This window comes from Phoenix dactylifera, chromosome 1 (assembly GCF_051530095.1).
Source record: "Phoenix dactylifera cultivar Ajwa chromosome 1, Ajwa_hap1_PhDact_Kaust_v1.1, whole genome shotgun sequence".
Taxonomy (NCBI): domain Eukaryota; kingdom Viridiplantae; phylum Streptophyta; class Magnoliopsida; order Arecales; family Arecaceae; genus Phoenix; species Phoenix dactylifera.
In genome coordinates this window covers 67,028,971-67,079,455 of record NC_143190.1, presented here as the reverse complement: position 1 = coordinate 67,079,455, position 50,485 = coordinate 67,028,971, and the positions used below count along the sequence as shown (strand labels likewise).

The 50,485-nt window shown below is 41.9% G+C and overlaps 2 protein-coding genes and 1 long non-coding RNA gene across 7 annotated transcripts; all 3 read right to left on the bottom strand.

Annotated features, from left to right (window-relative positions):
* Positions 1-23,263: 23,263 nt before the first annotated feature.
* On the bottom strand, positions 23,264-27,940 carry LOC103720539 (putative mitochondrial-processing peptidase subunit beta, mitochondrial). 5 transcript variants are annotated; one of them, XM_088710298.2, is made up of 11 exons: positions 27,715-27,859; positions 26,652-27,368; positions 26,372-26,536; positions 26,097-26,234; positions 25,872-26,023; positions 25,646-25,754; positions 25,151-25,266; positions 24,419-24,536; positions 24,160-24,225; positions 23,896-24,003; positions 23,264-23,699 (listed from the first exon to the last, which is right to left on the bottom strand). In XM_088710298.2, the coding sequence occupies exons 2-11, from the start codon at positions 27,225-27,227 to the stop codon at positions 23,619-23,621; spliced, it is 1,629 nt and encodes a 542-aa protein (XP_088566424.2). In that variant the 5' UTR covers positions 27,228-27,368; positions 27,715-27,859; the 3' UTR covers positions 23,264-23,618. The 5 variants fall into 5 exon arrangements, 3 of the variants coding, with proteins under 3 accessions (XP_088566424.2, XP_008808511.4, XP_088566429.2); XM_088710303.2 differs by having other exon boundaries at positions 23,419-23,699; positions 26,372-26,540; positions 27,715-27,850; XM_008810289.6 differs by lacking the exon at positions 24,419-24,536 and having other exon boundaries at positions 25,168-25,266; positions 27,715-27,940.
* Positions 27,941-30,806: 2,866 nt separating this feature from the next.
* On the bottom strand, positions 30,807-32,667 carry LOC149768836 (uncharacterized). Its single transcript, XM_089926777.1, has 2 exons — positions 31,947-32,667; positions 30,807-31,665 (listed from the first exon to the last, which is right to left on the bottom strand). The coding sequence occupies exons 1-2, from the start codon at positions 32,181-32,183 to the stop codon at positions 30,922-30,924; spliced, it is 981 nt and encodes a 326-aa protein (XP_089782903.1). The 5' UTR covers positions 32,184-32,667; the 3' UTR covers positions 30,807-30,921.
* A 3,286-nt stretch (positions 32,668-35,953) lies between these two features.
* Positions 35,954-36,346, bottom strand: LOC149768835 (uncharacterized). Its single transcript, XR_016398133.1, has 2 exons — positions 36,216-36,346; positions 35,954-36,130 (listed from the first exon to the last, which is right to left on the bottom strand). It is a non-coding gene; the product is annotated as an uncharacterized LOC149768835 (long non-coding RNA).
* Between the last annotated feature and the right edge of the window lie 14,139 nt (positions 36,347-50,485).

Sequence of the window (50,485 nt, the reverse complement as noted above, 5' to 3'; positions counted from 1 at the left end):
ACAATCGAACCCTTACACCGTTGGTTTTAACTTCGGCTCACCAACAAACCTTACAACCCTTGATTCAATCCCCTGATTGAATCAAGTAAGAAAATAGTTTGGAAAAAGTTACAAGGAAAGCTTCTTAAGAAGCAAATATTAAACAATATGAAAAGAGAAGAGTTAGAAGCCCTCAAACAGATTTTGGCAGAGGAAGAAGGGGCTTCTCGAACTCTGAGTCTCCTTTTTGAATGCGCTAAAGATTTGATGTCAGAAGGAGAGTCTTGAATGCGAAGGAAAGAGTTTGTTGGATGGAGTTCAATGCGCTTCTTCCTTCTTTCTCTTGTATTTACTCTTGAGAGCCTTTGGTAGGTGGAAATTCCTTTTTGTTTGAATGGAATAGCTCTCTTGATGTCTACTACTGTTCACTTTGGCTATTTAAGCAGTCCCCCTTGAAAACTAGCCGTTAGACACTAATTTGTGGCCGTTCTGCACAATCTGCAACTCCTGACAATGAATCCGTTGGGGTCGGAGTCGACTCGCTCGATCTGGAGTCGACTCGGCTGTTGCTGGAGTCGACTCTTGCTTTACTGGAGACGACTCGTCCACTGTTTGGGATTTGAATTAAAGTGCTGTCCCGTTCTAGAGTCGACTCAGCCAAACCTGGAGTCGACTCGCCAATATCCGGAGATGACTCGGCACTTTTGGAGACGGCTCGTTCTCAAGGTTCCAGAGATCTATATTTCTGCATTTCTTTCTCGAGTCGACTCGGATCATCTTGGATGTGTCACTTTTCCCTAAACACACACATACATTTATACATACACCTACATACACAAATTTGAACGGCTTAACTGAACAACCCACCATTCAATTGAGTTCTGACTCAAAACCTGACAAAATCTCCATATGAAAGAGTTCTTTTGAAATCCTCTACACCTAACTAATCAACTGTCTGTCTTCATTTCTCATTTCCTTTATAATCCAACCAACCCCACACTACAACACCTCTATATCTTAACCGTCCTCCATGAGTGAGCTTTATACCCACAATCCTTCCATTGTTTCATCCAAAAAAAAAGTGTATTGTTTTTCATTCTAAGAAACAAAAATAAATCACTGATTTTCAAAACATAAAAATCTTGTTGCTCGCTATTTTTTTCAGTTTTTCATTAATTACTTGAATGTTAGATTTTAATCACACATTCAAATCAAACTTGCTCATGCCATGCAGAATCAAATTATAACAATGATGTCTCAAAATAAATTAATACCGTATCAATAAATTCAACAATAAGATAGATTGATTACATGCTTATATTTTTCTTCCCACATGCGCATTTGCACATACATCTTGACTAGCGCACACACACACACACATATATACATACATATACATATATATACAGACATACAATATATACGTATACATACATACATAAAATGTCTTACACAACTATTAAGAATACAAGGTATCTACTCTTCTTAGGTTCAAAATTAATAAAAAGAACCAAATTCAAAAACCACATCATTTTTTGTGATGTATACCACTTAAAATATCTAGATGCTGAAAATCATATATTTTGGTGATATTTAACTTGTATATCTAATAGATGTGTAAATATATGGTTAAAATGATAGAAGACCATTTTTTTTTATAATCAAAGTTCCAAAGGCTATTGATTTTTAACATATATATGTTTTAGAATGGATAAACCATGATTAATATGGTAGGTTCTCAATTTAAATATATTATCATGTATTTCAATATAACTTTTGATTTTAGAAGTTTTATTATTGATTTTCGACTTGAGATGAGTAGATAGATACTCTCTTTTTTTGAGGTGAATGTAATCCATTCTTACATGTATTTAGTATTTTTGAAGAGAATTAGGCTAGAATGCACTCGATTTCATTAGCTCTGAACACTTCGTGCAAATCAATGATACACCTCTCAAAACACTGTTGATAATAATCTATGCTGTATAACAACAACATTATCATAAATGTTCCACTATAATACAAAAAAAAGTCATTATTTTCATTTGTAAATAGAACACTTTTCCAAACTAAAATTCTGTGCACAATTTTTCCTCCAAAAAAATTGTATAATCTAAAAATAATATTTTATATCAGCTAAATAATAATTTAAAAAATAAGGCCATTATTTTTCTTCTATGATCCATTATTTTCTATTATATACAACAGTTGTTATAATAATAATTATTTGGTATTAAATATTTAAAGCAATAAATTAGCAAAGCAATGACCTGTATAATCATCATGATGGTAATAATAATTCCAACATGAGTTTTTATACCATTTTGGAAACCTGGCTTACATATGGCAACTCCCACCTAATTCCACACAATATGAAATCAACTGAATGCAACGGCTCAAATTCCACCCATCGCAAGGTACCACAAGATCCAAGGTCTTTCACCTTCATAAAATAACCAATGAACACTCCCTTGTTTTTCCCCCCCAAAAAACACATGTTGCTGATGATACAATTCATTTCATATATCATAGCAAGAAATTAATTTGGCTTTGTTTCGGAGAAAATTAACAAAAAAAAAAGTTCAATAAAAACATATGAACAAACCCAAAATCTTGTGCACGATAGATTAAAATAATAGCATACCTCCTACTTTATTTTGTGTGTTCCATTCAATAAAGTAAAATTCATGGAAAGAGAAAAAATATTAAAAAAATTGTTCAAAAAATCATTGATCTCATCTATTCCACAAGAAAAAAAAAAAAAGAAAATATACTTGCTTTTTTATTTGCAGTTGCATGACTATAGGGAAAAGTAATTGCATCTATCAATTTTGAAGGAGAAAATCTGCTATATAAAAGCAAATATTAAAGCAACAGTAAAGTTACTCCATTCTAACCTAGAGGTTATGGATTTGAAATATGAAATCGGCCTTTCCATGCTCAATTAGAAGTTGATCATACCATCATAGTTTCTCCCTTATTACTTTTAGTTATAAATAGCATAAATTCCATCTAAATTACGTACATATTTTTATGTGAAGCCTTGAGGCACACATTTATAAATACAGTTTTCTCTTCTTTATATGTAAAATTCTTTTTTGATATCTCTATCCAGTCATTAGAGAGACGGAAATGCATCAACTAAGCATGCAAATTTAAGAATCATATTGTCTACATTAACAAAAAATAACAACACAGTAAGAAAAACTAATCCCAATCGCAATGATAGAATCACAGCCATCAATAATATACTACTTTCTCAAGGGTGGGTGGAGCACATAGCACATGTCAAGCACTAGTACAATAGGTCAATAATATTATGATCTACTTATCCAGTGACTACTACATCATGAGTATTATGTTATGAGGTAACTGGGCACTAAAAAGCCAACTGATGATGAATAAAACTAAAAGTTATAGCATCCTGCATAATTTCTTCAACAACTAGAAAACCCTTGTTAAACACTGCTAGATTGGCAAGCAAGTATAAGACTTTGTTCAAATATAAGGTCAACACGATATCAATGTTTGTTGCACACGATCATAAGACCAGCACTAAAAGCCCACATTTGTTTATCAAAATTTGTTAATAAACAGCATAGTAACGAGGACAACTATGATATATTGTGCCATCATGACAGAATAACCACTAGTTTATGAACTCTATAAAGATGCAAAACTCTCATCCATGTAAACAGACCAAAGAACAACTTCACTGCTAAAAGTAGACTCCATTGACTAGCCTCTTCCATAAAATCCAGCAATTCAGTTATGTTTCATTTGTCATTCCTTTTTGGGCATGCGACTTATTGGTGGGCTTTTTACCTCAAGCTCAACGACGGCTGCTTCAGTGGTTGTCGACAATACTGAGACACTGCAATACAATGCCAGAATTTTGTTAAAGAACTGCTCCAAAATTAATGGGGAACAAACATATAAAACATCCAACACATCACCTGCCAGCACCTACCAGAGCAGTTTATGACTTCTTAGAGGAACAATAATTCCAGCCTTCACCATGTCAACATACATACATGTAGCAGCACCCAAGGAACACAAGTTTTTACTAGATTCCCTGACATTTAACAGTATGAAACAGAGTTTACAAGAAGAAAGAGTATCAGATTAACAATACAATGCCATGTTTCCATTATCAGGAAAACAAAGAACTGGCTGTTCAATGAACAGTACTTGTGTAACCATCACCATGTACTAATTGATTAAAGAACCTAACCATCACCATCTACTAACTTCCAAAGGAACCCTTGATTTGTTTAGCATATCAGTTTAAAATGGAAATTTTAACAGTTTCCACATGCCAACAGTTATCTAAAACTACTTTAACCAAACAAAGATTGTCCCATTTTATCTAAACTTATTCTCATGCTAAACTTATTCTCATGAATTCCCGTGCATTTTGATCTCAGGCCACTTCACTCTTAAATGTTTTAAAGTTACTTTCTCAAGATCTGCATCCAAGTATACTTGCAAAACCTACCTCGTTTCACTTTCAAGCCAAATATCAGTCAGGTGCTATTCACCCATCTTAACTTTTATTGCACATCACCAAACACATCAATCAATTCTTCCACCATTTTATTAGACATAAGATATTTAGTATCATTTTCATACAATATAAACCACACTAAAGAAGAGTATTCATATTAAGGGGGTTGTGTATCATGTCCCAATTGTATCAGCTCATAACAAGGCCTAATTATTTGATACCTTAATATCTACAACTGTACTATTCCTTACAGGTTTTACTTTATTCTTACAGTTTTCTGGTCTAATACATATTTCTTGCCTATTGAACATTTTGATAGAGTAGTGCACATGTTTAGAGGCATGTCTATCTGCAGAGTGCAGGCATAACATGTTTTGATAGTTAAGTTCACAACCATTTTACTAATCAGACAGCCCCTTGAAACACAAACCTCCAAACAAATCTAGAAAAAAAAATCACAAACCTTGCAAAATATCCCACTGAAATCTATAAGAACAAAAAAGGTTACCCAATAAACATTTCTTAATAAGGTACCCACTACTCAAAAGCCAATTTTTTATCATGTAAAATACAAACTTCTAGCATTAGCTACTGAAATAAAGATCCAGGGCACCAGTATGAAATGGTTTATTTTCTTATATGGTCATGAATCCACAAACAACATCCACACAAGCACACATTTGTGCAAGTGCAGGCAGGCGCACACACACACAGCATGCATACACATGCACATATACATAAAAGCACAGCACATAGTTTAGCCGGTCATAATTCATGACATGTCTGTCACCTCATCAGTGTGTCTTGGTTTTGGAATCCCCAAGGAACAACAGCCTATTAACTGAATATTTCAAATGTTGTGCCACCAAAGACCAGAGCTCCAGCCAAACCAGGGCGAAAACCAGAAGAAGCCTACAGAAGTCCTTATAATCTTGCTAATCTTTCACAATTATAAACCCAAAACATAAGGCCAAGAAGATCAACAATCTACATGAACAAACCTTTGGCAGCATCGTAGCCCAAATTAAGATTCTTTTGTTCATGTAGTTTGCCAATAATTACTGCACTGTCAACACGAGCATTTGTAGCAATAGTGAATGTAGGTGCCTGCATGAAACCTACATTTACAGGACAACATTCTGGTTGTAGAATAATGAAAAATTAAAATCTTTCGGAGCATTTATGATTATTTGAACTCCTATTTTCTCATCACTATTATCCCTCATAGCATATAAGAGGACAGCTCAACCACCTGCAGAAGCAAGAAATTAAGTGGATTAAGTAACCTGAAGGAAGCAGTCACCATTGCCACATATAAAAGAATAAATATGAGCATACCTAGCACAATATCCTCTTCCGCAGCAGGTCTTGCAGCATTCAGGGCATCTGTAACTCTATCTTTTTCCTTGCAAACTTCAGCCTCACCCAGCTCCACCAATCTGCAAACATACAGGTTATAAAGTTGTGCCAAGATAAAACAAGGCTAGCATAGATTAAGGGAAATGAGTTGACCTTAAGAACAGCAACACCTCCAGATAGTTTGGACAACTGTTCTTGTGCTTTCTCCTTGTCAAAAATGGCTGTACTTTTCCCAAGCTGTTAAAATATTAGACATCCGTCTTTAATTCAAAGCATTTAATTCTGAACAAGACCTGTGCATGTCCCATGCAAGCACACGTTATACAAAATGTCACGTCCCGGACCCCGATCCGTGATACGGCCATGCTATTGCCAACAACCGCCTACAATAGCATGAAGCCTCGTACATGGGTAACAGGTAGTCAAACCAGTCAAACTTTCATATATTAAAGCATTTCCAGTACAATTTGCTGGTTGGTACAAAATACAGAGCTTCTATACAGTTTATATACACAAAAGTATATTTGTTTAACCCCAAAAGAAAGAAGCCCTGATACAAAAGAAAAATGTCTCTGATTGCGATCACTAGTGGAAATCTGAAAGAAAATATAAATGAACGGGTATGAGCTATACGGCTCAGTAAATAATCCTGCATAATCTTATCGGATCAACTTTAATGCTAAACATGTTTAAACAGGGTTTGAGAAGCTAACATGTATACTACTTAACAATTCGTCATGATAAAACATTTATACTGAGTCAATAAATCAGTGTTCCATGTCAACAAGAATTTTCATAAAAATATACAACGTAAAAATCGTACCCCCGACATGCCGTGGTTTACACTCTCGGATGCTACTGCGAAGTCGTTATCGGCCACTGGCGGGGCCAGTTCAGTTATTATCAGCCACTGGTAGGGCCGGCTCAGTCATTCTCGGCCACTGATGGGGCTGGCTCAATTGCATTCAGTCAGTAGCATCTAAGAGCCTATAAATAGTACCTCTTGTAAGTAGTACCTCTTGGATACTATGACGAATTCATTAACGGTCACTGGCGGAGCTAGCTCAGTTATTATCGGCCACTGGCGGGGCCAGCTCAGTTATTATCGGCCACCAGCAAGGCCGGCTCAGTTGCATTCAGCCCGTAGCATCAAGAGCCCATAGTACCTCTTGCAAGCAGTACACATAGCTAGATGCAATTACTATATCAACTTGCATGCATGATACTTTAATATCAGCATAAACATGATGCATGCATAAATTATGAGATCAAGGCACTTACTTTTCATAATATGCCATACATGAAGTATATACATGAATAATACTCAAAAATTTTAATAAACATGATACTCACATGATCCATATTAAGATTAAAGAACAGGCTACTTGCATATATGATCCAACAAGATGAGGACAAATAACTTATACTTTATAATTTATGTAAGAAGACACATACATAATATGATCCATAATAAGATTAAGGCAAGTTACTTACTTACATGATCCATAGAAGATTAAGAACAGGCTACTTACAGTAATTCGCTTTCCAAATTTCTCAAGTCCAGGTGACAGATCCTTAATCCCTTAAAACCACATCATAAGGATCACATTATTCTCTATTTATTTATTATATAATTTAGTTCATCTTACTATGGACTTACTTGCTTGGATCCCATCCAAGGATCTTAGCCCAGTCCAATTTACCTAATTTGAAGCCTTCAGGGTTCGATTAAAACCAAATTGGATCCACATGGGTTAATTGGGCTTTTAATAAAAGGGTTGGGCCTGATTTATGATTGAGTCCAGCCTTTTCTAGCCAATTTGGCCAGTAGACTTAGTCCCAAGTTTAATTGGGCTTAAATTTTGGTTCAGGGTCGATGTGGCTCATTTGGGCCTAAGTCCGGATCAGCCCGAGATCAATTTGGCCTTCTATCAGTTGAATTGGACTTGAACTAGGCCTAATTTAAAATCAATTAGGCCTGTTGAGACCAACATAACTTAATTATGTTCAGACCCAGCTTAATTGGGCTTAATTGGGTTCGAATTTAACCCCATTTGCTCAATTGGGTCTGTTCAGACTCGGCTCAGTTTAATTTGGGTCGGACCCGATGTCATTTGGGCTTGAATTTAGCCCATTTTATTCAATTGGGTTCGGGTTCAAATCTTATTGGGTTTACCAAACCCATTTCCTTTTATTTGGGCCTAACGGGTTTCGGACCCGAACCCGAATCCGACCCGTTAGGCCGAACCCGCTTAGAGGATTTTCTCCGGCCTTCCAGAGTCTTCTGCCTCTTCATCTTCCGCTCCCCTCTCTCTCTCTTCTGGTCTCTCCCTCTCTGTCTCTCTTTTTCTCCTTCGTCTCCGGCCGAACCCCCAGCCTTCTCCTCCTCCGGCCTCTTCCTCTTCCTCCGCAACCCTCTATCTCCTCCCCTTCCTCTTGCTAGCAACCGAGGGGGTGAGATTCCCTCGGCCCACCGGCCGAGGCGGTGCTCCCACCTCGGAGCAGCAGCGGACGGGAGGCCGGTGATGCCGCACCGAGACGGGAAGGATGCTGTGGTGACAGATCAATCTTGGTATGACTGTTGCTGCTGCAAAATAAGGAGACAGAGGAAGAGGGAGGAAGAAAGACGGGAGAAAGAGACGTGGGGAGAAAACTTTTAATCACTTCATTAAAAATCCTAATCATGAAGATAGTCCCCTATATATAGAGCCCAAATAAACACAATTAACATAAAACCCCCTTACATAGAAATAACTCCAAATTAGCCCAAAAATAACAAAAATAAGCCCTACACTAATAAAATGCAAACAAGCTCAGAAATAAAAATAAAATAAAAATGCAAATAAGATGGTGGACTAGACGGGTGGATAATCAGCTTCGATGTTCCCATCAACTCCTTTCGGGTGGGAAAAACTCGACCCCGTCGAGTGCAAGATATTTCTCAACATCCGTCGACAGGTTACTTTAAGATTAGAACGGCTGTAATACGGCTTGCAACCTAATTTCTTATAAGTGATTAATTTCATACTTTAATTCTGAAATAACCAAAGTACAACTCGGTAACATTTAATTTTAAGTTACTTTTGTGAAAATTTGTTGATTTCCGAATTCTTAGTAGGTTGCATTAGTAGGTTGTCCTGCATCACATTTGGTCAGTTAGGGTTCATTAGTAGCATTACATTTCATATCATCAACTAGTGTAGTCCTTGCATGCCAACCCGTAGTGGTAGGGAGCACCTCCTCACTCATTCTAAGACCCCTTTAGCTACTATGGATTCCAAAGTTCTGCAAGATCTTGTGGAACGAATCGCTGCCTTACAAGCTCACCATGAAGAATTCAAGCGAGAGGTCCGTGCTCTAGTGCAACACATTAGGACTCCTGAACCGTCAACCCCAATCGCAGCCTATCCTGAGTTCGGTTTGGCCACGCCGCCTGTAGGTCTTCCCCATCCTCCTAGGAACCAATATCCTCTTGATCACCAGCGTGATCTTGACGAACAGCTACTTCGTACCATAAGAGTAGATACCCCCATCTTTGCTGGTCAACTAGAGCCAAGCGTATATCTTGATTGGAGAGCAGCCATGGATAATTATTTTGAGTGGTACGAAATGACTGACGATAGAAAAGTACGATTTACTAAAATGAAGTTTATTGGGCAAGCTCACTGGTACTGGCATAATATTGAACATATGCGTGAGACTCAAAGGCTTCCTCGTATCACCACCTAGGAGGATATGAAAAAAAGCTGAATGAGAAGTATCAGCCATTCTCTTACCGACAACACCTTATTGATAGGTGGCAGAAACTAACTGAAGGGACATCAACCGTTGCCGATTACATTGCACGATTTGAAGAGTTTCATATGAGGTAAAGTGTAATCAAAGAGGAGACTGTTACTCTCTCTAGGTTTCGGGCAGGACTCCATGAGGAGATCCAGAAAGAACTAATCCTCCGAGAGATTACCACCCTTGGCCAAGCATACCAGTTGGCTCAAGATGTGGATAGTTTCTTACGGATCCCTGTAGAGAGGCATACCGACTCTCGACCCATGGCCCCAAAAGCCCGACCTAATCAAAATTATCTTCCGCAATCCAGACCACTTCCCAACCCTCCTAACCAGCTCGGTTCTAGCCAAGCATTGACTAGGACATCCCCGATGCCTGTCCAAAATCCGTCAAATGATAAAGAAAAAGGCATACTAGGTTCCAACCCTCCTTATAAAAGCCAAACCCAATGTTTCAGGTGCCAAAAATTTGGCCATATAGCATTCCAATGTAATGCCAAGACCTATCTAATGACTAAATCTGAAGTTGGAACCCAGAAGAATGAATGTGTCGAAGAAGTCTACGAACCAAACCTCGAGGATTTTGTAGAAGACTTTGGAGACAAACAGACCGGATTAGACTTTATCCAGGCTGAACCCCAAAAGGAGCCCACTGATCGGAATGACCAAAATCCTAGGCTTCATGTGGTTAGGTGTACTCTAGCTCAGACTAAGACCAAACAAGATTGGCGTAAGACCTCTCTATTTTACACGCTCATTAAGATAAATAGTAAAACGTGCAAAATCCTATTTGCTAGCGGGAGTTGCATCAACGTCATTGCTTCCGAAGTTGTTTTCCGCCTCGGCCTGAAATCTACCCCTCATCCCAACCCATATAAGGTAGCTTGGGTAGATAAGACGTCCATCTCGGTGTCGGAAAGATGCCTCATTCCGATTCAATTCCTATCTTATAAAGACGAAATCTGGTGTGACTGCATTCCAATGGACGTAAGTCAATTCATTTTAGGAAGACCTTGGTTATACGACATGGACGTCACACTTCATGGACGTTCAAATTCATGCAGCTTTATGTCCCAGGGTCGGAAAATTATACTAAACTCATTGCCTCCTAGAGAGCCCGCCCCTGAAAAAAAGAGTGCTACACTACGAAAAGATGAATCACTTCACATCATTACTTCGAAAGAGGTAATGAAAGATATCGAAAGCCAATCACCTGCATTCGCCCTTGTGGCTAGAGTTATCAATGTGGAGTCGAATCCTAAGCACCCACCGGCAGTAGTTCCCCTGTTGGAGGAGTTTCACTCTGTTTTTTCTAAGGATCTTCCAGATACACTTCCTCCGATGCGTGATATCCAGCACGCAATTGACCTCGTTCCTAAAGCATCTTTGCCAAATCTTCCCCATCATAGGCTCAACCCAAACAAGCACACTGAACTGAAACGTCAAGTTGATGAACTCCTCGCCCGAGGGTATATTCGTAAGAGTTTGAGCCCTTGTGCTGTACCCACACTCCTCGTTCCCGAGAAAGATGGCTCTTGGAGGATGTGCATCGATAGCCGTGCCATCAATAAAATCATGATTAAGTATCGTTTTTCCACTCCTAGGCTGGACGACCTTTTGGACTTTATGTCTAGTGCTACAGTTTTTTCCAAGATCGACCTAAAGAGTGGATACCACCAGATTCGGGTTTGTCCAAGGAATGAATGGAAAACTGCCTTTAAGACCAAAGATGGACTCTACAAATGGTTAGTGATGTTGTTCGGGTTAACAAATGCTCCCAGTACTTTTATGAGGATGATGACACAGATCTTTCGACCTTTCTTGAATAAATTTGTCGTTGTATATTTTGATGACATCCTCATCTATAGTCAAACTTAAGAGCTCCATCTCTCACACTTAAGGCAGATCTATGATGTCCTTAGAAGAGAGCTTCTTTGCAAACCCTAAGAAGTGTGCCTTCCTGACCGATCACATCACTTTCTTAGGGTTCATAGTGTCTTCTAAGGATGTCTCCGCTGATTCGGAAAAAGTAAGCGCGATAGTCGATTGGCCTGAGCCCAAGACCCTAGCGGAAGTACGTAGTTTTCATAGCTTGGCTACTTTCTATTGCTGCTTCATTAGAAATTTTAGTTCAATAATGTCTCCCATTACAGAAGGAGACTTTATCTGGACTAAGTCGGCATCCCAAGCATTTAATGAAATTAAGAAAAGGATGACCGAAGCTCCTGTTTTGCGCCTTCCTGATTTCACGAAGGTATTTGAGGTCGCATGTGATGCCTCTGGCGTTGGCATAGGTGGCGTGTTAAGCCAAGAAGGTCACCCTGTCGCATTTTTTTAACGAAAAATTAAGCGACGGCAGGTTGCGTTATTCCACCTATGATAAGAAATTCTATGCGGTAGTGCAAGCTTTGCGACATTGGCGACACTATTTGCTACCGCAAGAATTTGTATTGTACTCAGACCATGAGGCTTTAAAGCATCTCAACTCTCAAAAGAAACTGAACCATCGACATGGCCGATGGATCGAGTTTCTTCAAGCCTATACTTCCTAAAACATAAAGCCAGAGTTGAAAATAAGGTTGCTGATGCGCTCAGTCGACGGATCTTCCTCCTATCCGTGATGAGCACTGAAGTAATTGGTTTTGAAAGGATCAAGGAATAATATACCACTTGTCCCGACTTTAGTGAAGTATACCTGACCCTACAAGATGAAGTAGAGAGAGAACAAGATGATTTCTTCCTACAAGATGATTACCTCTTTCGCTCCGACCGATTGTGTATCCCCCGAACCTCATTGAGAGATTTTTGAGTATGGAAAATATATGCTGGAGGACTGTCTGGGCATTTCGGAAGAGACAATACCATTGAAATGATACCATTGAAATGGTGGAGAGACGTTTCTTCTAGTCGAGTCTCAAAAGAGACGTAGCCAAAATTGTCGGTCAGTGTCGCACATGTCATCTAGCCAAACAATATAAACAGAATACCGGTCTTTACACTCCACTACCCGTTCCCGATTGTCCCTAACAAGATGTTAGTATGGATTTTATGTTAGGGCTTCCACGTACCTCCACCAAACACGATTCCATTTTTGTAGTTGTAAACCGATTTTCCAAGATGGCTCATTTTCTCCCCTGTTCAAAGACTTCTAATGCTTCTAGGATTGCGAAACTTTATTTTGACGAAGTCGTTAGACTCCATGGCCTCCCAAAATCTATTATATCCGATAGAGATGTTAAATTCATGAGTTACTTTTAGAAAATCCTTTGGCACATGATGGGCACCAAATTAAAATTTTCGTCTGTCTATCATCCACAAACTGATGGCCAGACAGAAGTTGTTAACCGAAGTCTAGAAAATATTTTAAGATGTCTGGTAGTTGAGCATGCTAGGACTTGGAATTCAGTGTTACCGACCACCGAGTTTGCATATAATAGTTCGGTCAATAGGTCCTCAGGCATGAGTTCCTTCGAAGTGGTGAACAGTTATAAACCTAGGCAGCCTATAAACTTGATTCCCATGTCTCATCACCATAAAGTCTGAGTCTGCACAATCATTTGCATCACACCTACATTCATTGCATCAGAAAATCAGTAAACGTATTCACTCTAATAACTTAAAATATAAATCCCTTATTGATTTGCACAGACGTTATAAAGAGTTGAATGTAGGAGATTATGTCAATTTAAGAAATTAAATTGCAATCAAGTAGCACAGTTGTTCTGAGCCTAAATTAATCTGATCGAAGAATGTTGAAAAACGTCCAGTTGCTAGGGTGTGCTAATTTAATATCTAGATTTAAATGGGGAGTAGGATAGGTTTGGTAGTAGATGTTCTAGGTTTTAAAGTTTGACAGGAAAGTAAATTTTCAAAATAGGACTGTCATGCAAGAGAACTAGAACACAATTAGATAAGCAAGCCCAAAAGAACGAAGAACCTGTTACCTGTGGTGGATGCAGTCAACCGAAAGTGTCCGTTGTAGAGTCTCGAGCACGAAGATGGCGACGGACGGAGCTAGCTGGAGTTATGGACCTGGATTTGCAGCATAAGGGGCTCTTGGGTTTCTGAAATGGACTAAAGAATGTGCTAGATCGGGCCTGAAACAGGGCCTGCTGCTGATTGGGCTTGGGCCGCTCTCGGGCGCGCGGGCCTGGACCGAGCCGGTCCTGTGGCCGCCTGGGCCTGGGCCGTGCTCAAAGGGGTTGGCGCGTGGGCCGGGCTATCGGGGAGGCGGCCTGCGGATTTGGGTTTGGAACCCGAACCCAAAAAAGGGAAGGGGTGAGGGGGTCGTGGAGCGAACACCCGAGGAGGGGTTTCAGTTCTGAGATAAGAGAGGGGAGTGGTTTCTGTGGTGTTGCCGGTGGAGTCGGGGAGGGATGGATAGGGCGAGGAAGGAGATAGCAGAGGCGACGGCCGGAAGCTTTGGGCAGCAACTGCTCGGAGAAAAGCGGCAACGGCGGCAGCAGTTCAGGGAAGAGGGGAGGGTGTGTGTGGTCCCCTCGAGTCTGGTCGGCGGTGTGCGGGTGGAGATAAGAGCGGCAACGGAAAGGCGGTGAGGCGGGTGCGGCGGAAGGGCGGATTTGAGGAGTGGTGGAGATGGGGTTCGGACAGGAATGGCGAAGCGGGAGCGTGGCGACAGTGGTGGCGAATGCGGCGACGCTGCGGCAGAGCAGTGCAGCGGCCGCTAGGCGGCGCGGTGGCAGTCACGGTGGGCAGCAGAGCGGCAGCGCGTGGGCGGTGGTGCGTCGACGGCGGCAGCAGCGGCGAAAACCCCCTAGGGTTTCCTCTTCGTTGGGACAGAGAGGTAAGCAGTTTTCCTTTTTTTTCTCACATAGGAAGCACGTGCGGCTTCACACGTGCGGATCACGTGACCCCTACGGAAATTCACGGGTCTATACCTGACCCGTTAGCGGAATGAAACCTCCCGACGGTTTCGGGAGGCCGTGCCGAGATCCGCGCCGGCGGTTGCGGCGGAGCTCTGCAACCTGTGGTGGCGGCCGGCGGCCGGTCACCAACTCCGGGAGCAGTGGCCGTCGGACACTGGTGGCGGCTACGGTGGATCTGGGGACTCCTTCCCTATTGATGCCGGTGGCTGCCACAGTAGACCTGAGACCACCGGTTGCTGATTTCAGTGGGGCTCAGGGACAGTGATGTGAGAAGGGTGATGATACCCCCTCTCTTTTTGGCAGTGTGAATCGCACGGGGCCCTTCAACCCGCTCCGATGTTCGCAGGGCGAGAGGTACGATGAAGAACTCGTGCGACAGCCTGATATGCGGGATCGGGGGCTGCTTTGCCATGCACCAGGGTCCGTTGCTTTGGCACAGAGGCAAAGTACGGCTCTGATACCAAGTTGATGCCGCACCGAGATGGGAAGGATGCTGTGGTGACCGATCAATCTTGGGATGACTGTTGCTGCTGCAAAATAATGAGACAGGGGATGAGAGAGGAAGAAAGACGGGAGGAAGAGACGTGGGGAGAAAACTTTTAATAACTTCATTAAAAACTCTAATCATGAAGATAGTCCCCTATATATAGAGCCTAAATAAACACAATTAACATAAAACCTCCTTACATAGAAATAACTCCAAATAAGCCCAAAAATAACACAAATAAGCCCTACACTAATAAAATGCAAACAAGCCCAGAAATAAAAATAAAATAAAATGCAAATAAGATGTTGGACTAGACGGATGGATAATCAGCTCCGATGTCCCCATTAGCCGGCCCCTCCTCTTCTCCGAAGTGATGTCGGACAAGGGAAGGAGGGCCTGGAGATGGGGCCGAGGCCCGGTCTCTTCCGGGAGGTCCTCCTCTCCTCTGACCACGGCGAGATAGAGCCGCCATCCGGGGATGGAGCCTTAAGAGTTCGGTAAGTGAAATTTTTATTTTTTTATTTCTTTATTTTCTTCCTCTTCTTTTATTTTTCTTTCAAGGTGGTGCTACCACCTCTTCACCGGAGAAGAGGTGGGGGCCTCGGCCGGGTCTGGCGGCCCTGTGGCCGCGTCTGGTGCCAGCTCGGCCAGGCCCGGCGGCCTGTGGCCGCCCCCTGTGCCCTAGGGCAGCCGCAGCTGAGGCTACGGTGCCCTAGGCACAAGCAGGCCAAGTCCGGTTGGGCTCGGCCCAGATGAACACCGAGCCTAGCTGGGCTCGGCCCAGCTCAGTTGTTGGGCCTGGGCCGAGCCTGGGTCGTACCCCGGCCAGCCCATGGCCAGTCCTTATGCATGGGTCTGGCATGGGTTGAACCCGTCAGCCCTTCCTATGTGCCAGGGTCTTCTTCTCTCTGTTTCATTGTTGAAACAGAGGGGAGAAACACTCCATAGAGGAATGTCCATCCCTTTTTACTTTATTTAAACCCTATTTACTTAAGTAAAACAAATCTTACCTTGCTTCGGTTGGTTGCAGTCAAGCAGTATAACCCTCACGAAATCCCTCCTTCCTCTCCTAGGGCTTCAGAGCTCCTTTAACCTCCAGCTCCAGGGGTCCGGCTTCTCTGGTGCAGTACTCCAGAGGGCTAAAAATTAAGAGGGTATAGCAAATCTTAGGTTAAGAAGCTGAGGGTTTAAAAAATGTTATTTAAGAAATGACCCCTTGGAGAGGTGGCATCCTCTCCTTCTCCCTTGCTCCGAGAGCCTCCAGCTGCCCTCTTTCCTCAGGCCAGCTAAGTTTATCCATTAACCGAGGATGAGAGGTGGCGGGCTCCTAATTTGCATGGTTAAGGGCCCAACAGCTGGCCTTCTCTCTACTGGCCAGCTAGGGCCCTGTCATTTCAGCCCTCAAGCGTGAGGTGGCAGCCCATGGCCCTGTCATTTCTGTTGGGAATTGTATCCTAAATGTCAATCGTCAGCATGTTGATGATTGAATTTTGTAAATGAATTGACAAATCAATAAAGTATTTTTTGGCATTATTCATCATTTTGCATCTTCAAATGAACTCTTATATGATGAAGTCCTTAGGACTTATTAATGATAAAGGAGGATTTATCTTCGAGTCCTTAATCTAGTTCGCGACCAAATAATATGTTGTTACAAGGACGATAGCATTATCGAGATTAGGTCGTTGTGTGACATATACGTTGGTTGTCCTCTTAACCAAGGAGTGTGGAGACACTGGTATACCATACAGGTGAAGTGTAGGAGTACATTTCACTGAACGTGACCAATTCCGGAATGCTCTACTGTCAAGAGATGTTTCGAGTGGATATGGGTATAAGTTTGGCCCTCTGACCTGAGACCGCAACCTGTGACTAGCAAGCAACTCATTGTACTTTGGTACTGGACTACCTGGATTTCTAATTTAGTGACGGAAGGTCACTGGGTGCAGTCAAGTACTTATGTAGTTAGTTGTGAGTCGAGATGGAATTGACCCCTCCTAGAAACATGAGATAATGTCTTGTGATTAATTTAGCAAAACCTTGGCCAGGGTAATCCCAGTGAGGAGTCACAGAATATCTATAGTTAATTACATAATGGATGTACTAATTATAGGGTTGACAGTGAGCTCTAAGTCATCCTGGCATTAGGAGTTAAAGGAATTGAATTATACAGTAACCATAGTTCAGGGTTCCAGAATATTTGCTTCGCATATATTCGGCCTATCCGGACGTCAGGTACCATTGCTAGATGGTCACATCGATTAGTATAAGAAGTCGTTCCTATACTACCGGCTTAGGTTCGAACCTATGAGGTCACACGCATAGAAGATTCCTGATTGATCAAGAAGGCTGATGAATGATTAAGAATCATTCAGAAATAATTTGGTCAATTTGATTGGCAAATTATCTTATAAAATAATTAAAGTACTTATCGGAGGATTAATTAGTAATTAGATTGCTAATGAACTCAATTGGATTGAGTAATTAGACTAAGGATGAGCCAAATTGAATTAGATTCAATTCTGGGCTCAATCAGGATTTTTAACCTGATTGGATTAGGTCTGAATCAAGAGGACTTAGGTTGACCAAATTAAATTAGATTAAATTTGTGCTTAATTAGGGATTGACCTAATTGGATTAGGTTCAACCCATGGTAATTGGATCATTCTAATTGTTAGGATTTAATTAAATTAAATGGGTTTGATCTGAAACTGTTCGGATCTTGAAATCCACTTGTCACATATCCATGCATGGCGCCATAAATTGATTTTTAATATGATTAAAAATTAATTTAATTTATTTAATGGTGCCATGGGACACTTGGCAACATCAGGGACCTCTTTCATCATCAGATGGGATGACATGGAGAGATAAATTCATGAAAAGAATTGGATAAGATCAAATTCTCTCTCTTCATGGCATATGTCATCCTTATCTTTATCCCACTTCTAATTAAGCTTGAATTTCGAATTTAATCACCACAAAATCACCACGTGACCCTCTAATCTGATGGTGGGCATGGGAATTTCGAAATGGAGTGAGGGAATGGGCGACATGATGAAGGGCTTGGATGTGATCAATCCTTCATCATGTGATGGCGCATGAAGCTATGTTTGAATTTTGAATTCAAAATATAACTTAACTCCACAAAATCCTGATTGTTGGCGTGTGAAGAGGAGTGGAATTAGAGTATAAGAGGGGGTTATTAGATGGTGGTCGAATTCAAGGAAAAGAGAGAGAAAAAAAAAAAGGAGAAAAGAAAAAAGAAACTAGTTCATCTTCCAACTTGCCATTTGATCTTCCACTAAGTCCTTCACGCCATTAGTGGTAGGGGTCCCTGATAAGAGTCTTTAGATCATATCTAAGTCCTCTTCAATCCCTCTAAACCTTTCCTCCAAGTTCTTCCAAGAAGGCGGATCAAAAGTTGATAGCATTGGGAAGATCAAATTTCAGCCTCAAGAAATTCTGCGCAAGCTAGCACTTCCGCAGGATTGGATCTCTCCAGGAACTTCGCGTGTACTTCTCGTAGAGGCCATTCGTGTGCGTGGCTGCGAAGTCAAGGATCAGATCCACAAGTTTCATCCATCATAAAAGGTATTAACCAAGCATTAATCATTCATTATGGTTTCAAGATCTAAGTCCGATTTTCCGAGGTTTTACCCTCTTTTGGGGCTCCTCACGGAGATATCTCCAGAATCCATTCGATGGATATTCGGAGATTAATTGGAATAGAGTTCTTAAGTTTCAGATCTGATAGTTAATCATGCATAAAAGTTTTAGCATAATTGTTTAAACGATTCCGGCATAATCCTATGTGTTCTTACAGTGCTGATTTCTAGATTTGATCTTGTAAGCATGCACGAATTAAAATTGTTTGATTCGATTTTTCCGCTGCTTTTTGAAACTTAAAAGAACTACGTATGACTTGATCCCCCTTATGAAGGGGTACGTAGGCAACCCGATCAGGTTCAGCCATGGTTTTAAAAAAAAAAAATTCAGCATACTTAATACCGAAGAACCTAGGAATCACTTTCAATTTTAGCTCTCAGGCATGAGGTGGCAGCCCATGAAGGGCTGCCATCCATGGGCCCAATACGGCCCACTAACAACCTATCCCAAATACCCTTAAACCGAGCCTCAAAAATATTGGGCCTAGTTAGTATTGGGCCCAGACATTACACAAAACACCTCTGTTTATTGGCAATTTCCAAAGAAACCAAGAAAAAGCTCTTAACCCTTGATACATTTGACACCCAGGATGATGATAGCAATTTTAACAACAAATTTCTAACTTTAGGTATCACCAAGACAATTCAGTTCTGTTTGGAGATAAATTAGATTACAATGCAGACATTCACATTACACTCCAGTTAGGAGAATTCCTGTCCTTGACATAGTTGTATATATGCTTGGTATTGTAAACACATACAAAACTCTTCCCTTCCCACCTCTCAAATAGGCTTTTTCACCATTGAATAGGTTTGCCAGCTGGTCGCAATTGCAGATAAAGTAGCAAGCAAGCTGTTATTTCAAGTTAGCTGACAGACTTATCCTTGGAGAAGATCGGTAGTAGTAGTAGTATAAAGTACCCTCTTTTTCAAGATGGACTATGCTTCCCTCATCCCATTTCCCAACCATACCATGCTGCATGCATCATGGACTCAGATTGGTATACCAGTTCAAACAAGAGTATATTTTTCCAGTGTGTACCAGCTCGCATTCATTTTCACTATTTCCCTTGCTCAAGAAAACATTATACTTGGAAAAATATCATAAGAGATGCGGAAACCATGGTTCTGTAAGAGAGAGAGGAAACCAAAAAAAAACTATAAATAAAAGATAATCCTGCATACCTTAGCTTCTTGCCGCCCTCACCCTGTAGAACAACAGTATCATCAAGAGAGGCAGTGACCTATCACAAGAAAAAATCAGTATAACTCAAGAGTTTCATTTATGCATATAAAGATGCTTCAAACCTTTGTAGCAGCACCAAACATCTCTAATTGGACTTTCTCAAGGTTCAGGCCAAGATCTTCAGGAATAACCTGTTCATTTTAAAATGCTGCATCCAATAAGATCATGCAATAAACATCAAAGTATTCGAAAAGAAATCTGATCATCGAGAATGAACATTGTTTATCCTGCCTATTTAATACGTAAACTAATTGATCCAATGAATGGTATGCAACCTCTCCTCCTGTAAGTATGGCAAGATCCCCCAGATTTCTTGTTCTGTTTTCACCAAAACCAGAAGCTTTTATGGCACAAGCCTACAATTAGGGCAGATAAAGCACAAAAATTACAAGAATAAATCTCAGAGTAGTATATATTCAGAACAATTTGCCAGGGCATTCTGGCCAATTAAAACAAATATCAGACACAAATTTAGTACTGTAGCAACCACAAACCACAGGATAGATGATGCAACATATGAAAATGCCATAACATGAAAGACTCTAACACAAGTCTTGCCTTTATAATACAACTTATAATTTCTGCTACACAGCAGCTAGCAGAAACAAAAAGTCTCAATCAAAGAAAAAGCGAACATATCCAACAATGAATAGCACCGTGAGATGCGCATGAATGCAAAGAGGAAAAGGAGGAGGAAGAGAGAAAGAAGAGAATCATTTATCATGACTCCAGCACGATGCTTATTTAGTACCAGGGAAGTACAAGGGAGAAACAACAACATTGCTAAACCCTTCGAAAGCTAATGAGTTACTAGGAACACTAAAAGATAGCAGAAACTCAAAGCATATAATCTGGAGAACGAAGTGTGTACTTCCGATCTCCTGCAGCAGTGTTAGTAGCTTAATCAACTTGTAAAATAGCACCCAAATTTTTGGCTCCTTCCTTGAACTCAATACGTTTTTCCACTGTCACACGACTCTAGGATCTCCACGGCTTTTCTCAATAATTTCATTGCGACCCTATATAGGAAATGTTAATTTCAATACCAAATAAGAGTAAGGATGCATAAAAATAACTCCTGGAGTTAATCTCAGAACCAAATATGAATAAGTTAATATCAACCAGTTGGTGTCCGCATGGTCAAATTAACCCATGGGGGCGTGAGATTACCATGGCGTAGTACATATAATTTACAGACCAAGGAGTTTCACATCCTTGTTTTCTTTTATGAGATTGATATCCTCATAGCAAAATTTGATCTGAGATCTTTCGGGATATCTTGAAATCGATGGTATTTTTCTTGTGAAAAGAATTAAATTTAACCAGATCATCCGAAGATGGAGACAGCGGATGACAAGATCAACATTTGCCCGAATGCATGTATTCACCAAAGTCTTCTCCGTTCCATCGATCCCTCATTCAAATTCTATTAAAATACTATAACAGAATTAGAGAATTATGGAAGAGTTGTGCACTTTGGGAGCCATGGTGACGCTTGACAGCCTCGGCGAACTAATGAACGCCCTGCCGCTCCAAATCTTTCGCCATTCCAATTCGTTGTTGGCAGATTAAAAAACGAAGATAGACGTCAGAAGAAGCAGAAATCTCGCAAAAGGAACAAGAAAAGGATCCACTGAAGAAATAGTATGCTTATGTACCTGCTTCTTGGAGGAAGAAGCCCTGTTCAGAGAGAGGGAGTAGAGTTGAAATAAGAAACAGAAGAAGGAATGGGTGAAAAACAAAAGGAAAATAGAAAATGAGAAGAATTAGAGGAAGTGGGAAGCGTGATATATATATATATATATATATATATATATATAGAGAGAGAGAGAGAGAGAGAGAGAGAGAGAGAGATCAAAAGTGGTTCTGATCATCGAAGAAGCGATCACAGCTGCCGCGAGATAGATTGCGAAGTGATAAAGAGAGCAAGAAAGAGATCCTTTGTCGGGTGGAAGGAGGGTTTTAGGTTTCAGGGGCGTTGGACGTTGGCTCGGGTTTTAGACTATCCGGGTTTAAGGAATGACGAGAACTGAATCTAGAGCCATTAGGCCATGACTCGCCTGAGCGGTTCGAGGATTGGAGAGACGAGAATCCAAAAAATCCAGATCGTGATGACGACGTTTGTAAGAGCCGTGAATGTTCGATCTCGCCGAAAGACGGGCGGGGAAAAAGAAACCAAGATTTTTAAGGGTTAAAAAAAAGGAAATGGATGCAAATTAGCTTTGCTTTTAGAGTTCAAGGGAGAAAAATCAAAAATAAAAAATTAGACATTAAAAGCGAAAGAGCAAAATAATATTTTTAAAAACAAAATAAGATTTTTAGATGTTAACAAAAAAAAAATGGGTACCCAGTTATCTCGATGGATGACGGACACCAAGATAAATATCTAGGCCAATATCTAAAAAAATCAAAATTTTTCAAGATCTCAATCGATATTAGCTGGTATGGCAAATCTAATATTATCTATATTAAAAATTTTAATTTAATTAATTATTCTCCAGCGATCCTATTTAAAAAGATAAAAAAAATTGACCAATATTTATATCGCACCAGCCAACATCTCAGATTTCAGTGATGTTTTATATGTCAGGAGCGAGAAATCCAATATAAACCGAGATCTGGGCCAACGGCCTCCGAAGAAAATAGGCTTTTGAGATTATAACAGGTTACTTGACACCAAACCAATACTCTAACAGGTTATTTAACATCAAACAACCTGCGTGATTGATCCGCGTGTAGGCTAATGGTAAAAGGACATGATTAGCATCACTGCATCAGCATGTAAAAGGGAAGGAGGAGAAGTTTAGGGGCCCGTTAAACACCCCACCGAGAGCCATCTTTGGCTCCCAAGTTCACGAGAATACGTGAATATGTCTTACATTGGGCTGGCCCAATTTTTAGGCCTAAAGTTCCAACCTAAAAAAAGACAGAAAAAATCTCAAAGACAAAATAGAAAAGAAAAAAAAAAAAAAAAAAAAAAAAAAAAAAGCCTCCTGTGAGTTCGCCTTAGGCCAGTGAGAAAGCTTTAAAGACAAAACAGCTTTAAACCCCCAAATACATTGAGCCGCTCTTAATCTCACAAAGACGGTTTTATGCATATTACATGTCTAAAATTATTCCCCACGAATAGCCCTTAATGCTGACAAAACCTTATGCAGAGAATGTTGCAGCTTATATAGCTTCTCCGATCTTCAATAGAATTTTCCCTCCTCCATCCTCCTTTTTTTTTTTTTTTTTTTTGGTGGGGATAGGAAGAAGATCCATAACTACATTACAACAATTGAGTATAAGAAAGTATCACCATCACCTGAAAGCCCAGCAAGAGAAAGCATCCAAAGATACAACCTGGAAAACTAAGAAAGATTACATCAAAAGATATAACCTCCATTTATTAAAGGCTAATAAAAGAACACAAGTGTTGATACTTATGTCTTAAAATAAATTCTACATGCTCTCGAGTCCAAGCATTTCATGACCAAAAAACTCAGGATAGAACCTGCATTCTGAAAACGTTGCTTGGTAAAATTAAAGAAAAGATCGTTCCACTACCAGGAATTACAGAGAAAAAATTACCTAAACAAAAACAAAGAAATAAATTTTCTTCATAATCTAAATGTTACATGTCACCCTGAAGGAATGCTAGATCTACAACACGTATGAATGTCAGGCACTAAAGGCGGCAGCTACAGCATATGTAAGTTTTATTCAGCAGAAATCTGAGACCGAAACCAGTTGTGGGCTGGTAACAGATGGAGTGGTCCCACCGCAGCAATAGCAACATCCTGAAATATTCAGATCATTAGTAACCGGTTATATATATGTCTGCAGGTTAAATTCTGAACTTGTGATACTGGCCCTCTCATGAAGTTTCAAGTCAAAAACCTATTTCATTAGTTTTACCACCCTTTGTGATCAAACAATTATAGCTGCATACATACTGAAATTACAAAGAATGGAATGTAATGAAATGTTGATTGCCTTATCAATTATGAAGTTTTTTGCCGTCTCCATTACTGTATCAGCATCAACAGCATCTATGCGAGTAAAAAGTTCTAGAAATGGCATTACTCGTCCATATGTCAACATCTGCATCAAAAGGTTAAGAACTGCAGTTCTTAGCATGGCAAAACCATGATTATGCTTGGGTATAGCATTCTGTACCCCTCTATTAAGTGCTAAGCAAAGTGTTTCTGATGGAAATAGCCACTTGAGAAAATTAAATATTATTTTGTTGAGATGTACCTGGCGGCCATTGTTCTCAGCAACTGCAGTAGATCCATCGATATGAAGCAAAAGAGCAGATTTTAACTGCATATGATGACAAACATGGTTGTGACCCTTGGTACATCAGTGATCACAAAATACATACACATAATTATATGAAATTCACCATGATTTATTTACATTGTAAACCTTGTGAAAGATATGTGTTGTACAAATTATTCTAAACTATTACAAGAGGAAAAATAGTCACTCCTTGAATTAGAGTAGGATCTTAGACCATCATAATGACAAGATCAACTATCAAGTCTTCCAAATACTTGTCTAAGATGAACATGATCAGACCCCATGCCCAGGCATGAAGATGACCCTTGTGAACAAAGTTATTTCTTGGGCATCTGCAGTTATGCAGACAAGGCCTAGAATCAGATAAATCGCACACTTATGTTTTCATCATGAACAAAAAATTTACAGAGGCTTATTTTTCCAAAAAAAAGAGATCAAAACGATTGAGTGTCATAAATAGAACAGGATATCATAAGTTTTGACGACAATGTTCATGTCAAGTTGCAAGAACATACAAAACATCGCTATAGGTATACAAAAGTGTGTGAACCTAATAAAATAAGTTATATTTCGCATCTTCCTACTCTAGCAACATAATACAGCTTCTTTAGGCACCACAGATTTGAGACTCTCAGCATATACAAACTTTGCAAGTTTCCAGGTTAGCTTCCCACGTTTGCATACATAAGCCTCAGATGGGTTTAAAAAGAAATGCAAAAGGTGCTTTTTGACTGACGCCTTGGCCATGCTAGCAGCCAGAACACAAATAAATGGAGCACAAATTCACAAAACCAAGTTTAATTCAACCCCAGATGGAAGTCGACATCCTAATTCTCTAATACAAAATCAAAGAAATCTTATTGGGCTCCTAACACCTAAACTAAATCAAAGATGAAGATGGAATATCCAAAAATATTAGGCAAGGTTCGCTGCAGAATAAACTTACTTGATACTGAAAGTTACCTGATTTCGGGCTCGTATTACTTCACTTTCTGATACTTTGTATGCCAATCTCCTCATCTCTTCCATTATTAAACATGACAAATCATGCACACGATCAGGCTGCAATCAACAAGACTCAAAATGCTGAGATAGTATAAAAAGTAGCTCTTTCCACAACTAATAAGTATCATAAATATTTTTTTTACTGATCTTGCTAGATGAGGAGATCATAAAGATGTAATAATTATAGTATTTATAAATCATTGTTTAAGTTTTAGAAATGAAAAATGCACTACATAGTGGACAAAGTTATATTATATTTCAGATATTAGCTCAACAGAAAAGAAGGCATTTATTAGATGGTCAATGACAACATGAATGGGAACACAGCCGACAGAATGAAAATAAGCTATTAGAAATGGCGTATTTTGTTTAACAAGCAAATGGTAATATTTTTTAGCTTTTAAGTTCTAACGATGAATAAAGAAATAAGGCTCACCATGGCAGTAGAATAAATGCCAAATAATCCTACATCACGATAGTTGGTATTGAAGGCCATTATGCTATCGGCTAAGCTATCTGTGCTGGCTCGACGAGCTAGCTGAGACCTGTTAATTCATTAGGTCGCATGACATTGTTAGTTCTTACAAAACATGCAGCAAGAGTATTAAGAAAGCCCACATATGTACTAACAAAACATTAGCAAGAGCCTGAATTTATCTTACCCTGAACAATTACCTATACCTATGCTTTTGTTCCAAGACCCCAATAAGCTTTGGATTACCATAAGAGGTATGGAATTAGGGTCAGCCCATGCTGCTCCTTTGAAAGCTATTGCCAAATGCACTAGAGGCATGTCCTCATTCTCCATTCGAACCTAAATTAAAATGTTTAAGGAATTTGTTGCATAGAGCATAATGCAAATGAACTTATACTGAATTACAGCAGACCTCTGAACCAGTAAAGATAGCTGGATTTGCTTCAACAAGCTGATCCGCTGTGGTTGGATCCCTAGAAAAATTTCTAAACAATCTGCTGACCATATCAACAATCTCATCATGTTTAACTGCACCTGCAGCTGATACAACCTTCCACCAAACAAAAATAAAACTAAATATAAGACACAAAAAAATCAAGAACCTAACATACAATTTCATGTTATCATGGATTAAATGTTAAAAAAATAAAAATTGAAATCAAAATTCCAAAATTAAGTTGATACTACCATTCTAGGTCCTGTATAGTGGGTGTAAATGTACTGCTGCAAGTCAATCCTAGAGATTGCCCGGATGTTCTCCTCAGGGCCTAATATTGTGTCCCCTAGAGGATGACCACAGAACGAGGCCGAATGCAAGTGATCAAATATCACCTCTTCCATCTGCCCTTGTACCTGTCTAACACACAAACCAGGCATTCACTAAAAAAAGAAAAGAAAAGAAAAGCTACACATGATGGACCATACACCAAACAAAACCAACGAGTAAGAGCATAAGACTACATCTCACCTCCTCCATTTCACGGAGGATGACACCCCGTTCCCGCCTGATGGCATGGTCGGGGAACCTCGAGTTCTGCAATATGTCTGCAAGTACATCAATGGCAACAGGCACATCCTTACTTTGGACATCAGCATAGAAAGTGGTCTGCTCACGGGAAGTATAGGCATTGAGTCGGCCACCCATGTTCTCTATCTCCTCCTCGAGAGACCGGGCTGTGCGATGGCGGGTGCCTTTGAAGATCATGTGCTCGAGGAAATGCGCCGTGCCATTGGTGCCAGGAACCTCAAACCGGCTGCCAGCATCAATCCAGACGCCAATGGAGGCCGTGTGTGAGGCAGATAATGGGGCCGATTGGGTGACCACACGGATGCCATTGGGGAGGGTCGTGACACGAACTTGGGAGAAGCGGAGGAATGGGGAGTGGTCGAGTAGCCTGGCTTCAGGGGAGCTGTGCCGGAGGAATCGAGGGTCAGGCGTCAGCTCTTCTGAAGGTTTTGGATGGGCAGAAAGCGAGAGGTATCGAGCTCGGACAGTGGATGAAGTTGACAGTTTCCTCCTAAGGGGAGCGAATGCAAGTGCCATGAAGAAAGGCCTCGTTTGGTCTTTGATGGATTTTTTTTCTTTTTGTCCCTCCTAGGGTTTCCACTCAAATTAATAAGAAATCCTAGCACTCTCGCACAAACTGCGAATGCCTTCAAAAATTCTATCAGCAAAGAAGCAAATCTGATAAAAAAAAGAGAAATCGTATTCATCAGCAATAGTCACACATACCTACAAGAAGACATAAGAAATCAAAAGAAGAAATTTATCTGTCTCTCTGTCTGTCTGTCTATCTAGTTATCTCTTTATCTATGGCGTAATAAAACAAAATCGCGACGCACAGAAAGAATCAAGAATGGGAGAAATGGAAGAACAATAACGGGGGACATCTCTGCAAGAACAGAGGTGGAAAACAAAGTTCCAAGCGAGAAGTTGTTGGAAGATCTCACAGCAATTTCTACGATCATATTAACCGCAGCACATAAACCGAAGTAGGTAAAGATACAAGCTTCAGGAGAGAGAGGCGTACCCAAAAATTAGGGTTTTGTGGGGATCCGATTTCCCGCCGCTGCAAGAGACGGACCCCGGTGTTCGACTGTTACACCCTATGCTTTATTCCGTTTATCCCTGTGGCTCCCTAAACCTCCCTTCCCCACGAAGAATAACAGCGGGGGTAGTTCTAAATACACCCCCCCGATTGCTCAGGACACCCCTCAAAAATTAAAAAAAAAATAAATACTCTCTACACCCCCCCCATTTGCTAAGGACACCCCTAAAAAATTAAAAAATCCTAAATTACCCTTCACCCTCCCCACCCCCTCACCTAAATTGCTCTCTACACCCCCCAAACCCCCCCCCCCCAACCCCGCTCTTCCCCTCCAAAACTCCACTCCAGCCGGCTTCTCCCTTCCGCCCAAAAAACTTCGCCTCAAGCACCTCAAGCACCTCGCCGGCGGCCAAACCCCCTCCGTCTCCCCCTTCTCCCTCGCCCAAAACCCCCCCGTTCCCCCTTCTCCCTCTCGTCGCCGGCATTCTCCCCTTCTCCCTCTCGTCGCCGGCATTCTCCCGGAACCACCTCCCCGGCCATCTCCCGAGCAACGAGCACCTCGCCGGCGCCTCCACGACCACGTCGAGGTAGCTCCCCGCCCCCCCGCCTCCAGTGCTCCGTTCGGCACTGGATCGCCGAACAGAACCCTTCTGTTCGGCTGAACAGTGCCGAACAGAAGCCCTCTGTTCGGCAACACTCAACCGAACAGAAGCCTTCTGTTCGGCTGCACGGTGCCGAACAGAAGCCTTCTGTTCGGCTGCACAGTGCCGAACAGAATGGTTCTGTCCGGCTCTGAGCAGCCGAACAGAAGCCTTCTGTTCGGCTCTGTGCAGCCGAACAGAAGCCTTCTGTTCGGCTGCACAGAGCCGAACAGAAGCCTTCTGTTCGGCACTGTGCAGCCGAATAGAAGGGTTCTGGTGCCAAATCGCGTGCCGTGCTGAATTTTGTGCCGAACATTTATGTATGCAATTGAATTATTTTCTTTGATATAGCCTAACATTGAATTTCTATATTTTCAGACATGGATCCCCGTCCCGCCAGAGTTAGACCTACGGCGTCAGCTAGGAGACGTCGTGCTAGGATTGCTTCTCCCGAGCCTGCTCATATGCCATCGGACTCTCCTGAGTCAGAGCATGATGATATGCCCGCTAGGGGTGAAGACGATGAGTCCGTTGGACCATGTCCAGGAGGTCCAGAGGATGAGTCCGTCCTGATCAGTTTCAGGACGCATATAGCAGCTTCCATCTGGAGGCAACAGGTATTGTTTATTTGTTATAGCATTATATTTTGTTTATTGATGTTTTATAAAGTAGTAGTAATTATACATTTATATTACAGGAACGAGCTCCACTAAAGTGCATGAACCATACTGCCAAGGTTGGTGAATGGAAGTGGTGGTCTTCAAACCAACCAAATACCAGGTTCAGAGCACTATTGAGGCAGTCGGGCCTCGTAGAGTTAGTACAGTGCTCTTATCGATTCATCGATAAGATTCTGATTTCGGGCTTCGTAGAGAGATGGCAGCCCGAGACGAACACCTTCCATATACCATTTGGCGAGATCACTATCACGTTGGATGATGTATCCGCCATTTTAGGGATTCCTGTCGCAGGTTCCTCAGTATCAGTTTCTCCTGAGAGGATGAGTGATCGGGATGCTGAGGAGCTACTTGTGGAGTTGTTGGGGGTGTCAGCTGGAGACGCGCGTCAGGAGGTACTGTCATCGCGCGGTCAGTCTGTGAGGATGGAGTGGCTGAGGACTCAGTTTCACTCTGTATCTGATAGAGACAGGCAGCAGAGGATAGAGTGTGCAGCACGAGCCTATTTGTTATTTTTGTTAGGCTGCACACTCTTTGCTGATAAGAGTGGGACCAGGGTGCCTATAGCGTATCTGTGTTTACTGCGGGATCTGGATAGGGTGAGCACATATGCCTGGGGTACAGCTGCCTTAGCATATTTGTATCGGCAGTTGGGGATTGCGTCGAGGTCATCAGTGAGACAGATCAGTGGTTATATGACGCTTCTGCAGGCATGGATTTATGAGCATTTTCCAGCACTCAGTCCTCACCCGTCGCTCGAGTATACTGATGCCAGTCCCCGCGTGCACCGCTGGATGCCCGGTACTCCATCCCGTACCACGATGGACCATTTAGTGGTTCTACGTGAGTCATTGGACCTTTTGAGCATCGATGAGGTACGTATCATATTACCATTTGCTTGTGTTTGTCAGTACTTTTAATATGCGATATAGTATTAAACTGAAATGGACCTTTTGTTTTACAGGTTATTTGGGATCCCCATCATCGGCTTCGGGGAGATCGCCCATATATACCCGTCGCATTTTTTAGTGGCTCCATCAAGTGCCTTGATATCGTAGAACCCTATCATCCAGAAAGGGTTCTTAGACAGTTTGGTCGTATTCAGACCATCCCTCGAGCGCCACTAGCCCCTACGCGAGCCAACAGAGGTTCCACAGCAGGCTCGTACCGGATACATTACTCCTATATGGATCAGCTTTGGGAGCGGTGGGAGGACCACGTGCTGAGCCAGGCGAGCAGGAGCCACCCAGTTACCCGGCCATCAGACAGCGTACCGGGATACATGGAGTGGTATCTCCGTATCACGCACGTTGCAGTTCAGCCTCCTCATCTGCGCTCGAGTACTCATTCTGGAGCTAGGGGAGGTCATGATGATGCTGACATGCACCGGCGGCGTAATGCAGCTGCACTCGGTATCAGTACCGACATTGTACGGATGGGTCCCTCAGAGGCTACGTCACTAGGTGCCGGGCACCTATATGATGCTATTTCTCAGATGCATCAGGTACTTCTGGGTGATGAGCCTGGCCCGAGTACAGCACCTTCTCATTCGGATCCAGGACCCTCTCATTCGGACGTACAGCAGTACACGCGTCGACGATGGCGTCATAGGGATTGATGATGGAGCCTTTGTAATCTTTGTAAAGCCTTTGATATTAATGAAAAATATATATTTTTGGTACATTTACGTGTAATCTTTGTAAAGCCTGGCCCGTTCTATTTTACACAAATATAACAGTGCACATAACAATCAATCTAACAATGCGAAGACAGATATTTTTTGATTTATATTGATGATGGAGTTTCACAGTACATGACTCTAAGAGGCCAAAAAAATTTACAACTTTCAAAAATTGTACATATATAAATAATCAATCTAACTCTACTGTCTCGCTAATTATAACATTAGGTGAGATGCTCTCTTTGAACTGTTGAATCCGTGCTTCATATGAATTTTCCCATCCGGTAGCACAAGGAAGATGATATTTTCGCCAGTTGGTCGCTACTGGCGGAACGGGATGTCCCGGCAATAAGAACACCTTCAAAATTAGAAATAAGAAAATATTAATAGCTACAAAATTATAAATAAGCAAAATTAAATAAGCAAAATTAAATATTCGCAAGTGTTGTGAACGTAGTACCTCAACAAAATGATTTCCATTTACGAATCCGATAGCGATATCTTTGCGGGATAGAAGAGGTACTGGCACAGAACGGAGAGGTAGGAAGGTCAGACATTGTTGCAACGAGAGATGGTATAGGACAACATTATAGCAGGATGCTATAAGATGACCCATGTCCGGCATAGTCATCCATCTGTCATATGGTGGACAATCATCATAATATGATAATGCATGAGTGATCTCAGCAATCGTCCCTTCCACACCATATAATGTGCGATAGTGGTCCGAATGACATTGCAACTCTTGCAATAAATCCTTCCTAACACGCACCCAGTCATCTTCTCCAAATCCCAGTAAGTCAGCTATTGCCCTAAATCCGCAATTCCCATCAGCTTTTACATCCTTGATATGCTGGATGTATGGTCTCAAGGCAGAAGGAATAGCATCAATATAGATAATGGGCGTATGTGACTGGGCTCTAGTACGAAAAACCTGCAAATAATATCAAATGATAGAAAATATGTAACAATGGCAGAACATGTCCCGTATCGGCACATCTCGGTACGGCACATCCCGTATCGGCACATCTCGGCACGGCACATCCCGTATCGGCACATCTCGGCACGGCACGTCCCGACATGTCCCGTATCGGCACATCTCGGCACGGCACGTCCCGACATGTCCCGTATCGGCACATGACATACCGGCATGGCACGGACCGTCCCGTAGACGTTGTGATACCTATTGTAAGGAAATAAATATTTGGTACTTACCTTTTGCTTGGGCCGTCTCTTTTGAATCTGAGTAGATGGATTGCGGATGGTAACTTTCTCAATACCAGGTGAATAACTATCCTGTCCAGATAGAACCAACTCAAACACAGACGGGTCACGTCGAGTAGACGTATCAACCTTCAGTGAAGCGCGCCCACGTGAACCGGTCTTCCGTTTTGCAGGCTCTAAAAGAGGTGTACTATCTGGACTTGCAATCTCTCGTAACTTCTTGATCATCTGCAATTGAGAAGCCCCATCTAACTTCTTGAATCGTAGCGCAATCAAATCTAACTCTGCATCACAACTCAACTGAATTGGCTGCACGGGGGGGGTAGGCAGAATATCAAGTTTCCTCCAATGAGGATCTATGCAGTCGAGAGGAATGGGCCGACCTTCCACCCTGTACCGCGCAATCTGGTGAGCACATGGTATACCATGTGTGCGTCGAATAGCGCACCCACAATTTGAATCATCAAACCCAACTGAATTGGCTCGTTTCGATTGGGCGAGGACATGATTTAACGCACTTATAGATATGAAACCTCGCAACTCTTTGGATTCAGCTGGCTTGAAGTTGTGCTGCACTACCAATAAACTCTTCTCCAATGAGGCTTTAACGGAGCTGTGCTGCAACTCAATCAATCCATGTATTCTAGTCCAAGATGACTCGAAACTTCCTTGGCTTGATCCAAGCTGCTTTTTGAGCTTTGCATGTGCACTCTCGACCCTAGTAAACAAATGAAAGTTAGATATAAGAATTGAGGCAAATTAAAATTAAATGAGTCTTTATTTGTGATACCTATTTGTCGTCATATTTCCGTAGTGCCTGCATGTATCAGTCCACGCCGCAACAAATCTTTCCTTGTATTTGCTCAGCCAAGTATCTGACACATACTGTAGTGCATCTGGATAGGTACCGAACTCTCTCTGCAGTGCACTCCAGCGATCATTATACTCGTCTTCCGTGGAGGACAGCACTAGTACATTCCAACTCATAATAAATTTATCCCATTTCTCCTTCAATTCGAAAAATTTTTTGCACTTGGCCAAAACATTCCTACTAATATGCCATCTACATAATAAATGTCTAGCAGTAGGAAATACTCTATGAATTGCATTCATCAAAGCCAAGTCTCTATCTGTAACAATCAACTCAGGCAAAACATCATCAGCTATGACACTGCGCAATCTCTCTAATGCCCAAGTATAGCTTTCTTCCCCCTCAGAATTTAAGTATACAAAAGCAACTGAAAATGTCATGTCAGTAGATGTCACCCCCACAATCTCTAAGAGCGGAAGACGATACCTATTCGTCTTGTACGTGCAATCCATTATCAACACACGGGGAAATGCACGGAACAAATCAATGCTGCCAGGGTGTGCCCAAAATAAGTCATGCACAACATCCGTATTAGTACAATTCCTATGCCACTCAATATATTTAGCCTCTGATAATTTACCTAATAGATGTTGCATTTCAGACCTCCCGGCTTTCTCTGCAACCTTAAACCGTTGACGTACATTGTAGATAGTCTTGATAGTCGTAACATTGAGGGCATCTCTTTCCTTCAATGTGGATAATATGTCCTTTGGACGAACCAAACTCTTCGACATATCCACTAACAATTCCGTCTCCTGCTCAGATAATCTCCCTGCATATGAGTGCCCCTCCAGATTCTCTGCAGCGGGATGATTGTGCACTCCACATACGACCAGTAATATCCAATCATCCGCAGTATCCAATTTCTTTCCTCTTAATGCAAAAGGGCATCCACACTTCTTTGTCCCACAGGCAGTCTTTATTCGCTTTTCTTTTGTGGTTCGGTACGTCCCACCCCTCTCACAACCTAACGTAATTCTGGGTTTCTTAGAAATGGTACATGCATCGGATGATTTGATTACAACAACAAAACCATTTCGCCTCCCAGCTTCACGACACCAATTACACAAGTCCTCTCTACTCTTGAAGATCTATACATTAAACAATTTATGTAAGTACACAGTTGTAAAAATAGCTCGCTAAACTAATACAAAATTGCACAATATATTATAATACCTCGTAAGTTGTAAATTCGCTTGTGTAATCCAGTACAAATTCTGATCCAATTATACTCGATTCGGTTGTAGCATAGCCCTACATATAAAATAATTTATCACCAAGAATTAATGAATCAGAGGATCTGTTCGGCACAAAATTCAGCACGGCACGCGATTTGGCACGAGAAGGCTTCTGTTCGGCTGCAGAGTGCCGAACAGAAGCCTTCTGTTCGGCTGCAGTGTGCCGGACAGAAGCCTTATGTTCGGCACTGTGCAGCCGAACAGAAGCCTTCTGTTCGGTAGAGCGTTGCCGAACAGAAGGCTTCTGTTCGGCACTATGCAGCCGAACAGAAGCCTTTTGTTCGGCGATCCAGTGCCGAACGGAGCACGAACCGTGAAAAAAAAAACTTTCGAAACAAGGTGGAACACGTACCTTTGCGGCCGATTCTTCGTCCCAAATCACTAGTTGCTTGTCCATGCTTCGAATGGGGCTTAAATCTCCTTCAAAGATCGCCTAAACGATGTAAATGGATCGAGGGGTTTAAGGGGGGTTTGAGGGGTGGTTTTTTTTTTCCTTTTCAAAACGAAACGGAGGAGGAGACGGAGGAGGAGGAAGGGGGGTGTACTGAGAAAATTTCAAGGGCAATATGGTAATTACACTAAAGGTTAGTTTGGGTATTTTTTTTTTGATTTTTGGGGGGTGTCCTGAGCAATCGGGGGGGTGTATTTAGAACTACCCTAACAGCGGCCGCAACGAGCCCATTTAAGTTGGATCCAACCGCTCTTGTAAAATATCCGACATGACTCCAAACCGGTCTAATTTAGACTGGACCGCCGCGGCGAGGATTCGGCACGGGACCGGGTGCCTCATACTAGGTGCACCAAGTCAGCCGTGCATCATAGAAATAATTTAAGATGAGATAAGGGAGAAAAATCTAAGACGAGCTATATGATGAATGCCTAAATAAAAAAATTATATCTTACACTGCATGCACTCATGCATACCGCTAGCCACTCGATAAGCCCCTTTCATCAAGCTTTTAATTTTTAATATTCACATCCATGCAATGTAATTATCAGCGTACATGGCCACGTAATGTACACCATATGGAATATAATTTTTCATCTTAATGGGGCTCATAAAAACAAAAATATAACTAATATGGTGTGGTGCACCTGATGTAAGATATAATTTCTCATTTTGTAGGGTTGCATGGAGCCGACAGATGTGGAATATATAAATGGTTATATGTAGCTGGTGGTGTGACTTGAACCTCATGAACTTGCTCAGGTCCACATTCTTGACAAAAAGAATCTCAACTATTACTTTTGATAAAGAATCAAAAACATAGCAAAGTCATTAAAATAGTAGGTTTAAATTGAAAAATCTCATCTATTTTTCCTTTTAGTTTTTTTATAAAAAAAAGAAATAGGATCAAACTCGGTACCTTTCCAGTTGAGAAAACGGATGGGAACCGCCAAATCCATGCTTTGTTGGCAATCTATTTCCCTGCTCCAATGAAATAGTGGTTGCCTTAAAATTCGAATGGTAACCGGGCAAATGAAAAGGCGGGTTCCATGCAATTTATTTCTCTCTTAATCAAAGAAAAGTCTTTGGTTAGAATTAGATATAGCTACACCACTGTTGGGATAGAATAGGAGAAGGAAAGTTTCCATAGTTGATATTCATTTGAGCTAACCCACAGCCCTTCACTGCTTAGCTCTCTGAAATCAAAGTACTAAAACAATAAAAAACAAAACTTCACTTGCAACTTTTGTTTTTTGGAGAAATAGCTTACAATTTAAGAGTCACCAACTGTCTTAATATAATCTAAAAATGAAACATAACCACCAACCCTTGTTTGTTATAAGTTATTAGCTTATCTTTTTTTCTCCGATAATCACAATATCTTATGATTTTTTTTAAAAAAAGAGGGTGTCATTCATCCTTAACTTTAGGAAGTCTCTCATAAATGAATATTCCTACACAACATAGATATGGCAAATATCACAAGGCTGACAGTAAATATTTTTGATTTACAAGAAATGCAGCAATCTCCTCAACCTCTTCACTTCAATAACCAACGCCAATGACCATGTATAAGTTCCTCTGCCATGATCTTGCCGTCGCATCCGGTAAAACTTCCCTAATAAAATGCAGTAACCGTTAATCCAACTGTCATTCTGTAACTTTATTACTAAACAAAAATTAAGCACCCATAGCTGCCTCACATGTTGATGATGAGTCATTAGCTGGTCTTAATTTATTAGCATGCTGTCTTCTCAGCTTTGTTGTGTTTCAGCTTGTTAGTAAACTGTCAGCCTGAGAAAAACTGAACCTGTAAATCCAGCTTCTTCAAACCAGTGCTCCTTTGGAAAGCAATGAGTTACAGGATACAACATCAATCCCATTATATGTCCAAACACCTAAAACAGCCTCTCCTTTTCTTTTTTTTCTTTTTTTCTTTTTTTTTGTGAAAACGGCATTTCATATAAATCTAACTTAAGTACATCCAGCAATATCAAAACAAACTAAAGAGTACAAGGTAGGAGGAATATCTCCTACAGATGTCCATGTGATCTCCTCGGAGTACCGGGCAACAAATAAGGCAACTCAGTCTGCTGCACTATTCGGCTCCCGAAAAATATGTAAAGCCTGAAAATCGCTCGGCTCCTAAGCCAGTCTACGAGTTTCGCGGATGAGAGGATGACCATCACCGTATCTGTCCACTCCCCAAATCCAATCGATCACCACAGAGGAGTCTCCTTCAAGGCATGTATGCCCAGCACCAAGTACCCGTCTCGCATAGGATATCCCCTCCCAAGCTGCCCGCAGCTCCACCCCGACTGCAGTAAGTCCCAACGTGCGGCGGCCACCAGCTGCTATCAACCTACCCAGATGATCTCTGATGACAAAACTAACTCCTCCTGACATCCATCCACCAACATACTACCATCGAAGTTCACTTTGAGATGACGAAGGGGTGAGGGTACCCAAGAGACGAGAGCGAACCTGGGCGTTGTGACAGCGGAAAGAGTATCCCAGATGTTCCTGGCCATCTCAGAAGAAAACCTAATGACAGCTGTAGTAACCTCCCTCGCATGAAGCATGGCTCTGTCCACCACCATCCGCGGGGGTAACAACCTCTCCCTTTAGTTCAATGGCAAACCAACCAAGACAGGCAGCTGCTATATCAACAGAACTCACATCCCAACTGTTCCCGCTAGCATTAAATCCCTTTCTCACCCATTTTCCAAGTTAAATGAGTTGTTTCTCTTTTTTGAATGAAAGGGAGGTTATAACCACCGGCTTTTATTAATTTTTATACAATACAGATTTTGTTTTACTTGAGGTTCAAGAATTTTTCTTCCATTTTGATATGGTTTCAGCTGATTACGAGCACAGCAGGGTAGTACTTCCTAAAGGAAACATCAGTAGCTGCCAAGAAGAGTAGGCAGCAATCCAAGGAAACAGATTCTGATACAACTGAATGGAAAGAAACAGGATGTTGAACAAGTTCCAGCACTCAGACAGAGCTCTTCTTCAACCAAAATAAAGCAACAGTGAAGATAAGAAGCTGACAAAAATAATTCAGCTGCTCCAGCATCACAGTGGCATATAGAATTCAGCAACCATGCATCCACATTAGCACACAGGGTTCTGATTCAAACTACCAACTCTCATTGAACCTTGCATCCAGATTAGCAGACCCAACTAAGAGATCTTGAGCAATGAAGTGCCGTCGGCATAGAGAATAGAAGAGAAGAGGCGATACGCGAGGAGAGCATACCATGCTGCATGCAACATCAAACATCAGAAAGGATTCTAGACAGTCGCTTGACATTGTACCATAATCCCCCGTACACAAGCAGAAGTTTGCTGTCACAATAGGGTGGACCAATCATTGAATAAAGAGAGCCCCCTGTGGCAATGGATGATAGAGAGGCTTGTTCGCTCAAAAAGATCCCCTCATTTCATTCTTTCCAACATACCTAGGCCATGGCCACCATCAACATAAGACTCACCAATTGAGCTGATTTGGAGAAGTTTCTCCTTCTGCATTCAAGATAGAGGCCTTCAAAGGTTGAGTGTGCAAGATTCCCAGTAAAATGCAGATTGCCTTCCATATAGTTGAAAAGAAATTGCATTTGGAGAACAAATGATCTACAGTTTCTGATGATTGATGACAACGTATGCAGCCACTAAGATTCAAAGGTTGAGTGTGCAAGATTCCCAAGTTTCCTTCCAAAGATATCCTAAGTATTTAGTTTTTCTTCCAACAAAACCAAAGAAAGCATCTAAACTTTAAGGGCAAAGCTATATCTGACGCCCCACACGCCCCCCCCCCCCCCCCCCCCCCAACTCCACAAGTGTTAAGGAACTAATAAAGAGGCTGCAGAGAATGCTCCTCAATTTCCATACAATTCAATTTTCCTCCTAGTTTTTAGAGAAATCAGGGCTAATAAGTGTCAAGACCTGGACCCGAATCCGTGATACGGCCGTGCTAATGCCGACTACCGCCCACAATAGCACGAAGCCTCATACACGAGTAACAGGGTAGTCAAAGTAGTTATTTGTCATATATTTAAGCATTTCCAGCGCAACTTACTGGTTGGTACAAAGTACAGAGCTTCTATACAGTTTATGTGCACAAAAGTATATCTATTTTACCCAAAAAAGAAAGAAGCCCTGATACAAAAGAAAAATGTCTCCGACTGCTATCACTGGCAGTGATCTGAAAGAAAAAATATAAATGAACGGGTATGATCTACATGGCTCAGTAAGTAATCCTGCATAATCTTATCGGATCAACTATAATACTAAACATTTTTAAGTAGGGTTTGAAAAGCTAACATGTACGTTACTTAACAATTCTTCATGATAAAATATTCGTACTAGTATTTTATATCAGTGAAAATACAACGTAAAACCATATACCGGCATGCCGTGGTTTATACTCTCGGATGCTACGGCGAAGTCATTTTCGGCCACTGGCGGGGCTAGCTCAGTCATTATCGGCCACTGGCGGGGCCAACTCAGTCATTCTCGGCCACTGGCAAGGCCAGCTCAGTTGCATTCAGCCCGTAGCATCTAAGAGCCTATAAGTAGTACCTCTTACAAGTAGTACACATAGCTAGATGCCATTCATCATCATATCTTATACTTAGACCACAATTACTATATTAAGTGCAATTATAGTATCATAATCCATCTCACACACAAATCAACTTGCATGCATAATCCTTTAAAGTCTTAACAAACATGATACACACATGATCCATAAAGTATAAGATTAAGACAAATTACTTACATACATGATCCATAAATGTAATAACTCGTATACATGATCCGTAATAAGATTAAGGCAAGTTACTTACCGAAATTCGCTTTCCAATTTCTTACGTCTGAGTGATAAATCCTTGATCACCTAAAATAACATAGGGATCACATTATTTCCTATTTATTTCATAAGTTTATCATAACATGAATTCACCTGCCTGGATCCTAAGGATTAGTCCCAAGTCCAATTTACCCAGTTTGGAGCCCTTGGGCTCGATTTAGAACCAAATTGGATTCACGTAGATCAATTGGGCTTTTAATTAAAGGACTGGGTTTGAGTTAGGGTCAGCCTGTGGCCAATTTGGCCTCCAATCAGTTGAATTGGGCTTGAATTAGGCCTGATTTGAACTCAATTAGGTCTACTGAGAATAACTCAGCTTAATTGGGCTCGGACCCGACTCAATTGGGTTCGGATTTAATCCAATTTACTCAATTGGATCCGTTTAGACTCAGCTCAGTTTAATTTGGGTTCCGACCCGACTCAACTGAGCTTAGATTTAGCCCAAATTTATTCAATTGGGTACGGGTTCAGGTTTAATTGGGTTCACCAAATCATTTTCTTTTTTATTTGGGCCTAACGAGTTCGGACTCAAACCCAGATTCGACCCGCTAGGAAGGACCCGTTAAGGGTCTCATTTTCCAGAGGCTTCGCGCCTCTTCGTCTCCCGCTCTCTCTGTCTCTCTCTCTCTCTTTCTCCTTCGTCTCCACCGGAAACCCTCGCCACTCTTCCTCCTCCGACCGAATCTTCGGCGTTCTCTCTCTTTCTTCGCTGCCCTCCATCTCCTCCCCTTGCTCTAGCTAGGTAACCGGGGGGTGAGACTCCCTCGACCTACGGGCCGAGGCGGTGCTCCCATCTCGGTGCAGCAAAGGAAAGGAGGCCGGCCCCTCTTCTCCGAAGTGACACCGGAGAAGGGGGTTTAGCCTTCAAGGCCCCTAACCTCGCGCAACCTAACCACGACGGAGGAAGGAGATCGATCTCAACCCACCGTGGCGAAGATGAGGTGCGAGCGGCCGAGGTAAGTTTTTATATTTTTTTATTTTGGTTATTTTTTTCTTTCTTTCTCCTTTTTCCTCTTTTCCTCCTGTGGTGGCGCCACCACCTCTTCTCTGGATAAAAGGTGGGGCTCGGTTGGGGCTGGCGGCCCTGCAGCCGCGTCCTATGCCCTAGGGCAACCACGGTGCCCTAGGCATCCACAAGCCGAGTCCAGTTGGGCTCGGCCCAGATGGGCACTGGGCTTAGGCTGAGCCTAGTTGGGCTCAGCCCAGTTCCACTACTAGGCCTGGGCCGACCCTAAGTTGTACTCGGGCTGGTCCACGACCTATCCTTATGCGTGGGCCTGGCCCGAGGTTGAACTTGTCGGCCATCATTTTCTCTCCTCTTGTGCTAAGTTCCCTCTGTTTCACTACTGAAACAGAGCGAAGAAACATTCCACAGAGGAACTCCCCATCTTTATTTATTTTAAAACAAATTAACCTAAGTGAACAAGGTCTCACTTTGTTTCCGAATATCTGATGTTGCTCGGAAATCTCTTCAGCAGTCCCTTCCGTAATCCCCCCTCCCGGCTCCTTAGTGCTTCAGGGGTTCAGTTCCTTCAACTCTCGGCTCCAAAGTTTGGCTTCTCTGGTATAGTATTTCAGAGAGGTTGAGGGATAAGAGGGTACAGTAATTCTCGATTAAAAGTTGAGAGTTTAAATAAACCCCCCTTAGGCGATGGCCTTTGAAGAGGTGGCACCCTCTCCTTCCTCCTTGCTCAGGAGGCCTACAGCTGCCCTTCCCTCTAGGCAGCTGGCTTGTCACTTTAGCCTAAGGTTGGAGGTGGCAAACTCCTGACTGGCCAGCTGGGGCCCATCACTTCAACCTGGGGGTATGAGGTGGCAGCCTTCAAATAGGCTGCCAACCTCCGGCCCAAATTGGCCCATTTCATGACCTGGCCCAATACCCTTAAACTGAGCCTCAAAATATTGGGCCCAGTTAGTATTGGGCCCGGATATTACATCCTCCTCCCTTAAATAAATTTCATCCTCGAAATTAATCATACCTCAATTCTCAAAGAGTTGTGGATAACTCCAACGCATCTCTTCTTCAAGTTCCTAGGTAGCTTCCCTTTCTGTGTGATTGGTCCACTGGACTTTAACATAGGGGATAGTGCGCCTCCGAAGAATCTGTTCTTTCCTATCAACGATATGCAGGTCAGCCTCTTCATAGGTCAAATCTTCATTAATTTGTAGAGGTCCGCATCGCACCAGGTGGCTAGGATCTAAGATGTATCTTCATAGAAGAGAGATGTGAAAAACATCATGTATACCTGACAGCTCTGGAGGCAAGGCTAATTTGTAGGCAACCTCGCCCACTTTGGCAGGAAGCTCGAATGGACCGATGTAGCGAGGACTTAGCTTGTCGTATCGCCCGAATCGGATAACACCCTTTGAGGGAGAGACTTTTAAGAAGACAAAATTCCCCTCCAAAAATTTCAGTTTCCTTCTTCCTCTGTCAGGCCAACTCTTTTGTCTCTCTTGGGCAGCCTGAAGCCTTCACTTGATCAAAAGCACTTTATTTTGGGCATTCTGAACCAACTCAGAATCTAGTAACTTCCGCTTCCTGACATCATCCCAATGCAGAGGAGATCGGCATTTTCTTCCATATAGAGCTTCATATGGGGCCATCTAGATGCTGAAATGGTAACTGTTATTGTAAACAAACTCTACCAAAGATATGTGATCATCCCAACTTTCACCTAGATTAACAGTACAGGCTCTCAACATATCCTTCAGGGTCTAGATCATCCGCTCTGACTGACCATCAATCTGGGAGTGATATGCTGTACTAAGCCTCAATTCAGTATCCATGGCCCTCTGAAAGCTCCCCTAGAATCTAGATACAAATCGGAGGTCACAATTAGATATAATACTCATCGGTACTCCATCCAGGCGCACTATCTCGTCAATATATCTTTAAGCCAGCCTGTCCAATGAGGTACCAACCCTGAAAGGTAAGAAGTGAGCTGACTTCATGAGGCAATCAACAATCACCCATACAACGTCATTCTTTCTTACTGCTTTTGGGAGTCCAGTAACAAAGTCCATAGTGATATCCTCCCATTTCCATTCTGAAATTTCTAGTGGTTCGAGTAATCCAGCAGGCCCCTGATGTTCTGCTTTCACCTGCTGACAAGTCAAGCATTGAGCCACATGTTCGACTCTCTCTCTTCATATCTTTCCACCAGAAATGTTTTCGTAGATCCCTGTACATCTTGGTACTGCTAGGGTGAACAGAGAAATGAGACTGGTGAGCTTCTTCTAAGACTTCTTTCTTTAGGTCAACATCAGCTGGAATACATAGCCGGCTGCCAAATCTCGGGGTACCATTAGGATGGATCTAGAGTACCGGTCGCAACCTTTTCTCCACTTCGTCCCTGAGCTGACGGATATGTGCATCTGTCTGCTGAGCGACCTTTATTCTGTCGATCAGTGTTGGCTACACTCTCAAAGTGGCCAGTAGACTCCCTATATTTTGTATAACCACTTCAATTTGCAGTCTATCAAGATCCTTCTGAATCTATGGTTGAGTGGTGAGTAATACAGTGGAGCCCACTGCTGACTTTCTACTCAGAGCATTGGCCACAACATTGGCCATCTCTGGGTGGTACTTAATGCTCAAGTCATAGTCCTTCAAGAGTTCCAACCATCTTCTTTGCCTCATATTTAATTCCTTCTATGTGAATATGTATTTCAGGCTCTTGTGATCCGTATATACTTCACAGTGCTCGCCATATAAATAGTGTCTCCAGATCTTCAGGGCGAAAACCACTGCGGCTAGCTCTAAGTCATGGGTCGGATAATTCTGCTCATAAGGCTTCGACTGCCTTGAGGCATAGGCTACCAGGTAACCTTGCCATTTTTCATAAGTACACAGCGTAGACCATTCTTAGAAGCATCACTGTAAATAATGAATACTCCAGCAATGGATGACAGAGTTAAAATTGGAGCAGATACTAACTTCTGTTTTAGCTCCTAAAAGCTTTTCTCGCAATCGTCATCCCAAATAAACTTGGCTCGTTTCTTAGTCAAACGAGTCAAAGGAGTGGTGATCTTGGAGAATCCTTCCACAAACCGTTGGTAGCATCCGGCCAGTCCCAAGAAGCTCGAATTTCAGTGACGTTGGTGGGACGAGGCCAGTCCACCACTGCTTCTATCTTCTTGGGGTCCACCGACACTCCATCCTTAGAGATCACATAGCCAAGGAATGTCACACTATTTAGCCGAAACTCACACTTGTTTAGTTTGGTCATACAACCTCTTCTCCCGAAGAGTCTGTAGTACAACTCTCAAATGGTCTACGTGTTCCTCCTTGCTCCTTAAGTAGATCGGTATAGCATCAATGAAAACTATCACAAAATGATCCAAATTCTGCCTAAAGACTCTATTCATTAAGTCCATAAAAGCAGCTGGAGCGTTGGTCGGTCCAAAAGGCATAACCAAAAATTCGTAGTGCTCGTACCTGGTTCGAAATGCGGTGTTCAGTACATCTTCCGCTTTTATCTTCAATTGGTGATATCCAGACCGCAAATCTATCTTAGATAAAATCTGAGCACCTTGCAGCTGATCAAATAGATCATCGATCCGGGGCAGAGGATATTTGTTCTTTATTATTATCTTGTTCAATTTCCGGTAATCGATGCACAGTCGCATACTCCTATCTTTCTTCTTCACAAACAAGATAGGAGCTCCCCACGGAGATACACTTGGCTGGATAAACTTCTTTTCCAGGAGTTCTTGTAGCTGGATCTTTAATTCCCTCAGCTCGGCAGGAGCCATCCGATAGGAAGCTTTGGAAATAGGTTCCACTCCTAGCGTGAGATCGATAGTGAATTCAATCTCTCGATCAAGGGGTAATCCCGGTAATTCATCTGGGAAAACATCCGAGTATTCCCTGACTACTGGAATATCTTCCAATTTGATCTCCTCTCGGATACTCGTTACACATGCTAAATAAGCCGTATACCCCTTTCTTAATGCCTTAACGGCTTTCAGAGCGAAAATAAAATACAATATTGAATTACATTGAAGGGGTGTGTCACCCAGAAAGAACTCTTGTTCTCCAGGTATCCGAAATACTACTTTTTTAATGTAACAGTCAATATGAGCGTGATATTTAGACATCCAGTCCATTCCCAGAATGATGTCAAAGTCTTGCATGTCAAATTGTATAAGATTTGTCTCTAATTCTCTTTTCCCTAACTGAATTATGCAGTTCTTGTATTCAATGCCAACGATTACTGTTTTTTGGAGGGGTGTAGCAACATATAGTGGTTCTTCTAGTTTCTCTGGTGTGCAATGTACTTGTCTAGAAAAACTAACCAACATAAAGGAATGCGTAGAACCAAAATCAAACAAAAAAGAGGCATCAACCGAGTTGACTAGTAATGTACCTGTCACCATCCGATCGCTAGCACTAGCATCCTGACGGGTCAGTGCGAAGACTCAAGGGTCATTCCGTGGCCTCTAGTTCGGGCAGTCACATGCTATGTGTCCCATCTGCCCGCAATTAAAACATGCCCCAACTCTCTTCAAACAAGGCCTACTGTGGAATTTGCCGCAGTTAGGGCAACTCCTATTCTATCACTTCTGAATCTGATGCCCCTTAATGCTTCTCAGCCTACTACTCTAACCTCTAGCTGATCTGGTTTTCTGTAGGTCAATTCTTTCTCTGTCGAATCTCTTTAACTCAGCCTCTACTTTTAAGGCTCGATCTAATACATTCCTATAGCTGGTAAACAGGTGGGAGGATATCCGAAACCTAATCTCGTTCCCTAACCCTTGATCAAAATGGTAGGCCTTGCTTCTTTCGTCATCCATGAACTGGGAACAGAATCGGCCCAGCTCATTGAACTTATTAGCGTATTCCAAAACAGTCATATGGTCGGACTGGGTCAGCGCTAAAAACTCATTTTGCTTCGTCTGCCTGACAGAATCTGAAAAGTACCGAGTATAGAATAACCTTTTGAAGTCCCTCCAAATCACCGCTGACAACATATGCCGTCTCCATAGCCGACCACCAAAACTTGGCATTTCCCTTTAACATAGGGATAGCCAATCTAACCTTCACTTCTTCGAAAAACTGGAGTGCTTGAAACATCTCCATTTTTCTAATCCAAGTTTCAGCTGCCATGGGGTCTGGTCCACCATCAAACATTGGTGGGTTCGGCCTGCGGAATTTTTCATAGTAAGAGTCCGTCGGTTGTAGAGCAGCCAGCTATATCTGCTGTTGTTGCTGAAGCAGTTGTGCCATCAGCTGATACACTCCGGCCAGGTCTGCGTGGCTGGCTACGGAGTGTGGAATATCCTAAAAAATAAACTGGTAGCTAGGGTCCGGAGAGGGCGCTCCTGTATCGTCCTCCATGTTTCTTTATGGTTACCTAGCAGTCACAAATTTTAGAGTAAAACTAAAATAAATTATTTTCTTTAACTAACATATTATGACGATCTTAATATGTTATAATATTCTGAACTACCCATTATCCCATATTTTTATAGTTATAATCTTGTTAAACCTAGAGATTTCATACCACCAAACCTAAGCTTCATCCTTGGACAGCAGCTCTTCTCCGCCGTGGTCGGTGCAGACCACAGTTTAACAAGTTATAACCATAAAAAATATAGGGTAATGGATAGTTAAGAATATCATAACATATTAAGATCGTAATAATATGTTAATTAAAAAAATAATTTATTTTAGTCTTACTCTAAAATTTGTGACTGACAGGTAACCATAAAGAAACATGGAGGACAATAGAGGAGCGCCCTCCTCGGACCCTAGCTGCCAGTCTATTTTCCAGGATACTCCACACTCCGTAGGCACCTACGCAGACCTGGCCGGAGTGTATCAGCTGATCGCACAGCTGCTCCAGCAATAGTAGCAGATGTAGTTGGCTGCTCTACAACCAATGAACTCTTACTATGAAAAATTCCGCAGGTTGAACCCACCAATGTTTGATGGTGGACCAGACCCCATGGCAGCTGAAACTTGGATTAGAAAAATGGAGAAGATGTTTCAGGCACTCCAATTTTCCGAAGAAGTGGAGGTTAGATTGGCTATCCCCATGTTAAAGGAAAATGCCGAGTTTTGGTGGTCAGCTATGGAGACGGCATGTGCTGTCAACGGTATGACCTGGAGGGACTTCAAAAGTATATTCTATACTCAGTACTTTCCGGACTCCGTCAGGCAGACAAAGCAAAATGAGTTTTTAGTGTTGATCCAATCCGACCATATGGCTGTTTTGGAATACGCTAATAAGTTCAATGAGCTGGGCTGATTCTACCCCCAGTTCATGGATGACGAAAGAAGCAAGGCCAACCATTTTAAGCAAGGGTTAAAGTACGGGATTAGGTCTCGGACATCCTCCCACCTGTATACCAGCTATAGGGATATGTTAGATCGAGCCTTAAAAGTGGAGGCTCTAAGGATGATAAGTTGTCCTGCTGCAATTTGGACTTCCAATGCGAGATGAGATGGCAATCTGATTTTCCAAGACATGGTCCTCGGGTTGAACTCGGCCACTGTTCCCTTCTTCCTTGGGCTAACTTTGTGAAGGGAGGGGAATAACAATTGAAGAGACATACATATCCAGCTATCTTTCCAAAAGAGGGTGCCCTACCACTGAGGTGGTAGCCTACTGGGAGCGTGGCCTTACTTCCAACCAAGTGGTTCCGAGTTTGAAATGCACGGACGTCGATTAAATTATGGAGACCGGATGCTCCCTGCTCGGACACGGGGTCTGGAAGGGCGTATCACTCTGCTAGTAGCCTCGGTGGTGCCAGGTGTGACGTACTCACACGTGCTATTCGTGCCGGAGCCTAGAGGGGTAACCGAGCCGGGTCCACGAGTGGGGAGGGTATGAGTAAAACCGTCTGGGGTGCCCAACACACGGTCATTTCTACCCGCATCGAACATTCTCCTAGCGGGGTGGCGGCCCAGTGGGGGCTGCTACGCGGGGGTGGGCTTGTCCCTTCCTCCCCCCTTCCCCTTTTTTTTAAAGAAAAAAAAAAGTGGGTGCCCTGGCCATTTCCAATTTTGAATTGGATTTTGCTCCAGAAGACCGGAAAGCATCAGGTGGCTGCAGTTACAGTTCGAATAAAATTATCAGATCATTCCAGTGACTTAAGCAGCACGAACGGCCACTTTCACCATGGATAGGAAGTAGTTTTTACAACCAAGTGAAAAATACCTGTAGCTGCCAACCAAAGGGATCTTCTATTGCAGAAGCATCTCTATCTTCCCCATGTGAAGTGGAAGATGTGATGATGTCTATACTGTGACATAACTAGTTTTTACTGAAGATTCCTCGACATCTAGCCTCATGAGTCCACTAGCGTGAACAGAATGACCGGCCTGTTGACAACAAATTGAACAGATAAGAGCAGACACTAATAGGCCAAACAGAATTAAGTTCATTGGCTATTTTATGCACAATTTGGGTTCTTTTTTAATTACTACAAAATGCCTGAAATACAGTAAGTATATCCTCCAGCCCATGGTTAAGAAAAGTAGAATCTAAAACAAAAGAATGTTCTGGATAAAGTACAGAAGTAATGAAGTACCGAGTTTCAAAAGGCCAGGGTCCTGCTTCTCCTTTAGCAAAGGTGTCCACCATATACTAGCACTAATGTGAGCATGCCAGGATTAACCACCCAGTAACAGCATGATAGGGCTGAATTTCCATTGGAGGTTTGGGATTCACTTTGAACCATTAAATTAGCTTGCAAACTTATCTTAACAAGAATTGTCTCTTTATTTAATGCTAAGACTCTGCTGCACTGGATGTTTTGTGACATAAAAACTAGAAAAGAAGTTATATTTCTCCACTAGCATCACAGCAACCCCTTGTATACCTAAAGCTCTCACATGGCCATCCACTAAATTATCACCGGGTAAATTATGCATTCAACCAAAAGTTTAGAAGAATAGACAAATGGAGAGATGGATGCAAGCACAGAACTTTGAGATGAAAGAATCCTGAAAAAGTACGGATTGTGCATTCTTCTCGAGAGGTGATTTATAGTATTCCCACCTTCTGAGAACCCTTAAGATTACAAGTTTCCTTAAATGAACAAAATTCATCTTTCCAATGGATAATCTATTCTAACCATTTATCTTATGTGGTTTATTAAAAGGATCATTTATGTGGCCACCCAAGAGCCTAAAAGAAACCACACACCCCCACCCCCACCCCCACCAAACACACACCCCACCACCACCTCCTCCTCCTCCTCCTATATTTGATTTCCAACAAATGCATGAAGATGTTTCCATTCAGATGCAAAAAACATGCACAACCAGTCATCTTATGGTAGCTTCCAACTTTTTCACTAACTGAAGTTTAAGGGCCTTTGGTTTAGTGGTAAAGGCACCATTCCTTATCACAAAGGAGAAAACCAAATCCTAGTGGCAAAGTCTCAAGAAGTGTGACTGCAATAATAACAACAAATCAGGTCTTTACACTGAAAATAGAAGCCAGAAGGTAGTGTCACTTTTCACGATCACAACAATTAATTTGGCAACACTTTCAACCTCAAATTAAGATGATGCTATCAAAAGCCTGAACTGCCCCGTTCCTATACTGCAAGCAGTAATTAACTCCAGCCCATCCAAAACAAATTTATACTTCCCATTTAGCACAAACATCAGGCCCAGCAAAAAGTGAAAAACCTGTTGCAATAAAATTCTTCAAATACAGTGAAATGTTCAGACTAATGAACAGAACACAAGAAACTAGGTCATGATTGAGAAATTCAACAAAGTTTGAATTTTGGAGGTGGATTTTGGTGTCGCTTGTTGATGGACATAATTATAGCAAATCAATCCTGGGGGGAAAATACACTTCATAGTGGTGGATTATAAAAAGTAAAATAAAGCACCAGTACAGGAGGCCCAAAGCTCATAAAATTTTAGACTTTACGTCCAAATGTCATGTCCTTCATGATATTCATGCTAAGATATTCCATGGTAAAATGAACCACACCAGACTCTCCTAGACCCACGACCACAGACCAGCATCCTTTGTAGTCACTTGGCACCATTATTCGCTCATGGGCTGTACTAGAGCACAAATTGCTTTTTCACTGCAGTGACCATCATATGCATTTAAGTCTGAATTGCATTCCCAAGCAAATTCCCTAGGTCCTCTAAGCAATTTATTTTTTTATCTCAATTCATTTTAGTTTCCTAGTTACATATTTAATGCCAATGCTCTGCTGCACTGGCCGTTTCGTCACAGGAAAACCAAGGAAGAAAGTCATATTTCTCCACTAGAACCAGAACAACCCCTTGTATATCTAAAAGATCCATTTGCCGGAAGAACACCTCTCCCCTCTTTTCTCTATTTGTTTTCCATTAAACCCACAAAGATGTTTTAGTGTATATCAAACTGATGCACAGTCAATCATTTCATGCTAACTTCCCAACATTCATGCTAACTAATGTTTATGTGCCTTGCCAGGTTAGTGGTAAAATTTCCCTATCACAAAGGACAAAACCAAATCCATGGTGGTTAAGTAGCAAGAACTGACACAAACTGAAACTGCAATAATAACAACGAAACAGTTCTTTATGAATGAAAATAGAAGCCAGAGGATAGCGTCAGCTTTGACGGTCACAGGAGTTCATTTGGAAACAATTCTAATATCAAAATTAAGATAATCTTTTCAAAATCCAAAAAATCTCCCTGCTCCCATGTTGTAAGCAGTACAAAACTCCAACTCATCCAAAACTAATTTATACTTCTTGCTTGCTACTAACATCCCACCCAACCAAAACTAAACACAACCTGGTGCAATTAAATGCTTCAAAAGCAGTGAAATGATTAGAACCGAAGAGACCACAGGAAACCAGGTCATGATTGAGAAATTTGATAATATTTGAGTTTTGGAGACAAATTTGGTGTTGCTTGTTGATATATATAGTTATACTAAATTATCCCAGCATAAAAAAAAAAAATTACACTTCGTAGCGGAGGATTACAAAATGTAAGAAAAGAACCTATTATAGGAGGCCCAAAGCTCACAGAGTTTCCAACTTTCATGTCTGAATGTCCTGTTTCTTTCCCTAAGATATATATGCCAAGGTATTTGAAGGTAAAATAGCCCACCCCAGACTCTTCATAC

Bases quoted from the DNA above. Each gene is read 5' to 3' on its own strand.
- LOC103720539 (XM_088710298.2), bottom strand. From the start codon at position 27,227: ATGGCACTTGCATTCGCTCCCCTTAGGAGGAAACTGTCAACTTCATCC. The intron at 25,267-25,645 runs GTGAGCCTTATT...TGTTGATTGCAG, and splicing joins GCATTTATTCTACTGCCATG to CCTGATCGTGTGCATGATTT. The intron at 23,700-23,895 runs GCAATCAACATT...TGAATATTTCAG, and splicing joins AAAACTTCATAATTGATAAG to GATGTTGCTATTGCTGCGGT.
- LOC149768836 (XM_089926777.1), bottom strand. From the start codon at position 32,183: ATGATCAAGAAGTTACGAGAGATTGCAAGTCCAGATAGTACACCTCTT. The intron at 31,666-31,946 runs GTAAGTACCAAA...TATTATTTGCAG, and splicing joins AGAGACGGCCCAAGCAAAAG to GTTTTTCGTACTAGAGCCCA.